The following is a 72089-nucleotide window of genomic DNA, read 5'->3' on the forward strand; positions in this document are numbered from 1 at the left end:
TTCCCCTAAACTTCTTCATTATGAAAGAAAAATATACTCTTGTTGGTTAAACCTCTGTGGTCAATTTCCTATTCTATGCAGTTGAATACACACTAATTCATATAGTTGTACACTGAAGTCTACCTTTTCAAAATTTATGAAATTTATCATGCACAGAATGGTTGAAATTCATATGTAGGATTTGAATATGATCAAATCTACCTCCTCCTGGAACCCACTTCATTCTGTTCCCCCCTCCCCCACCCAGAGGAGCCGACCATTCTGATTTGTGGCAATATTTTTTCCCGGTTCATTGCCATCCCTTTAAATAATGAGTCTTTGGTTCTTATTTTTAAAAAAGTAATGAGTTTCCTTTCCCATATTCTATTATGACAATAAATAAGATGTTTAAAAAAGCAAAACCCTACAGGGACAAAGAGATTGGGAGAGAAAACAACAAAATCTCAGATGCAAGAAAGCAGAAGGACAAGTCATTGTTGATCCAACAGATCACAAGAGGCTAACTCCCAAGTTTCTCATGGGGGTTAGGGAGACCAAGAAGCAAGATAATTTCTGGTGTGAAACTCCAGAAGGGCTCAGGATTTGGAGGCGGCCCATACCTCTGGAAGTGGGGTGTAAGTGGGGCTGGAAAACAAGAGGTTTCATTGAAAGTAGGTGTAACGGTCAGGATCTGGTCAGGAGCCAGAAAAACCCCACCAATTATTTGAACAGAAAGAATTTAATATAAAGAATTGTTAATTAGACATAAAGTTGGACTCTAAGGTATCATGGAGACAGTAACTACAGGAAGCAGCTACCATTTCCAGGCTGCAGGGGGTGGGGGAAGGATGGAATTATTAGAACCTACAAGCTTGGAGGAGGAGCCCATGGGGCTGGGACCCAGACACCTGAGGAGCGATTCCTGTTCAGCCAGTGCTGGTGTCTCTGGTGCAGGGGGCACCATCAAGCTGGTTCTGAGTGTCAGAAAAACTGCAAACTGACTTAAACTGTTGCTGCAGGAAGGAACCCCTGCTGGAGCGAAGAAGCATTGCTGGGAGGCTGCTCACAGCAGTAGGAAGATAATAAGCAATGTGATCCTTCTTTCCCCAGCCTTCCGGGTTCCCTCTATTGCCCTCCGTGGGTAGAGTCTAACAAGGGATAGCTGGCCGAATTACTATGGTTTGAAGAGTCTCAACACCAGTGATGCAAAGCTGAGTACGGAAAGGTTGGGTTTAGAGTTGAGAGACAATGACATAATAACAGGCAATGTTGGTAGTAGAAGCAAAGTTAAACCCAGATTTCTATCCTCAGCAAAGCAACCGCTGCTCCCCCCAACTCTAGCTGAATACTAAGGTGTATTCTCTGGAGAGTAGAGGGTCTCTGGACTGGGGGACATTAAGCACTGTTGAGGGTGGGATCCTGTATTGAAAATAGGGATTAAACAAAGGCTTACTGAACCTCTGGACCTCAGCCCTCTTCTCCCAAATGACCTTCACTAAAAGTTAGATATATATTCTCCAGACGGGATTGGAAGCTTCTCTGAGAATTTGACAGCCCAAGACAAAAGACATAAATATCCTGGTATCAGTATAAGGGTCTAGCTAGATGATAGTGAAATTTATAATCAATGGCCCCCACCAAGCTCTCTTCCAATCAGGCTTTTCAGTTATAATCTTATTTTTTAAAGGATTTTCTTTCTTTCTTTTAAATATTTATTTATTTTTGAGAGAGAGAGTGGGAGGGGCAGAGAGAGAGGGAGACAGAAGATCCAAGCAGGCTCCGTGCTGTCAGCACAGAACCTAGTGCGGGGCTTAAACTCATGAACCGCGAGATCATGACCTGAGCCAAAGTTGGACACTTAACCGACTGAGCCACTCAGGCGCCCCTCAGTTATAATCTTAAATGTGAGCAAGATATCCTGGGACTACCACACATCTTGGGAAACTCTCTAAGGTACAAGACAGAGGCCAAACATTGAGGGGGGAAAAGAACCTGGAGGAAACAGAGACTATGCTGAGAGATATCATTTTTGATATTTAATATTTTCTGAAAAATAAGATACTACAACCAAATAAAAAGGAAACCAATCTAAAGGAAACATTTAGAGAATAGGAAAGAACTCTTGGTAATTAAAAATAAGGTAACAGAAATGAAAAACTCAATAGGAGGACTGGAAGCTAAAGTTGAGGAAATCTCCTAGCATGTGAAGCAAAAAGACAAAGAGATGGAAAATAGGAGATAAAAGATAATAAGAGCACCGCGTCGGTCAAGAAGGTCAACATATGAATGAGTTCCAGAATAAGAACACATGGAAAATGGAAAGGCATAAATCATTGAAGAAATAATTCAAGAAAATTTCTCCGACTTGAAGGATATCAGTTTCCAGACTGAAAGGGCTCACTGTGTGTCGAGCACAAAGGCTAAGTAAAAAACACAACTATATCAAGGCACATGGTCATGAAATTTTAGAATACAAGGGACAAAGAAAAGATCCTATAAGCTGCAGGAAAAAATTTGTTAAACCAGGCTGGAGCCGACCTCAGGAATCTTTGTTGGAGCCTCAATGTGCTGCCCAAGTACTCTGGCAATAATCATAGGCAACTAAAATAAATAGCTATCATTTATCAAGCACTTTATACATGCAATCTCTCTTATTTTTATAAAGATCCAACAAATCAGATGATCCTATCCCAGTTTTACAGATGAGGAAATTGGAGCTCTAGAAGGTACGTGATTTGGATAAGTTTAACACAACTATTAAGAGTTAATAACAGGGGCACTTGGGTGGTTCAGTCAGTTGAGCATCTGACTTCAGCTCAGGTCATCATCTCAAGGTTCATGAGTTTGAGCCCTGCATCAGGCTCACTGCTGTCAGCGCAGAACCTGCTTTGGATCCTCTGTTCCCCACCCCACCCCACCTACCACCACATCTGCCCCTCCTCTGCTCACGCTCTCTCTCACAAAAATAAACATTTTTAAAAAAGAGTTAATAACAATAATAGCTTAACATATATTAAATGCTTACTATGTGCCAGACTCCATGCTGTAAATTGGTGGCCTATCAGCAGCCACATCCCTTACCTGCTAACAGAATCCCAACTTTGTTCAGATATCTGTTCCTCAGGAAAAGGGACCACATCTCCAGCATGATGGTCCAAGCCAATCAAGATGATCTTATTCCCCTTTGTTGGTGATTGAATTAAAGGCAGTTTTCTGAGCCAGCTCTGGCCAAAGATATGGGAAGGGAAGTCAGTGAGAAATTTCTGTGAAATGTTTTTTCATTTTAAGAAAGACACAAAAGAGGGGCACCTGGGTGGGTCAGTCATTTAAGCATCTGACTTCAGCTCAGGTCATGATCTCGCAGTCCGTGGGTTTGAGCCCCGTGTCAGGCTCTGTGCTGACAGCTCAGAGCCTGGAGCCTGTTTCGGATTCTGTGTCTCCCTCTCTCTCTGCCCCTCCTCCACTCACTCTCTCTCTCCCTCTCCCCCCCCCCCGCCCCTTTCTCAAAAATAAGGAAACATTTTTTTTTTTTAAAAAACACATAAAAGAAAAAGATGACTCTCTTCTGCTACTGTGTATTGTAGTGTTTGGATATGATGCCTGAACCTATGGCAGCCATCTTATGACCATGAGAGGAGACAGCCTAGGAAGGCCTCCAAGCTGAGGCTGGAAGAACATAAAGATGGAAAAAATGTAGGCCGTTGATGAGCTAACCAATCATGAAACTTCTCTCCTTTTGGACTTCTTGTTACATGAGATAGTAAATTTTCCTTATTATTTCAGGAAAAAAAATTAGTTACATAGGGTCATGTGCCAGAATGGGTCTGAACTTCTCAACAGCAGCACTTGGCACCTAGAAGGCAATGGAATGAGCAATGCCTTCAGAATGCCAAAGAAAATAATTTCTGACCTACAATTCTATACCTGAAAAACAATCAGTGAATGTGAGGGTAAAGGTATTTTCAGATATGCAAAGTCTCAATAAATTACTTCCCATGCACCCCATTCTCAGAAGCTACTGGAGCTGCTCCATAAAAACAATGGATAGAACCAAGAAAGAGAGGGGTGACTGGGTGTCTCAGTCAGTTGAGCGTCCAACTCTGAATTTTGGCTCAGATCATGATCTCACCTTTATGGGGTTGAACCCTACATCGGGCTCTGTGCTAAGCATGGAGCCTGCTTACAATTCTCTCTCTCTCCCTCTGCCCATCTCCCCCACTGATGCTTTCTCTCTTTCTCTCTCTCTGTCTCTCAAAGAAAGAAAGAAAGAAGGAAAGAAAGAAAGAAAGAAAAAGAACCAAGAAGGAGAAACCTATGGGAACCAAGAATGTAACAAGAGAGAGAGGGACAGGATTATCAAAGATGATAGTAAAAGGAAACTTCAAGGCAGCAGCTGAGCCCCAGGAGTAAAAAGCGACCAATATAGAGTGGAGTAGATCAGATCTATCCAGGAAAGACTTCTTCAAGAGGATGAAATTGATGGAGTACTTGATGAATTTCAGCATATTGAAAGGAGATTTAGACAATGAGGGAAGATTGGGGAATGAATTCATTATAAGTGGATAGGAAACAACACAAGTGAGAAAAACAGACAGCTATTAATTACAGGAAAATGAAAAAGTTGAGCAAGCAAAGAAAAGTAATCAATGGGCTGGGGCACCTGGGTGGCTCAGTCACTTGAGTGTGTCCAACTCTTGATTTCAGGTCATGTCCCAGGGTGATGGGATCGAGCCCCATGTTGGGCTCTGTGCTGATCATGGAGCCTGCTTAAGATTCTCTCTCTCTCAAAGACAGATACCATATGTTTTCACTCTTATGTGGATCCTGAGAAACTTAACAGAAACCCATGGGGGAGGGGAAGGGAAAAAAAAAAAAAAAAGAGGTTAGAGTGGGAGAGAGCCAAAGCATAAGAGACTGTTAAAAACTGAGAACAAACTGAGGGTTGATGGGGGGTGGGAGGGAGGGGAGGGTGGGTGATGGGTATTGAGGAGGGCAGCTTTTGGGATGAGCACTGGGTGTTGTATGGAAACCAATTTGGCAATAAATTTCATATATTGAAAATAAATAAATAAATAAATAAATAAATAAATAAATAAAGTATCCTTTTCCAAAAAAAAAAAAATTCTCTCTCTCTCTTTCTCTTTCCCTGTGCCCCTCCCCCACTTGTGCTCATGTGCACCTGCGTGCACTCTCTCTCTCAAAAAAAAAAAAAAGAAAAAAAGTAATTGTGGAGTACTACCTAGCTTAGCCAGGAATTACATTTACATAATCATAATAATATAAAGAATGAATATTGGTTTAGCCCAATGATGATATATGTCTATTGGGAAGCTTGGGAAATGGAAAGTGTGGCTATATGTGGTGACCAAGGAGGGGGAATCCATGCAAGAGCAAAAAACCTTCATTTTTCAAATTGAGACATAGGTAGATAATGCCTATACCACACAAAGCAAGAGTTATCATAAGTGTGTTATTTAGTGATGTGAAGGGAAATACCAAAAGAAACAGCTAAAAAGGAATCAAATGGTTGCCTTTGGGGAATGGAAAATGGAGGTGATGGGGTGTGGAAGACTGTTCTTTTTTTTCATTATTAGCCTTGTAGAACTGATTGATTGTCTAGGAGTTTGGATAACTTTAATAAAAATTAAAAATATATTTAAGACATAAAAACCAAAAAAATGTTTTTCATAAAAAGAGCCAACCACTAACTCCAAGGCAAATACAAGTTATTTAAGAAAATAAAAAACAGGGGCGCCTGGGTGGCGCAGTCGGTTAAGCGTCCGACTTCAGCCAGGTCACGATCTCGCGGTCCGTGAGTTCAAGCCCCGCGTCGGGCTCTGGGCTGATGGCTCAGAGCCTGGAGCCTGTTTCTGATTCTGTGTCTCCCTCTCTCTCTGCCCCTCCCCCGTTCATGCTCTGTCTCTCTCTGTCCCAAAAATAAAAAATAAACGTTGAAAAAAAAAAAAAAAAAAAAAAAAAAAAGAAAAGAAAAAACATTAAATGTGCTCAGCCGTGAATACTAGTTACATAATTTGCCTTCCAGATTCATCCAACCTTCTCTACCTGCCCTGTGCCCTGGAAGCAGACCTCTATGGACTCCACCAACAGGCCCCCATGCCCTCTGGCTTCCAGGTGAGTTCTTCCCCTGGGAAGCTTCAGCAGGAGATCAGAGGGAGGAAGGAAGTTGAGTCGAGGGTATGTGGTTCCCTGTCTGTCTTCCTAGCATGATCGTGTCATGCTAGGGCTGCCTGCATGCCCTCAAAATGTTTACATTTGCTATCAGGTGGCTCTCTCTATACACTTCTAGGTCTCCAGGTCCTTTGCGCCCAGGTGTGGTAACGGAGCACCTACAGTTCTAGCAGCCCTATTCCTGTGGTTTTCCTGTACCCTGCCCACACTTTTACAAATGGTCCCTTATTAATTCTTCTCCAATTACCCTATCTGAGTGTGCCATCTATTTTTTGCTGGGACCCTGACTGATACATACAACCATGATAATATAAATAATGAATGTTGACTTAATCAGAAACTCATGATATATTGGGAGGTAAGGAGGGGAAATATGTGAATATTTGAAGAAGGTACACAAAAGGGAGCTAAGTCCTCATTTTCCATAAGAAGAAAATATATAGATATATAATATATAGAGATATACAAAAATATATATAAATATATATAATATATATAAAATATATATAATATAAATATATATAAAGAATATATTGTTACTTAGAAATATGGAAGTAAGTCCCAGAGGAAATGACAAAACGGAGTCGAGGAAATGAAGATACTTCTGATTTGTAATTTGACTACCTGAGGAATAGATTCTAAAACTGTGTTTGTTGGGCTGTGGTTCAAGACTCATTAGTAGGTCTTTGAAATTGATTTGGTATCAGTCAATTATCTTATTAATTAGAAGAGAGTAGAAATTATCAACGTTTATCACAAGTAGTGAGAGTAAATATTATTTTGTTAAATGGCTTGGTTTTATATTCCTGTGCATGCGTGTGTGTGTATATTCCTGTGTGTGTGTGTGTGTGTGTGTGTGTGTGTGTGTGTGCACGTGCGCAATATCAAATGTATTTCTTATTGTGGTTTGAGCTCAGAAAAGCTTGAAAGTCACTATTCTAAAAGATGGATTGGTGGCTGAAGACAGGGCAGAGAAGTAAATATCTTAACCAAGTGGAGTTAAAGGGTCATGTTATTCCCTGTGGATGCAGTCACATTTCAAATGGCTGACAGGAATAATAATTCACTGCCTTTGTGTGAGGCCCTGCCAGGTTAACAGTCCCACATGTAGCTCTTATTATATTCGCCCTGTGCATTATAATGTTCTTGGCTCAGCAGCTAATAAAGAAATAAATCCAGAACCTCTCTGGTGGGATGATATATTGCTTTATCATGGGAGCCACTACCGACAAAAAAGATATATAATTGTTCAGGATGGGGGAGGGGCACCATAATAAGGTTAAGAAGCAAGAATAAAAATTACAATACAGTAGGAAATAGGATGGACATCCGACTTGTTTCCAATGAACCAATACTTAAACTACAAGCCAGGTGATTCCAGGCTTAACCTAACAGAATTCCTAGAATGTAAAACCAAAAACACCATCTCATAGGCATGAGGTCCAGACTGGTGAAATAAATTGAAAAAGTGTGCTATTTTCAAATTTGCATGAAGATACCATTTTATCATATACAGTTGGAACTCTATATAGTTCTGGAATTCCAACTATATTTATTCTATGAATTATGTAATTATATGACTATCTACACTGAAAGGAAGGTGAGGAACTAAACCACAGTTTTCCCACCAACTTGCATAAAGTGAATGACAGGTGCCAGTGAAAAACCAATAATTCCCATGAAGCCTTCAGAATTCTAAACACAAATGACAAGTGCAACAGTTTTTAATCATGAGAATAAACCCTTAAAGTACATTTTTGATTGTAACAACTAGTTGTGAATGGATCATCAATTAAAAGTTGGCCCTTGGGAAGGGAAGGAAAAATAAGATAAAAACAGAGAGGGAGGCAAACAATCAGAGACTCTTAAATACAGAGAACGGACTGAGGGTTTCTGGAGGGCAGATGGGTAGGGGGATGGGTTCAATAGGCATTGATGATTCAATAGCCTCCATTAATGATAGGCATTAAGGAGGGCGCTCTTCGGGATGAGCACTGGGTATCCTATGTAAGAGATGCATCACTGGGTTCTACTCCTGAAGCCTGTAGAGTTATTTAAGTTGAATTTAAATTAAAAAAAAAAAAAAAAAGTTGGCCCTTACACAACGGGATATTCAGGTCTCGTGACAGTGTGAGGGTGAAAGGGAGTCTGAGGGGTTGTCCCCAGAGCTCTGGTCTCAGGAAAATGTTGCCACTCCTCTTGAGAATTCAGAAGCAGCAAGGAAGTTGTGCTCACCAATGTCATCACATCCTTTTTCTTCAGAGGGCAATATGAACAGAAAGGGTTGACTGACGTGAAGGCTGCTTCTCTGCCTCTCGTGCTCTCACATCCGGTGGTGCTGCACCATGCCTGTGTGCTCACCTCCGAGCCAGGCACCACAAAGAGCCAAGAGAAGGAGGAGATGGGGCTCCACTCCCAAGGAGTTTTCAGTCTTGTTAGGTATCAGTGAAACAACCAGACCATGATGTCAGGTGGCATCTGATAAGGACATTAATTGTGTGAATTAAGAAATAAGTTCAGGGGCGCCTCAGTGGCTCGGTGGGTTAAGTGTCCGACTCTTGATTTCGACTCAGATCACGATCACACGGTTCGTGAGATTGAGCCCCGTGTCAGGCTCTGCAATGGCAGTGCAGAGCCTGCTTGGGATTCTCTGTCTCCCTCTCTCTCTCTGCCCCTCCCCTGCTCACTCTCTAAGTCTCTCTCTATCAAAATAAAGAAATAAACATTTTAAACAGAGAGAGAGAGAGAGAGAGAGAGAGAAATAAGTTCAGCTAGAAAGATCTGTGTCCCTGGCACCATTGTGTAACATGTTTGGGACAGTCCTGCCACCTTTGAGGGGCTGTGGAATAGGGCGAGGCTCTCATTCCTACAGCGCATTGGGACAGGCCTCACCAAATGAACACAAGGGCCGACGTGCACTTTTGTGCTCATTGCCAAATCCCACCAGCCTTAAGAGCTGATCTGTTCAGGACCTCAAAATCCCAAATTCCTGCCTGTCTTGAGCTACCACTTATCTCCTGATAAGCTATGGAAGGCTGGGTTACGAGAAGTAGGGATCAGGAAAACCAAGTCTCACAGTCCCTACCAGGCCTATCTTGTGTCTGAAGCACCCACACAGTGATGATGGGAATACACAACCACAAGGCAGACGCATCAGGCAGGTTCTTTGTCGCAAACAACATCCATCCTGATAGGTTAAACAAAAAGGAATATATTGAGGGGTAGTAAGAGGGGGCTCACAGAATCACTAGGGTGGTGAGAGAATCAGGCCTGTAAGCCTGAACTGTGCTGTCAGACTGCTCCCACTGCTGGGCGAGAGCTCTGTAGCTTACAGGGCTGGTGCTGGGCATGGGATGCTCCCCCTAGGATCTCTGCCACCACTGCCCCGGAGGCTGGAAGTCTCTTCTTCAGGCTCTGCTGCCCTCACTAGAATGGATTCTGTGCCATCCCTCCGCCTTCACTGTCTTCCAAAGCAAACGCTCATGGGAGCATCATTGCATACCCACACCATAGCTGCAAGTATATCTGAGAAACTAAGTGTTTGCCTTCTGCCTTGGGAGGCAGGATGTACAAAATCATCCTAACACAGGAAGGATGGGCAGAGGCACCAGGCAGCCAAACAGCATGGAAAAAGTGTTCGTTTGTTAAATGAGCCTGAGGCAGGACGTCACACATTGTTCCTAGGTCCATGTTGTTGACCTCTCTACACACCACCTCAGTGACATTTGAAGTCAGGCATTTCCCATCCGTTGGGACCCAGTGACTCTCTTCTTGATCTTCCAAGGTCATAGGATGGTTGTGCGGGTGGGATAACCCAAGGCAGCAGCGATGGCAGCAGGCAGCAGGAGCTAAAAAGGTACACGTGGCTTAGGAAGTGCCCCCCGACACACGCACCACACCAGTGATGTTCTGTGCTGACGTCAGTCACTGAGGAAAATCCTGGATCACGGTTCAGATGCTTATTTTCCTGATAAAACCACACACTAAAACAGGACTTCGGTTTCTTCTTCAAAGCTGGAACATAAGGTCTCAGCGAGGATCATCGGCTGTATTAGTTTCCTGTGGCTGTTGTAACAAATGACCACAGACTTGATGGCTTAAAACAACACACATTTATTCTCTCACGGTTTTGGTCTGAAATCAGTATTAGTGGGCCAAAGGCAAGATGTGGGCAGGGCCATGCTCCCTCCAGAGGCTCTAGGGGAAGAATCCTTTTCCTGTCTCCTCCAGCGTCTGTGGCTGCTGGTGTTTCTTCCTTGGCTTGTGGCCACATCACTACAATTTCTACCTCTGTTTTCACATTACCTTCTGTGTGTGTAGAATCTCCCTCTGCCCCTCCGTCTTATAAGGATAAATGCAAGTGCGTTTAGGGCCCACCTACCTAATTTAGGACAGTCTCTTCATCTCAAGATCCTTAACTTAATCACAGCTGTAAAGACCCTTTTTCAAAATAAGGTAACATTCACAAGTTCTGGGGATTAGGACCTGATATCTTTGGAGAAGATTATCCAGGTTACTATAGTGGTAGTTGAGAGCTGTAGAAGATAGGACTAGAAGAATCAGGCAAGACAGGGGTTAATAAATTAAGTGCTCTATTGTTAGGAATGTAAATTAGTGCAGCCACTATGGAAAACAGTATAAAGGTTTCTCAAAAAATTAAAAATAGAGCTACCTTGGGGCACCTGGGTGGCTCAGTCAGTTGGGCATCCAACTTTTGATTTCAGCTTGGGTCATGATCTCAAGTTCATGAGATCAAGCCCCGTGTTGGACTCTGTACTGATAGCACAGAGCCTGCTTGGGATTCTCTCTCTCTCCCTCTCTCTCTGCCCCTACCCTGCTTGTGCTCACTCTCTCTAAATATTAATAAATAAATACAAAAAAAAAAATAGAACTACCTTATGATCCAGCAATTCCACTTCTGGGTATTTATCCAAAGAAAATGAAAACACTGATTTGAAAAGATATATGCCTATATGTGTATTGCAGCATCATTTACAATAGCCAAGATATGGAAGCAACCTAAATGTCCACCATAGATAAATGGATTAAGAAGATGTGGACACACACATGCACACACACACACACACACCGAATATTACTCAGCCATGAAAAGCGATGAGATCTTGCCATTTGCAATAGCATGGATGGACCTAGAGGGTCCATAATATGCTAACGAAATAAGTCAGACAGAGAAAGACAAATACCATATGATTTCACTCATATGGGAATCTAAAAAACAAAACAAACAAGGAAACAAACAAATAAACAAAAAAACAGAGACAGACTCATAAATACAGAGAACAAACTGGTGGTTGTTAGAGGGGAGAGAGGTAGGGGGTTGGAAAATAAATGCAGGGGACTAAAAGGTACAAACTTCTGGTTATAAAATAAATAAGTCATGGAGATGAAAAGTACAGCATAGGCAATGTAATCAAGATTGTAACCGTTTTGTATGGTAACAGATGACAACTAGACTTGCTATAATGTATATAATTGTCAAACCATCATGTTATACATCTGAACCTAATATTGTATGCCAACTGTACTTTGATTAATTTTTTTAAAGAAGCTAAAAAATTATTATGTTGTCAGCTCCTTTCCTAAATCCCCTCAGCCAACCTTTAGCATCCTCAGAGTTTGGCAAAACCAAATGAACCCTGCCTCTAGACTTAGTTCTTTAGTGTGATTAATCCCTTTGACATGAAGTTGGCTTCAAAGGCAGCACAAGTAAAACCATTTGGAAAGTAAAACAAAGGTCGTTAAGACATCATCTCTTGAGAAGTATAGACACAAACCAAGGTTTGGTGTCTCATATTTGTTCAGTACTGACTTTAGACAACTGATTTTTGCTGGCTCAGTTATGGCTAACTACAAGCTAGCACCAAGGGTTTGTCCAGGATGCTGGGATGCAGTCTGCCATCCCCAGTGGTGTGACCTTGGGCAAGCTCTTCAGCTCTCTGTGCCTATTTTTCTCATCTCTAAAATAGGGATAATAATAATAATACCTCATAGAGTCGTTATAAGCTTGAAATGAGCTAGTGTATATAAAGAATATGTTGCATACAGTAAGCATTGAACAAATGTTAGCCTTTGTTGCTTTTGTAATGGTTGTTATTACAGTTTCCGTGCTATTTTATCTAATTTTTTAATGAAAATATAGTATCTGGGGCACCTCGGTGGCTCAGTTGGTTAAGCGTCTGACTCTTGATCTCGGCTCAGATCATGATCTCATGGTTTCATGAGTTCGAGCCCCACCTGGGCTCTGTGCTGACAGTGCAGAGCCTGCTTGAGATTCTCCCTCTCTTTCTGCCCCTCCCCAATTCACACACACTCTCTCTCTGTCTCTCTCAAAATAAACATTATATATATATATATATATATATATATATATATATATATATAGTATCTATGAGGCAAACCATATAAAAGGGGATTTTAAAACCATATGAAATGAGTTTACCAGGGCATATCTACAAAAGTAGAGATTTAAACATTAAAGTTTATTGAACTGAATGAAAGGAAAATAAAAGCCCAAAGTTATGGCCTCAAATATATTAAGTGATATTTTTTGTGTGTCATAATGTCTCAAATACAATGGCAAGAATTCTTCTCCATATGAAAGGCTTTTACAGACCTCAATATGTAGAGTCTATCTCCTGGGCTAAAAATACCTTCTTTCATAATTTTTTCAACATACACATTTTCATGCAGGACAGTAGAACAGCTTTATTAGCAACATTTATCAGTTAAATAGGAAGCTGTCCCAAATATCATGGACTGCACATTTCACCCTAATCAAGTGGAATCTACAAGCAGATATTTAACTTATATTTCTGTTTATATATTCCCAAGAGTTTTTATTTGTTTAATAGAGCCCACAATGTGGCTGGTAATTGGAAATGTTGACTGAACCAGGTTGCCTTGTACAAAATGGAAGACTTATGAAATTTTATCCTAACTGTGAGTCGCAAAAGCCCTTTTAAACAAATTAATGGCCACTGATGGAAATAATCAGGGACTATGAACAAAATCTCAATCATTTCATTAATTTTCTCCCCTATTCTTATCCTACTATAGTGTTATTGTTTTAAAAATTCAGTATAAGACTTTATATTTAACATTATTTTTGTTGATTGCTGGTATATTCTGACACATTTAAAAAATTGCAACATAGCAAAAATTTCATTAAACTGTGATTAGCATGATCAATACAAAACATAGAACATATCAGTAGGATTTCTACTCTCCAGTGTTTACAAAAGCAGCTTAGTAAGTTGAGAGACTGTGCATGGAGACACTATTTTAATATATTTTTGTCTTTGTTGTGGTCTCTTAAAACATGATTTATAAAATATTATTTTCTAGTGAGCTCAGATTTGTGAATGGAAGGAGTTAGGATCCCGCTAAAATCAGGTAACAGATGTATCTAATTTTAACTACAGAGGATTTAGAAAAGCAAAGTTGGGCTCTTTTCAAGCTAATATTTCCGGGTAGACATTTGGAGGGTTTGTTTTTTCCCTTTAAATTAAAAGAGGAAAAAAGGCTTTGATGCCTGGTAGAGTAAGAAATCTCTGAGTGGTGTTTATTATCTTGGAAGAGTTTTGCCTTTTAAAAGATTTAATGTGGGGCGCCTGGGTGGCGCAGTCGGTTAAGCGTCCGACTTCAGCCAGGTCACGATCTCGCGGTCCGTGAGTTCGAGCCCCGCGTCGGGCTCTGGGCTGATGGCTCAGAGCCTGGAGCCTGTTTCTGATTCTGTGTCTCCCTCTCTCTCTGCCCCTCCCCCGTTCATGCTCTGTCTCTCTCTGTCTCAAAAATAAATAAACGTTGAAAAAAAAAAATTAAAAAAAAATAATAAAATAAAATAAAAGATTTAATGTGAGTTTAAATACACATTCTTGTCAAGCCTGGAGAGTTGGTGACTGGCAACCATTACATATTGGTGATTGTCTTTCAGTTGCATTTATATGTTTATATTCTTCTAAATGTTAGTTCTCAGATATTCTATGTTCTTTTTTTTATATCTTAGTTTGGATTCTCCAGAAGCTGGCTGTGGGGCAAGGGTTTAAGAGCAAATAGTTTATTTGGGAGATAAAGGAAAACATTGGTAGGGGAGTTAGTCCATGAAGGGAGGTCATAAAATGGTGGATTATCCAGCAAGAAACAACTCTGGACCACTGGGGCCTAATCCCATTGTAGAACTCTGGGAAAAGGTATAGAACATGACCCTCAGAGTCTTCCGACATTGGGAGTGAGGGAGCCGGGGTATTTATACACTAACAAGCCATAGCCTTTGGTTGAGGGTTGCTCAAGAGACTGTCAAAATCCTTGGCACTTTGGCACTTCCAGGCTGCCATACTGTGGACCAAACCCTTGGCAGATTCAGGTAGTTGGAGTACACGGAAGTGGGGGCCTGAGGGTGTAGGGTAGAGCACCAAGAGCATCTTGTACAGGTTACCACAGAGCATCTCTGTGGTGAATGAATTGTTGCATATAAAGAATTTATTCATATTTAGTTAGTTTTTAAAGTTTATTTATTATTTTGAGAGAGACAAAGTGAAAGTGGGAAAGGGGCAGAGAATGAGGGAGAGAGAGAGAATCCCAAGCAGGCCCTGCACCACCAGTGCAGAGCCCTGTGCAGGGCTTGAACTCACGAACCCATGAGATCATGACCTGAGCCATAGTCGGACGCTTAACTGACTGAGCCACCCAGGCACCCTGTTGCATATAAAGAATTTAGAATAATGCCTATCAGAGAGTAAGGATTCAAGGTTAGTTCAGTTGTTTTGATAACATTGACTTTCTTTTTTTTTTTTTCCTTTTAATATGTCATGAACCATCCTTTCTTGTTGTTTGAGGACTTCTCTTTCTCTGTCTGCACTTTATTTTTATTTTTGGCTTAGACAACAGAAATTTATTTTCTCATAGTTCTCAGAGGCTGGAAGTCTGAGATCAAGGTGTTGATAGGGTTGATTCCGTCTGTGGACCAAGACAGAAAGGATTTCTTCTAAGCCTCTCTCCTTGACTTGTATGTGGCCATCTTGTCCTGTGTCTGTTCATATCATCTTCCCTGTGTACACGTCTGTTGTCTAAATTTCTTTTTATTTTTTATAAAGACACCAGTCATATTGCATTTGCACCCACCCTAATGAACTCATTTTAATTTAATTATTTCTTTAAAGAGTCTATCTCCAGGGGCACCTGGGTGACTCAGTTGGTTAAGCATCTGACTTTGGCTCAGGTCATGATCTCATGGTTCGTGGGTTCGACCCCATGTCAGGCTCTGTATTGACAGCTTGGAGCCTGGAGCTACTTCGGATTGTGTGTCTCCCTCTCTCTCTGCTCCTCCCCCCATTTGAACTCTGTCTCTCTCTCAAAAATAAATAAGCAGTTTAAAAAAAAAGAGTCTATCTCCAAATAAGGTTACATTTTGAGATACTAGGGGTTAGGGCTTCAACACATGAATTTGAGGGGGACACATATATATACATATGTATATATATATATATATATGCATATATATATAACTTTATTATATATTGTTATATATATAACAATATTGTATATATATATATATATATATATAACTTTACTTTCTAAGAGTTATTGTTTATATATGAATGACTTGATCCAATATATATATATATATATATATATATATATGCACAATAACTCTAAAGTTACGAATCAGTGTTTAAAAAAAGAAAAAATGTTCTTACCACCCAATTATCTGCTTAGAGTCCCCTGATCACAATAGTGGTGACCTATGCATAAGAATTGGGGTTCCCTCCAGAGTCATTGGCCTCCTCACAACCCTTGAAGTGATCCCCTCACCTTAGGCCAGATGAAGTTTGTGGTCAGGGCTCCTAGCCCTACCCATGTACAAAGGAAAGACCCAGGGATGAATACAGTTCCACTTGGATGGTGGGATTATGGATGACATTTGCTGTCTTTATCACTTCCTCAGATATTTATTGAATATCAGGTACTGGCAATGCCCTGGTGAGGTCAGTGGGAACAAAACAGGGTCCCTTCTGTCATAACAGATGTTATAGCCAAGGAGACAAGCAATGTGCTCATCATGGCAACAGCAATGCAGCCTGGTCCAGGGTTACTTGCTATCCCAGGCTTGGTGTAGAGCCCAGTCAACAGTACAGATTTGCTCTTCCCCCATGGGGATTATCTCTGCCCATCAGTGGTATTCCTGTGACCTGAACCAGAGCATACTGTGGAGACTGTCTGCTCTTCCCAGATGCCTTTGGATCTCTTACCCTGTCTGTGAGCCCATCTGCAGCATTTGCTACTGGAGCCACTTTTCCCCGATACAGGTGCAGAGGGCCAGAAGGGCCCAGGACTTTACTCCTGCCCCCTACCCCCACTCCCCCATAGGCCTAGCCAGGGTGGGATGAATGATGGTACAGGGGTATAATAGTCCAAAGGAGGGATAAACTTGAAGGAGTATTTACAGTCGATTCTCTAATTCATAGATCCCATATTTGCAAATTTTCTGATGCACTAAAATTTATTTGTAACCCCCAAGTCCACGTGTATGGTAGTTCCACATTCATTCATGGACATGCACAGAATGAGGCAACACTCTGCCTCTTTTTTCAACTTTTATACTGTAAACAAGTGTTCTTTTCACAGTCTATTTAGTACTATGTTTTTCTCACTTTTGTGATTTTGTTGGTGATTTTGCTGCTTAAAATCACCCCTGTAGGGGTGCCTGGGTGACTCAGTTGGTTAAGCATCCAACTTCAGCTCAGATCATGATCTCGTGGTTTGTGAGTTCAAGCCCCACATCGGGCTCTGTGCTGAAGCTCGGAGCCTGGAGCCTGCTTCTGATTCTGTGCCTCCCTCTATCTCTGTCCCTTCTCTGCTTGCACTCTCTCTCTCTCAAAATTAAACAAACATTAAAAAAATGACCCCTAAGCATAGTGCTAAAGTGCCGTCTACTCTTCCTAAGCACAAAAAGGCTGTGATGTGTCTTATGGAGAAAAGATGAGTGTTACAGAAGCTTTGTTCAGGCATGACCTATAGTGCCATGAGTTCAATGTTAATGAATCAATTAATGATTGATGGCATACATTAAACAAGGTCTTTAAACACATAAAACAAGGTTGTGCGTTGAACAGTTGCCAACATGTGACCAGAGACTTACAGGAACCTAAACCTCGTATTTCACCTGGGAACAATGATTCAGTGTTCGCTAACTCAGTGTTCATGGTGACTTTATAGAGAGAATGAGAATCCACTGTACATTTCAGACTCCCCTGTGTGTTTAGGCTGAGGCCAGCTTCTCCCCATTATCTCTTTAGCATCTCCCACTCCTTTGCCAGTTTCTCTTGGGAGCACTTCCTTAATAAATGACTTGCACAAGAATTGACATCTCAGGGTCTACTTCTGGGGAACAAGGCCTGACACAGAAGGGCAGCACACTTATCCCTTTGCTCCTAGTGCAGTTCCTTAGCCCCTGGGAAGACTGGTTTCCACGTCTCCCCAGACACCAGCTCTGTGCAATGCCATGTAATGGGAAGGCATCATGGTCAAGCCACAAAATAAGGGCTTGTTATATGTCCATCTAGTCTAAAGTGTCATGCAAAGCCACTTTGCCTGAAAACATCCACCCCTGCAGCACAACAACCAGGAATGTCCTTTTACCCCTCCCTCTGTTCAGCTCCTTTTTCCTGCTGACTCTTATTCAATGGTTTTCTCCATTTTAGCTCCATGGTGGGTTAGATACCACTTCTCTGGATCCTGCTAATGCCTTATGCATATCCTTGTGCATATGCATTGTCCTTGTCTCAACTGTGCCATAATTATTTACTTGGGTCTGCCTCCTCTAATAGATTGTGTGAACCTTGACAGTAGGGACCATACAGTATTAATCTATGTACCTCCAGTGTGGCTGGCCCAGAGTACAGACAGAAGGAAGCAAGAGAAGGAGGGAGGAAGAAAGAGAAGGGGCTGTAATGGTTTCCATCTACATAGAAGCAGGCACAAATACGGGATAAAACATACAAGGAATTTATTAATGAAAACACCTGTGAGAGAAAATGCATGCAAGAGATAGAAGAGACATGGGGGGAGGGGGCCTGGGTGGCTCAGTCAGTTAAGCATCTGACTCTTGGTTTCGTCTCAGGTCACGATCTCACAGTTTGTGGGATCGAGCCTTGCGTTGGGCTCTGCGCCGACAGCATGGATCCTGCTTGGGATTTTCTCTCTCCCTCTGTCTCTCTCTGCCCCTTCCCCACTCGTGTTCTCCCTCTCAAAATAAATAAATAAGCATTAAAAAAAGAAAAGAAACGACTGGGAAGCCTAGCATTCCTCACTGCAGGCCTGACCAGTGAAGGAGAAAGGAGAAAAGAAGGAAGTTCAGGTAGAAGCATCTTAGACTGCAGTTCAATCTAAGGAGGGTTCGACAATGCCAAAAAGGGGAGTCCTTGAGCCAAAGTACCTGTCAGAGGGGTTCCCATGTTTCTCAGGAACAGGCGTGCCTTAGTCACTCGCTGGGAGCAGCCGGTGGGAAGTGTGGCCTGTGGGAAGCATGGCCTCTGTACCAACGTGGTGACAGATTTCAGAGGCTGCAGCCGATGTCCATGGTCTACAGTCGGAGAGAGATCTGAGAGGTGAATTCTCATGAGGAAGGTGAGGAGAGAGGACATACTCAATCCGAATCTCCAGGGAAGGGTCCTGGGAATGTTATTTTTAAAAGGCCTCTGATGATTCTAAAGTGTAACCATGCAGCAGAAATAACCACAGCCTCCTGAGGGCTAATCTTACAAACCCAGACTGAAAATGCACCAACAAACCTTTGTAGCTGGTCATCACAGGCCTGCATTCTAGTCCCACACTTGTGATTTACTTGATGGCTTTTTTGTACAGTTCTCTAATCTCCCTCTACAGTGCTCACATTAGGAAATGAACTCAAAAGAGATCCTCAAAGAGAAAACTCATCAGACCCCCAAACTCAATCCTTCCATCTGAGTGATAAAACTGTGCTTACTTAACTAGGAGAAATGCCACTAACTTCCATCAAAGCATAATTTGTACCCCTATTGTTCTAGGCATTTTTGTATGTATGTTGGCACAGTTCCCAGCTGGCCTTTCAGGATCACCCAGGATGCTGGATGACAGTTTCGGAGACCAGTTAGAGCAAAGAAGATTTAATTCACTTAGTGCACAGTAAGAATCCACAGATGCAGACGTTTTGATCGTACCAGTTCTTCCAAGTTCCAGAGCTCTCCAAGGAGGCCACGGTTTCTTGACATTTGTATTTCCAGTCTTGTTCAATCCTTGACATGCAGTAGATACTTAAAAAATTTTTTGCTGGTATCTGAGAACTTAGGGCCCCTAACCCAATACAATGTTGCCTTCCAGGATGTAGGACGTATATACAATATATTGTAACAATATATACAACCTATGTACTAATAATATATATCACATAAAATTTACCATCTTAAGCATTTGTAAGTGTATTGTTGTGCAAACTCCAGAACTGTTTTCACCTGCAAATCTGAAACCCTGTAGCCATTAAACATTTATTCACCATGACTCCCTCCCCCCAGCCCCTGGCAACCATTCCATTTAACGTCTCTATAAATTCGACTAATCTAGATGCCTTGCGTAGGTGGAATCATGCAGTATTTGTCTGTATGTATATAAATACATATGTATCAGATACATACACACACAGAGGTGGTTTATTTTAAGAAATTGGTCACCCAGCTGTGGGGGCTGGCAAGTGTAGAATCTGCTACCGGGCTGGAAATTCAGGTAAGAGTTGATGTTGCAATCTTGAGTCCAAATTCCACAGGGCAGGCCAGGCAGCGTTTCTATGTTGCAGGTGTGAGAATTTCCCCTTCTTCAGAGGAAGTCTTTTCTCTTAAAGCCTTCAACTCATTGAATGAGGCCCACCCAGATTGTGGAGGGTAACCTGTTTCGCTCAGTGTCTACTGACTTAAATATTAATCACACCTAAAAAAGTATCTTCACAGTAACATCTAGACTAGTTTGACTGAACAACAAGGCACCATAGCCTAGCCAAATTGACCCATCAAATTAACCATCACAGCATATAAAAAGATTATAGGGATTTTTTTATTCACTTTTCACCCAAGTGGAGTCATAATTTTCTGTGCAACTTGCTTATTATCTTACAATAATATATCATATCATTATTAATAAAATAATAATATGTCATACTTATCAGATCAATCATTGTAGATCTTATTACTTTAAAAAGTTGCATAATATTCAACCATCTGTCCTTTTGAGGGGATTGTTTCCAGTTATGACCACTGCAAAAAACATCTTTACACATGCATACTTATATATTGGTACATTTATTTCTGGAGGCTATAATCCCAAAATTGTGTGGCTGTGCCAAAGAAGAGGCGCATCTTTGATTTTAATAGATCCTACTAAATTACTTTCATAATATGCTATACCAATTCTCCCTCTAGCCAGTAATTAAAGCAAGTACACATTTCCATACATCATTGTCAAAATTAATTCTAAATTTGGCCTGACGGGTGAAAAATGGTATCCTGTTATTATTGTGTGTGTGTGTGCTTAAAATCTCTAATTGTGATAGGAGTGCCCGGGTGGCTCAGTCGGTTAAGTGTCCGACTCTTGATGTTGGCTCAGGTCATGGTCTCCCAGTTTCGTTCATGAGATCGAGCCCCATGTCAGGCTGTGCTGACAGCATGAAGCCTACTTCAGATTCTCTCTCTCCCTCTCTCTCTCTGCCCCTTCCCCACTTGCACTTGCTCAAAATAAATGAAATAAACTTTTTTAAAAATGTGACTGTGGTAAAATATATATATTGTAACAATATATACAACGTATCTAATAATAATATATATCACATAAAATTTACCGTCTTAAGCATTTGTAAGTGTATTGTTGTGCAGTCAAACTCCAGAACTGTTTTCACCTGCAAATCTGAAACCCTGTAGCCATTAAACATTTATTCACCATGACTCCCTCCCCCCAGCCCCGGGCAACCGTTTCATTTTCTGTCTCTATGAATTTGACTAATCTAGATGCCTTGTGCAGGTGGAATCATGCAGTATTTGTCTTTTTTTGTGACTGGCTTATTTCACTTCAACATAATGTCTTGAAGATTCATCCATATTGTAGAATGACTCAGAATTCCCCTCCTTTTTAAGGCTGAATAATATTCCGTTGCATTTATCTACCACACTTCATTCATCTGTCTGTGGACACTTGGGTTGCTTCCATCTTTTAGCTATTTTGAAGAATGATCCCATGAACATAGGTGTGCAACCATCTCTTTGAAACCCTGCTTTCAGGGGCGCCTGGGTGGCGCAGTCGGTTAAGCGTCTGACTTCAGCCAGGTCACGATCTCGCGGTCCGTGAGTTCGAGCCCCGCGTCGGGCTCTGGGCTGATGGCTCAGAGCCTGGAGCCTGTTTCCGATTCTGTCTCCCTCTCTCTCTGCCCCTCCCCCGTTCATGCTCTGTCTCTCTCTGTCCCAAAAAAAAATCAATAAATAAACGTTGAAAAAAAAATTTAAAAAAAAGAAACCCTGCTTTCAGTTCTTTTGGGTATATCCCCAGAGGTGAAATGCTGGATCATAGGGTAGTTCTATTTTTAACTTTTTGAGGAACTTCCATACTATTTTCCACGGTGGCTGCGCTAATTTACATTCCCACCAGCAGTGCAGGAGAGTTCCAAATCTTCCACATACTCACCAACACTTGTTCTTTTCTATTCCTTTGGTAGTAGCCACTGTCCTCCTCCAGTTTTAACTTTTACTTTTATATATAAACATATATATTTACTTAGATATTTATTATTATGTATTTATATATTTACACTTTCTTTTCTATGAATTTCCTCTTAGTAATTTATTTTTATTTTTTTTAACTTATTATTATTATTTATTTTTGAGAGAGAGAGACAGAGACAGAGTGCAAGCTGGGGAGGGGCAGAGAAAGAGGGAGACACAGAATCCGAAGCAGGCTCCAGGCTCTGAGCTGTCAGCACAGAGCCCAGCGCAGGGCTCGAACCCACAAATGGTGAGATCATGACCTGAGCTGAAGTCGGATGCTCAACCGACTGAGCCACCCAGGCGCCACTCCTCTTTGTAGTTTATAATCTTCACCTTTTTTTCGGTTGGGTTGTTTGTCTTTTTTTTTTTTCTTATTTTTTTTAATGTTTATTTTTGAGAAGGGGGAGGGGAGGGGCAGAAAAAGGGAGACACAGAATCCAGAGCAGGCTCCAGGCTCTGAGCTGTCAGCACAGAGCCCGACACGGGGCTCCAACTCACGAACCGTGAAATCATGACCTGAGCCGAAGTCAGACACTTAACCGACTGAGCGACCCAAGCGCCCCTGTTTGTCTTTTTTTGATCAACATATAGAAGCCCTAAAATGTATGTATTCTGGAAGCCCTGTGTTGGGTTGAAATCTGAAATTGCCATTCTTTCTTTTTTTTTTTTTTTTGGCCATAAACAGTTGATTATGAGCAATTTCACGTAGTTTAAACTGAGTATTATGTATATGAATCCTTTGTCTGCAATTTGTTGCAATGATTTTCTCATAGCTTTTATCCTTTGACTTTGTATGGTGTCTTCTACCCCTGGAAAATTTTAATTGTCTCTTTTATCAAATTTGTTTCATTTCCTTTATGTCTTCTGAGTTTCTTGTATTATTTAAGGTCTCCCTACCTGGATATCATATAAATATCCTCCTAAATTTACTCCTAGAATGTTTTTATTATTTTACCTTTGCATCTTTAATCCATCTGTAATTAAAGAAATAGGGGGTCTAACTTCATATTTTCCCTGTAAGAAGCAATTATTCTACCACTTATTAAATAATCCATCAGCGAATTGAAATGCCACCTTTATTATACACTGTATTAAGTTCCCATAAAATCTATGTCTTTTTCTCTATTCCATTGCATTGATCTATTTGTCTATTCCCGTGCCAATTCTCTACTCTTTTGATTACACTCGCTTTACAGCAAGTTTTAATATCCATTAGGGCAAGACACCAGTGGGGTATTACTGGTCTTGTTTCTCAAAGTTTTATTAGCAGTGATCACAGAATTGCTGAGCTATTGTTCTTCACAGAAATATACAGATACCCCTCATTAACAGTTAAACCACTTATGCGTCTTAATATTTCTCTCAGCCCATGAAGCTGGTTGGGTTCAAGTTCCCCTTGGGAGGTCCATACCCAGAGCTTCAGCAATTAGCTGGGAGGATGGAGTGGAGATGGAGGAAGAAGCAAGTCTCTTCAGAAACCCTCAGTGTAGACCTAAGATCACTCATAATTGTCCCCCACTGTCCTCAGGATGGACCTGTCAGGTAGATGGGGTAGTAAAGGAAAGCGGCAGACCAGCAGAAACAAATTACCTGCTTCAGACTCTCAGTTAGGAATGGCCTTCTTCTTAACAAATATTTAAATGATCCCAAAATAGGGGTGCCTGGATGGCTCAGTCGGTTAAGTGTCCGACTCTTGATTTCTGCTCAGGTCATGATCTCGCGTTTGTGAGTTCAAGCCCCACATCAGACTCTGTGCTGATGGTGCAGAGCCTGCTTGGGATTCTGTCTTCTTCTCTCTCTGCCTCTCCCCTGCTTGCTCACTCGCTCGCTCTCTCTCTCTCTCTTGCAAAATAAATTTTTAAAAAATTAAAAAAAAAAAAAACTTTAAACGACCCCCAAATATAAATAACTCCTCTACTTGTCATTCCACAATATCGCTTATTAAATGAAACATGTGGAAGCTCCCACGTGGCGATGGGATCTCAGCAAGCGATGAAGGCACGCTGAAAGCCAGGTAGGTTTGTGCCAACTAGACGGCATCCCCAAGTGCCTACTTCTGCAGGATGCCAGACCACCATGGAAATAAATCAAACCACCGTGCCAGTTAACTCAGGTCTCCACACAAATTCCTGACATAACTAAGGAAACGTACCCAGTCCCACTCCCCCTGAAGTGAGGCCTACCCTGGGCAGAAATCTAAAAATCTTGGTGGCCTCGCCCTAGCTCTAGCTGTCATTTCTGTGCCACGTGTCTGCAACTTGTTCCATGCTTCTATTATCCGTATCACTCAAAGTCACTGGTCATAATTAGCCTCCAATGTTTTTTGAAATCGTGTTATAAAATTGTAAATGTAATCCATGAACTTGGTTTTTATAGTAAATATGTACAAAGTACATATAGTAAATAGTAAAAATGTACAAAGGGCATAAAAGTGTAAATACACAGGGGCGCCTGGGTGGCTTGGTGAGTTTAAGCATCCGACTCTTGGTCTTGGCTCAAGTCATGGTCTCATGGTTCTTGAGCTCAAGCCCCGCTTCGGGCTCCTGGCACTGACAGCACGGCAGAGGCTGCTTGGGATTCTCTCTCTCTCTCTCTCTCTCTCAAAATAAATAAACTTTACAAAATGTAAATATATAGAGAAAATGGATTTAGAAAGTCTCTCGTCAAGGCACTTCAGCGGCTCAGTTGATGAAGCATCTGACTCCTAATCTCGGCTTGGGTCATGATCTCACAGTTCATAAGATTGAGCCCCGTGTCGGGCTCTGCAGTGACAGCGTGGAGCCTGCTTGGGATTCTTTCTCTCCCTGTCTCTCTGCCCCTCTCCTGCTTGCTCACATGTGTTCTCTTTCTCTCTCAAAATAAATAAACTTAAAAAAAAAACCAAAGTCTGTCATTCTTTCTCATGCTCCCCTTACCTTTTTTCATCTGTTACTTGCATGGAGAGAAACTTCCTGCAAATGAACCAAGAATCCAGTCTTCTTAGATTTCTCCTTATAAATTAGTGCCCTGATTTATTAAATTGCAAATTGGTTAAATTTCATAGAGAGGAAAAGCATTCTACTTCAGCAGATCCCACATTGCAGGCTAGGGATAAAGAAGGACTGAGCTGGCTAGAGGAAAGAGAGCTGAGGTCAGACGGGTATGGGGTGTGGAGAGAGCTCAAGTGGGGACACCAGGGAGGCTGACAGGCTAAATGAAGTCCTCACAAACACGGGGGAAGTGCGTCCTGACTTCTGGCAGCCATGGGGAACCTGAGGGAATCAGGAGGGTATGACCCTGTGCACTGGCCACCAGTAGCGGGAGGAGTGGAGGGTCTAGCAGCCCACTTGCAGAGGCAGCTAGTTGTTCGGGACACGAGGGACAAGAAACAGGGCTGGCCGGATGGGTGCAGGAAGCTAGTGAGGCCGGGGCCTGGAGCAGGTTACTTCCTTACTTGACAACACTGCCTTGTGTGGACGCTGGAGGAAAAACAGGGAGAAGATTCAAGAGCCCCGGGCAGACTAGGACAATTCAGGCTGCCCCACTCCTCAGGGAGGAAGACCGACACGACCCCCCAACTTTCACCCCTACTCTCAGGAGTACTGGTGGAAACCACCTTGGACAAAACTGCAGCAGACTATTTCCGAAGTCAGACGGTGTGTCAGATGGCTTCCTTTTGCCCTTCCAGATCCACTCCACCCTTTTCCACCTACTCTGTGCCCCTGCAAGCCGAAGTCCATGGACTCCACCAATGGGCTCCTACGTCCTCTGTCTTCCAGTTGCCTTTGGCCACCACTGAGAGATGGGAGGCTGGGAGGAGAGAGATCAGGGTATTTGTTTCCCTCGAATGCCTTCTTTCTGGGTCCCTGAGGGCTACCTGGTTTCATCCCTGAGCCAAAAGCCATCACTCCTGTCAAGAGGCCCTCTTCACAGAATTCTCTTGTGAGGTTCCAGTAACTGCTCCCTCCTTCTGCTCCTTCTGTCCTGTGGTTTCCCTACACCCTGATATGCCTTTGTAAATAGTCTATTAAACTCGTCTCAATTTACCCAATCTGAGGGTGCCATCTGTTTCCTGCCTGGGCCTGGAATGATGCAGATGGCTTGTCTGACAGGGCCTATTGAGGGAGAGTCCAAGGACTCCTTATTGCTCCAGGCAGAGGTGGGGCAGCCTGCAGATAGCTGGAGGTTACTACAGACACCTGGAATGAAGCCAGGAACTTGAACTCTTCGGAGGCACGGACGGTGTCTTAGTGTCTTTGCAGCCCCAATATTAGGGCAGGGCCTGTCCTTTAGTAGGGGACCCTCTAAAAAAAGGTTTCCTCCGTTCCTTCAGTTCAGGAATACTTTTCTGTGTCGGAAGGGTCCCCTTCTCAAATGATGATGTCCCTAAGAGGTTGCACTTTGAATGATTTTCTGCTAAGATCAAAACAATCAGTGAATCCTTGAGCAGAAATTAGATGCCAACACTCATAGGAGAACAGGCCCCAGGAAGGGGCTGAGCGAATGAGAGTCTGGAAAAGCACTGGAGGAAGAATATGCCCTAATAGGGAGAAACGGAGGGCTCCACAGGCCTCCTCTCCCATTCTGCAACTTTGTTCAAGGCCAAAATTCTGGGCCAGGAGGAGGTGCTGATCCAGCTTAAGAAAAGAAGCAAGAGCTCTCACCACTGTGCAGGGGGCTTTCCATCTCTTACCAGGTGGCAGGTTTAGGCCACTTACCTGCACGCTTTGCAACATAGAAATATTCTAATCGTTGCTAGAAGATAACGTATATGTGGCCTTTTATCATTTGTTTGAAAGCCAGTGTACAACATGATCACAACTGTCGATATGGTGTGTCTTGATAAAGATTGGAATACGCATGAAAATATTAAGGTTATAGAATCATTTTCCCTCTTTTAGCTTTATTGAATTATAGCTGATATACAAAAATTTCATACATTTAGCATATACATCATGATGGCGTTGAATATATGCATATACCTATAGTACCATCACCGTAACCAATACTAAACGTATCCACCACCTTCAAAAATTTCCCTGTGTTCTTTTGTGATGTTTTCTGGTTTGGGTGGTTTTTTCTGGTGAGAATACTTAACAGGAGATCTATCCTCTTAACAAATTTAATTTTAGGTGCTATGTTGTTACAGTAGTTTTCTAGAACTTACTCATCTTGCATTTGGCATAGTTTTTTATCCGAAAATGGTCAAGCTCATAAAATTATTCTTATAACAAATAAAAATGGAGGAAAAACCACAAAGCAAGTATTTATATGAAATTAGACCAAGCATTTTCTTTTTAGCCTCCTTTTCCTCATCTATGTGATGAGATAACTTTTCTATAGTCCATTCCAAATTTTACAGAATGTGATTCTGAATGTGATTACAGAATGTTAAAATGAGTCATAAAAATATGGATATAGGAAGAGAGAGTGAGATTTTGGTTATTTTAACATTTCCATAAAAATCAAGAAATAGGTAGCATTGGTTTTGTCCTCATTGGGACTATGGTAACTGAAGTTCTGTTTGTCTAGCATGGTTTCCCATTTCTTTCTCTGGGTCACTTTGAAGATCCTTTCCTCAATTCCACATGATCCTGGTGGGCAGGTCAATCATGGTGCCCCATTTCCTCCTTGACAGGCATTTGGTGGTCACATGGCCAAAGCAGAGCCAATCAGAAGCTTCTCTAAAATTGATATATGGCCTGGGCAGCAAAGAAGGTCTCTTTCTCCTGAAGCTTTTCAGTCTTTCTGCCTATTATCTGGGTGACATTAGACAAATTATTTAACTTCTTTGAGACTCAATTTTCTCACATTAAATGAGGATAATAATATAACCTACCTCATAAGAATATGTGAGGAACAGATGATATAAGGTTATAAACTTTAAAGTATATTATAATATCAATTATTTTTTAATGAATTTGTTATTATTAAACATAAGGAAAATTATATGATAAACTAACCCATGATAAGATATTAGTCAAAGTCATCATATGGCATTAAGTCTTTCAAGGGTATTTCCTTTTTTTTTTTTATTTTAGAGAGAGAGAGACAGAATGTGTGTGTGTGAGTGGGGGAGAGGGGCAGAGAGAGAGAGAGACAGAGAGAGAGAGAGAATCTCAAGCAGGCTCTATATCCAGCACAGAGCCCAACGAGGGGCTCAATACCACGACCCTGGCATCATGACTCAAGCCGAAATCAAGAGCTGGACTCTCAACTGACTGCGCCACCCAGACACCCCCCCCCCTTTTTTTTTTAAAGGAATCCATTATATAAAGTACAAAAACAAGTTGTAGCAGTCTATACTGTCAGAAGTTAGGATAGTGGTTAACTTTGCAGCTGAGGCTAGTGCTCACAGGGGGCATGAAGGGGCTTCTAAGGGGGGTTGATTGTATTCTGTTTCTTGACCTGAGTTCTATTTACATGGTATATTGTTAGTGAAAATTCATTGGCCCATATGCTTAAGATATGTGCTCTTTTCTGTATGTATGTTATACTTCAATAACAAGTTTTAAGAACTTGAGGACTTCTATTTTCAAGAAGATGGAATAGACATACTTTTCTTAACTCTGCCCATAAGTACAACTGAAAACTCTGGACATTATATATGAAACAAACGTAAGAAGACCCAAAATGGAGAGAAGAGGGACGACCTGCTAAGGACCTCAGTATTCCAGGAACAACATGGTAGTGAATTCTCTGGATTTTCTTTTTGACTCATATATCCCAGATTTGTAGCTCTAGAAGCTGACATCCAGAAATGCAAACAAGTGCAGAAAAAAAAAAAAAAAAAGCCCAACAAAAGCTGCTCTTTCTAAGCCAAAAGATTGAGAAAGAGCAGCATAGGAAGAGAAAACTTTTCAACAGCAACTGCTCTACTCCAGCTAAACCCACACAGAAAGCTATAGCCCCACTCGCACTCATAACTAGCAAAGGCCAAGTGGGAAACCTAGAATTCCACCTTGCCAGGGTAGAACAAGGTACCTCAACCTACCCATTAGGATGGCATCAGAAAACGCAACCTGTGGAGCCAGCTCTTTCTTCCCTGCTGGGTGGTAATGAGGAACCTGAACTTCCACCCTGCATCCTTTCTGCTGAAGTAGCATCAGAAGAACCCTCGTGGAGACTCAGGACACTGACCATTGCTCAGTGATATTGAGGCCACCCTCTCCTTGGGGTGTCAGTGGAGACCTAGTGGGGAGCCTCAACTGCCACTCCACTCAGCAGTAATAAGGAGCCCCCTCCAACAGATACTCCTCTCCACTTCCTCTCCCAGTCCAACAGAGACTGAGAGGACTTCCATGCTGACCTGGTAGTAATGGGGATCCCTTCTTCTCCTGTTGGAGTTGTATTAAAAAAAAAAACAGGGGCTCCTGGGTGGCACAGTCGGTTGAGCATCCGACTTTGGCTCAGGTCATGATCTCGTGGTCTGTGAGTTCGAGCCCCGGGTCGGGCTCTGTGCTGACAGCTCGGAGCCTGGAGCCTACTTCGGATTCTGCGTCTCCCTCTCTCTCTGCCCCTACCCTGCTAAAGCTCTGTCTCTCTCTCTCTCTCTCTGTCAAAAATAAATAAACATTAAAACAATTTTTTTAAAACAGCTAAAACAGGTTTAGAGAAGATATAGAGTCATAACATAATACCCAAAACACCCAGGTTTTATTCAAAAATCACTTATGATACTAGGAATGAGGAAGATCTCAAGCTAAATAAGAAAAGATGCCAAAACTGAGATGAAACACATATTAAAATTTTCTGACAAAGTTTTTAAGGCAACCATCATAAAAATAATAATGAGCAATCACAAAAACACTTGACACAAATGAAAAAAAATTAAGTCTCAGTAAAGAAATAGAAGACATAAAGAAAAACCAAATGGAAATTTCAGACTGAAAGATGAAATAACCAAAATTTAAAAACTCAATGGATAGGCTCAACTGCAGAATAGAAGAGACAAAAGAAAGAATCAGTGAACTGGAAAGTAGAGCAACAGAAATTACCCGGTCTGAACAACAGAAAATAGACTGAATAAACAAACAAACAGAACCTCAGGGATATGTAAAGAACTCTCAAAACTCAATACTTAAAAAACAAAATAAAGCAATAATCCACTTAGTAAATGGATTAAAAACATGAAGAGACATTTTACTGAAGAGGATATACAGATGGCAGATAAGCACACACACAAAAATTAACCTTTAGGGAAATGCAAACTCATCAGTATAGCTGAAATTTAAAAATAGTGACATCATCACATGCTGGCAGAGATGCAGAGAAACTAGATCACTCATATCTTGCTTAGAGGAGGGTGTGTAAAATGATACAGCCACCATAGAAAACAATTTGGCAGTTTCCTGAAAAACTAAATATATACTTACCATATGACCTAACACTTGTACTTCTGGGCATTTATATGAATGAAATGAAAACATATGTTCGTACAAAAACCTGTACATAAATGTTTATAGCAGCTTCATTCGTAATTGCCCCACACTGGAACAATCCAGATGTCCTTCAGAAGATGAATAAACTGTGATACATCCATACCATGAAATAACACTCAATAGTAAAAAGGAATATGGTATTGACACGCGCAACAACCTGGATGGATGACCAGGGAATGGTGGTGAGTGAATCAAGCTAATTTCAAAAGCCTACCTGTCTGACTACCTTTATATAACTTTATTGACAAAATCATAGAAATGGAAAACAGATTAGTGGTTGCCAGGGATCAAGGAGGAGTGGGATGGGAAGGAAATGGGTGAGGCCATAAAAGGGCAACATGAGGGATCCTTGTGATGATGCAGCCGTTCTATACCTTGGCTGTGTCAGTGTCAGTATTTGGTTGTGATATTGTACTATAGTTTTGTAAGATGTGACCATTGCGGGAAAGTGAGTAAAAGATACCTGGAATCTCTGTATTATTTTCTTACAACTGCATTGAACTTTATAATGATCTCAAAATAAAATGTTTACTTTTTTTAAATGAAGTAAAAGGGACCCCTAAAAAGCAGAAAGCCTATAGGACCGAGAGAAAAAACATCTCATAGTATGATTTCAGGCATGGTGTCAAGTCAGTGTTGGAGGGAGATAGATGCACCTTTTGCCACCTTCGCTTTTTTTAATGTTTATTTTATTTATTTATTTTGAGAGAGAGAGAGAGAGAGAGAGAGAGAGAGTGTGTGTGTGTGTGTGTGTGTGAGCAGGGGAGGAGCAAAGACAGAGGGAGAGAGAGAATCCCAAGCAGGCTCAGCTCTGTCAGTGCAGAGCCCGCCATGGGGCTCGATCCCACAAACTGTGAGATCATGACGTGAGCTGAAATCAAGAGTCGGATCCTTAACTGACTGAGCCACCCAGGTGCCCCTTGCCACCTTCACTAAAGTCACTCCTTGCACCTAACAGAGAGAGATATTACTACAGACATACCTCAGAGATATTGCGGGTTTGGTTTCAGACCATTGTAATAAATCACAGTATCACAATAAATATCACAATAAAGTGAGTCAAATGAAGTTTTGGTTTCCCAGTGCATATAAAAGTTTTGTTGACACTATACTGTAGTCTATTAAGTATGCAATAATAGCATTGTCTAAAAAAACAATGTACATACATTAATTGAAAACTACTTTATGGCTGGGGCCCCTGGGTGTCTCAGTCGGTTAAGTGTCCAACTCTTGTTTCAGTTCAGGTCATGATCTCACAGTTTGTGAGTTCAAGCCCAGCATCGGGCTTCACACTGATAGTGTGGAGCCTGCATGGGATTCACTCTCTGCTTCTCTGTCTCTGTCTCTGTCTCTCTCAAAAATAATTAAACTTTTTTAAAAAATAAAAAAAAATAAGAAGCAACTCCTCATCCATTAACGTTTTATCATGAGATCGCAGCAATTCAGTCTCCTCTTCAGGCTTCACTTCTAATTCCAGTTCTCTTGCTGTTTCCACCACATCTGCAGTTACTTCCTCCACTGAAGTCTTGAACCCCTCCACTATCCATGAGGGTTGGAATCCACTTCTTCCAAACTCCTGGTAGTGTTGATATTTTGACCTCTTCCCATGACTCACGTGTTGTTAATGGCATGTAGAATGGTAAATCCTTTCCAGAAGATGTGCAGTTTACTTTCCCCAGACCCATCAGCGGAATCACTATCAGTGGCGGCTGTGGTCTTATGAAATGCATATCTTAAGTGATAAGACTTGAAAGTTAAAATGACTCCTTGATCCATGAGCTGACTTATGGGTGCTGTGTTAGCAGGCATGAAAACAACATTAATTTCACTGTCCAACTCCATCTGAGCTTTTGGGTGACCAGATGCATTGTCAATGAGAAGTAATATTTTGAAAAGCATCTTTTTTTTCTGAACACTAGGTCTCAACAGTGGGCTTAGAAAATTTGTAAACCAAGTTGTAAACAGATGTGCTGTCATCCAGGCTTTGTTGTTCCGTTTAGAGAGCACAGGCAGAGTAGATTTAACATAATTCTTAATGGCCATAGGATTTTCAGAATAGTACATGAGCATTGGCTTCAATTTAAAGTCACCAGCTGCATTTGAAGCTTTGAAGCCAGGTATCGACTTTTCTCTGCCTCTGAAAGTCCTAGATGTCATCTTCTTCCAATAGAAGGCTATTTCATCTACATTGAAAATCTGTTGCTTAGTGTAGCCATCTTCATTAATTACCTTAGCTAGATCTTCTGGGTAAGTTGCTGCAGCTTCTACATCAGCATTTGCTGCTTCACCGTGCACTTTTATGTTATAGAGAAGGCTTCTTTCCTTAAACTTCATGAACCAACCTCTGCAGCAAACCTCTGGAAACAAAATTTTCCAGCTTTTCTTCTGCAGCTTCCTCACCTCTCTCAGCCTTCATAGAATTTTGCAGAGTTAGGGCTTTGCTCTGGATTAGGCTTTGGTTTAAGGGAATGTTATGGCTGGTTTGATCTTCTGTCCAGACCACTAAAACTTACTCCTTATCAGCAATGACGTTGTTTTGCTTTCTTATCATTCATGTGTTCACTGGAGTTGCACTTCCAGTTTCTTTCAAGAACTTTTCCTTTGCATTCACAGCATGGCTAACTTGTTTGCCACCACAAGAGGCCTAGTTTTCAGCCTATCTCACCTTTTGATATACTGTCCTCGCTAAGTTTAACCATTTCTAGCCCTTAGTTAAGTTTTTTAATGATTTTTTTAAAACTTTTTTTTTAAGTAAGCTCTACACCCAACGCAAGGCTTGAACTCACGACCCTAAGATCAGGAGGTGCAGGATCCACTGACTGAGCCAACCGGGAGCCCCTAGCCTTTGATTTAAAGTGACAGATGTTGGGGGTGTCTGGGTGGTTCAGTTGGTTGAGCGTCCAACTTCGGCTCAGGTCATGATATCACGGTTCATGAGTTCGAGCTCCGCACCGGGCTCACTGCTGTCAACGTGGAGCCCACTTTGGATCCTCCGTCCCCCTCTCTCTTTGCCCCCCGCTCAAAAACAAAGTAAAAAAAAGTAAGAGATGTGGAACTTAAATATTTAGAGTCCCCTTGTAGCATTATTAATTGGCCTAATTTCATTATTGTTGTATACGTATATGTTTATGGTGCCCCCAAACAATTACAATAGTAACATCAAAGATCACTGACCACAGATCACCATAACAAATGTTATAATAATGAAAAACTTTGAAATACTGCAAGAATTACCAAAATGTGACACAGAGACACAAAGTAAGCAAATGCTATTGGGAAAATGGTGCTAATACACTTTCTTCATGCAGGGTTGCCACAAACATTCAATTTGTAAAAAACAAACAAACAAACAAAAAACCTCAGTATCTGTGAGGCACAATAAAGCAGGGTATGTCTGTATTTACATTCAGATGATTGAAGGGCAAGTCTTCATGTATTATGAAGAAGGTAATTTATAAATTACCCTTTGTAAGATTTGCAGTCATCAATAAAGGCAAGACAAGAATCTGTGTCTGCTATTCTTAGCCCCAGACATAAAAGACTTAAAAATCTTAGTTGGTGCTCTATGTGTTTAAGTAATTTAACTATAGTGATTTACATATAAAAGATTAACAGTTTGAATCTGCACCATAGATGAATTTGCAGCTGAAAACACATCAGTGCTATCTAGGTAAATTTTCAAAATATCGAAATTTTCTGAGAGAAGATACCCATGGTCTCTGATGTGGTTACAGAATAATGGTCTCCTGATGACTCATAAAATATTTCTTTGGGGGGGAAAAATACCTCTAGCACTACAAATAGGGTTGCAGAAACTAAAACAAAACAAACGTTGTCAAGTCAAGAGGTTTCCTTTGGTCATGCTGCGTAACTCCTGTTGTGGTGCTCCATTGGGGACGTTGGTAGAAAAGTGGGGGCTGGAGAGGTGGGGATGGAAGAAGAGACTCTTGAAGAGAGACTCTTGTAACTAACATCTCTTTTTGGTACATCTAAGAACTTTAGGAAATAATGTCTTAAGATGAAAAGGACTTGTACTGATAATTGAAGCATTCAGATTCTAAAGAGGACTGTGTGAGAACCAAAATATCCGGGAGAAATACGTTTCTTTAAAATTTTTATTTTAGACAGAGATAGAGAGAGTGCAAGCTCGGAACAGGGACGAAGAGAGGGAGGGAGGGAGAGAATCCTAAGCAGGCTCCATACTCAGCGTGGAGCCCCACTCAGGGCTCAGTCCCACAACCCTGGGATCATGACCCGAGCCAAAAGCAATACTCGGACACTTAACCAACTGAGCTACCCAGGTGCCCCATAGAAATACATTTTAAATACATGACCATGAAGATACTGGCATTAATAAATCGGTGTGGACCCCCTTCAAGATTGAATATTTAGAGGAAGAAGAAAGGGAGGAGAGGTGAGGAGGTGACCGGCATGGCTTAGTGTTTGGTCTGTGCTGCCTCTGGGTTCTGAATCCTACCCCAGAAGGGCTAACCAAACTTCAAGGGTTGGCTGAGGCAGGGACAAGTAGTGCTGGAGGTAGGCAGCTGAGAGCCACCTGGCAAGACAATTTTGTTTTCCAAAAAATACTGATATGCGGCCAGAAACCAGGGAACTGAGGCATGGTCTCAGCAGGAGGGGCCCTGGTGGACACAAGGATGGAGAGGGGGTTACATGGAGCCCCAGAATTCAGGCTGGCGCCAAGAGCTGAGCAAAGCTGGGCTCAGGAACAATTGCAGGTGTGGTAACAACGTTCTAAGATAGCCCCTAAGATTCTCAGTCCCTGGTATACATACTTTGATTCATCCCCTCCCCTTGAGTGTGGGCAGGATCTGTGCATATGGTGCGATAATCATTCTGTGGATTAGGTTATGTCACACCAGATCCTGCCATAGCAGACTAGAGGGAAGTTCTCCTGCCAGTTTTGCCAATATGGCTACCATGTTAGAAAGCCACATGGCTATGCCCTGAGGGCAGTCTGTCGATGTTGAGCGATCCCCCTACCAAAAGCCAGAAAGAGAATTGGGATCTTAATCCACGACTTTAAGAAAATCAATCCTGGGGGCACCTGGCTGCCTCAGTCAGGGGAGCATGGGACTCTTGATCTCTGGATCATGAAATTGAGCCCCGCGTTGGATGTAGAAATTACTTAACATAAACAGATAGATGATAGATAGATAGACAGATAGATAGATAGCTAGATAGATAGATGATAGATGAAAGAAAGAAAGAAAGAAAGAAAGAAAGAAAGAAAGAAAGAGAAAGAAAATCAATTCTGCCAGCAACCTAATAGAGTTTGGAAGAGACTCTGAGCCTCACATGAGATCATAGCCCCATCTGGCTGACACCTTGATTTCAGCCCAATGAGACCGTGAGCAGAGGACCCAGCTAACCTGGGCCAGGATTCCTCACCCATGAAACTGTGAGTTATAAATTTATGTTGTTTTAAGCCACTAAGTTTGTGATAATTTGCTACACAGCCATAGAAAACTAATACAGAAGGTCGGCCTGGATTTCGGAATGTCAGGATCAAAGAGGTTTTGGTGACAGTGCCCGGCTGGGTAGATGGACCCCATGGGGCACTAACTTCAATTGAAGCAACCACAGAGGACATCCTACCCCTGCCATTGCTGTCTTTAAGGGTCCTTGGCACAACCGTCCCGTGTTAACTGCCACAACCTTGCTGAAAGTCAATTTAGCAGTATCTGTCAAAATCATAAGAGTGTATGATCTTTGACCCAGTAATTTTACTTCTAGGAATTGACCCCACATACATTAGTAGACATGGAAAATGATCCATGTACAAAGTTATCCATTTGCTCACTCATTCATACAACATGTGTATTGTTAATAGCATAAGATTGGAAGGGTGCCTGGGTGGCTCAGTCGGTTGAGTGTCCGACTTCAGCTCAGGTCATGATCTCGCGGTCTGTGGGTTCGAGCCCCGCGTCAGGCTCTGTGCTGACAGCTGGGAGCCTGGAGCCTGCTTTGGATTCTGTGTCTCCCTCTCTCTCTGCCCCTCCCTCGCTCATGCTCTGTCTCTCTCTGTCAAAAATAAATAAACATTTAAAAAAATTTTAAAAATAGCATAAGATTGGAAACAACCTAAATTTCTATCACCAGTGATAATTAAGTACATTAACATACAGTGGAATACCACATGGCTGGAACAAAAGAACCAGGAAGCTCTATGTGTATCAGTATGGAAAGAGCTCTAACATGTTTTTAAGAGAAACAGAAGAGAGCATACATCATGTTAAAAGGAGAAAAGTAAGGATATCCATATCCTTACTATGTATATCCATACACATGTATATCCATGTGTATGTATATCCATACACATGTATATACTAATGTATATCCATATACATTAAAAAATGTCTGGAAGAGAGTGTGCCTGGATGGCTCAGTCGGTTAAGTGTCCAACTTTGGCTCGGGTCATGACTTCGCAGTTCGTGAATTCGAGCCCCATGTCAGGCTCTGTACTGACAGCTCAGAGCATGGAGACTGCCTCAGATTCTATGTCTCCCTCTCTCTCTGCCCCTCTCCCATTTGCGCTCTGTCTCTCTTTCTCTCTGTCTCTCAAAAATAAACATTATGGGGTGCCTGGGTGGCTCAGTCAGTTGAGTGTCCAACTTAGGCTCAGGTCATAATCTGGAAGTTCACAAGTTTGAGCCCCACATTGGGCTCTGTGCTGACAGCTCAGAGCCTGGGGCCTGCTTCAGATTCTGTGTCTCCCTCTCTCTCTGCCCCTACCCCACTTGCACTCTGTCTCTCTCTCTCTCTCTCAAAAATAAACACTAAAAAAAAATTTTTTTTTAACCTCTGAAAGGTTACAGTGGCTGTTTAATTGGGGAGGAAGGGGACTGGGCAGATGGGGCAGGCATTAGAGGGAGAGCTTTAATTGTATATCTGGTTATAGCTTTTATTTCTGAGCCATTTTGAACTATATAGAACGTTAAATGTATGTATTTTAAAATTAAAATATTTTATTTTTTAATGTTTATTTATTTATTTTGAGACAAAGAGAGCGTGCAAGCAGGAGAGGGGCAGAGAGAGAGGGAGAGAGAGAATCCCAAGCAGGCTCCATATCTTCAATGCAGAGCCTGAAGCAGGACATGAACTCATGAACCATGAGATCATGACCTGAGCCAAAACCAAGAGCTGGATGCTTAACTGACTGAACCACCCAGGCGCCCTCAAATTAAAGCATTTTAAAAGATACTGCGGCTTGGGGTGCCCGGGTGGCTCAGTCAATTAAGCCTCTGACTTCGGCTGTGGTCATGGTCTCTCGGTCTGTGAGTTTGAGCCCCTCGCTGGGCTCTGTGCTGACAGCTCAGAGCCTGGAGTCTGCTTCGGATTCTGCATCTCCCTCTATCTCTGCCCTCCCACACTCACACTCTGTCTCTCTCTCTCTCTCTCTCTCTCTCTCTCAAAAATCAAACATTAAAAAAAGATACATCGGCTCAACAGAGTTAGGGAACCACATGATCTTTGTAGCATTACCCACCCCACTTCCCACTGGCTTAGTTTCCTTTGCTGCATGGGACCAGGCTGTCAGCGTGGGGAGGAGACATGCCCTGCCCCCAGGTTTAGATTTTGTAGCCTGAGCACTATCTTTTACTGGAGCCACCACTTACCTTTCCCACCCCAGCTCCCTGGGGAAAATTTAAGGGCTGTTTTCTCAGAGGCCACTAAGGCTTTCCAGCTGTACCAGGGCCCCTGCTGGCAGCTGAGACTCCCCTGGGATAAGAGAATCTGAGGGTCCTGCTAACCACCAGGCCCCAACCATCTGGGAAAACTTGAGTTCAAATAACCCAACCAGTCCTGTCCTACAGATCTGAACCCAACTCAGGCAGGGCTGAGAATGAGCCGGGATGTATCAGTACTAGCTTGTTCAGTGTCTGTAGTCTACGGGTTGTTGTATATTTTGGCTAACCTCTGCCCTCAGCTACTTCTCCTCTCATTTCAATCCCCTATACTGCCTCCTCCCCACTACTCTGGGCTTCTTCCCCTGATTCTACTTATTGCTGCTGATTACCTTCTGGTATCAGACAGGCGCCCATCAAGAAACAGATGGCATGCTCAAAATGGGTAATTGGAGAAGAGTTTAATAAGAGATTATTTATAAAAGCATGGGCAGGGTCTAGGGAAACCACTAGGGATAGGGCAAGAAGAGGGATGAGCAGCAAAAAAGGGATGGGTGGAGAGCACCCTGGCAGGAGCTGAGACTTGTGGTTCATTAAAGGAGGCAGCCAGCTCACTGTGACTCATCAGGGAGGGAGCCTGGGAAATGAAAAACCCCAACCTCACTCTCCTTCCTTCCATCTCCTATGGGTATCCCATTTTACAAACCTAACACAGGGCACAGGAGCCCATTGATTCTATCCATAGAGGTCAGCTTCCCAGGCAGAGAGTATGGGGGGAAGGGTGGGAGGAGATCTAGAGGGACAAATGGAATATATCTACCACCCCACCCATAACATTTTAGAAAAATTATCATGGGAAAATTTTAAACATATATAAAAAAAGCAAAGAGAATAGTATAATGAACACCATGTAGCGATTACCCAGTTTCAACAATTATCAACATAGAGCCAATCTCATTTTATCGATATCCCCACTCACTCTGCCCTCTTATTCCTTTTATTTTTTTATGTTTATTTATTTTTGAGACAGAGAGAAAGACAGCCTGAGTGGGGAGGGGCAGAGAGAGAGGAAGACACAGAATCCGAAGCAGTCTCCGGGCTGCGAGCTGTCATCACAGAGCTAGACGGACGTGGGGCTCAAACTCCCCAACCACGGGATCATGACCTGAGTCAAAGTCAGACGCTTAACCAACTGAGCCACCCAGGCACCCCTGCCCTCTTATTCTTTTTAAGCAAATTCCAGACATCATATCATTTCATGTCAATAATTCAAATGCATCTCTAAAATATAAGGGTTCTTTTTTTTATTATTATTAAGTTTATTTATTTATTTTGAGAGACAAAGAGTGTGAACAGGGGAGGGGTATACAGAGAGGGAGAGAGAGAATCCCAAGCAGGCTTTGCAAGATCATGACCTAAGCCAAAATCAAGAGTCAGCTAAATGAACCAACTGAGCCACCCAGGCGCCCCAAGATAAGAATTCTTTTAAGCCACAAAACCATTAACAAAAGTAATAAACAAAATCCTAATATCCAATCAGTGTCAGACTTCCAATTGTCCAGTAAATATCATACATGACCTTTTAAAAAACAATTTGTTTGATGTCTTTTGATTCTCTTTTAGATCTATAGCTTCCCATTCCATCACTTTTTCTTTATTTCTTGAAGAAAACGGGACATTTGTCCTGTAGCATATCCCACAGTCATGATTTTAGTGATTGTATTCCCATAGTCTAATTTAATGTGCCCTCTTCCATTTGCTATAAGCTTATAGTTGGCTCCAGAGGCTTAGTCAAATTCAGGTCCAACTTTTATTACTACTTCATAAACAGATAATGATATATTCTTCCCTCAGGAAGCACAAAAACCTCATTGACAATTTTTGTGATGTTAGTAGCCATGATGATTGATGCTTAGATTAACTTATTAGAGATTGCAAAATGATCATATTCAAATTTATTCCAGTTCTTGTGTTAGCAATTTTGGATTTTGATTTTTTTTTTTTCAATTCACAATACTTCATGGAACTCACCCATGTCACCTGGTATAGCCCCAATGGAACCTTCTTCATGGCTGCATAACTTTTGTGGTATGGACATATTATCATCATTCAGCCATTCTCCTATTGGCAGGCTTTCACTTGGCGTCCTGTTTTGTTTTGTTTTGCAACTATGAGCAATGCTGCGATAAAACATCCTTTTACACATGTCCTTTCTTACTACTACCTTCATTCCTATGGAATAGATTCCCGGGAGCAGAGTTGCTGGGGAAATGAAATATATTAATATTAACAGTTGTTACCAGATTCATTTCTAAAATGACTGTAATACTCCAATGTCCACCAGCAATCTATATCCCCACCAGCTACAGGTATTACAGGTATTACAGCTTTTATAATTTTTGCCAGGTTAAGCACGTCTTACTGCTTCCTTCTGTGGAGCCAGTCTTCTAGGTTTAAATTCTAATTCTGCCATTTACTATATGTGTACCTTGTTCAAATTAACTTCTCAGGGTCTCAGTTTCCTTATCTGTAAAATGGGGATGATAATAACAATACTTGCCTTAACATGTTGTAAGATTTCAGTGAACTAGCATATGTAAAGTGCTTAGGACAGTGCCTGGCTTATTGCAAGCGCTTATCATTATTTTTCTGTCTCTTTTAACATCCTCTCTTTTCTAGAGCTTCATGGTGTATCACATCAGTTTCTCTGTTGCCAGCACCTTAGCATCCTGAGCCCCCTGTTCTTTTATCCTCCCACCACTGCAAAGCCCACTCTCCTCTTCAAGCTCTTACCTGGGCTGCCAGATGCCATCACGCACACAAGGCCATTAGGAATTCAGACTCTTGTCTCAGATGGGTCCTGAACACTGATTGGAAATCTATGTTTCTTTGAGTCCATTTCCCCTCACCTCCCCCAAGCAGGTATTCTAAATGATCACTACACTTCCTGATCCTCTACCCAACTAACCTCTACCCCACTAACCTTTTAGCACATAACTTTGAAGCACTTACCTATAGCCTTATAAAGGCAGATGTGTCAGACTGACTTGTTCAACACCCATTTCAGTGTGCACCGTCTGGAAAGATAAAAGGCTCCTTTGCTGCCGGGGTTTTGGATGTAATTTGGGTTATACCAATTAGAAGCACTCATGCATCAGATGGTGGCATTCTCTCACAGTGAGAAATAATTTATTCAAATTGCTTTAAAATACAGTGTTTTAATGACACAAACCCAGTGGAATATACCCTTAGGGCAAAGTGCTCTTAAAAAAATCTTAAACTGCTTTTAGTAGTCTTAGTGATATTAGTATTACTATTTTCTCTCACACACACAGGATAAGCCTAATAATTATGATAATGTTGTTAAAAGTAAGGATTTTTCCACCAAAGATAAAAGAGAGATGCTAGTATAAAATCAAATAAATTATACAGTTTAATCATAAATTCATATTGGAAATATCAATATAAACTCATGACTTAGGTTATTTTATTTTTTATTCTTTTTGTATTGTTTTACTTATTTCTGAAAGAGAGAGACAGAGTGCGAGCAGGGGAGGGAAAGAGAGAGAGGGAGACACAGAATCCGAAGCAGGCTCCAGGCTCTGAACTGTCAGCACAGAGCCTGATGTGGGGCTTGAACCCATATACTGTGAGATCATGACCTGAGCCAAAGTTGGATGCTTAATGGACTGAGCCACCCAGGCGCCCCTAGGATTTTTTTTTTTTTAATTGTATCTCTTAGCTTTGTACACTGACAGAGACTTAGATACAATGATGACTCAGGAGCATGAGCACACTAGTACCAAAATGGTGGCCTCTAAATACCATTTTCACCTAAAAGAAATAGGGCTCCTTAGAGAGATGGCAGATTCCACTTAGAGTTAGAAGTGTATAAAATAAGCAAAGGAACTATCAGTGACTACTGGGGTTTGTCAAAAGGACACAGGAACCAACTTGAAGGCACTCCCGCTGGTTTAAGATGAGATCATTTGGGTATCAAAATGAATAAACATTGCATTGATTGATAAGCATCAATTTCTTAAATTTATGAGTTCACAATGGTAGGAAAAAATGAAACAAAAACCCAGAAAGCTTATTTGTCATCATTGGAGCTAGAGCATCAATTTATTGTTTTGAAAAAGTGGTTTTTAAAATAAGAGAAAGAATCAAACACGTATCTGCCTTTCCTGTACATTAATTGAATTTTTCCATAACCAGATAGTTGATGAAGAATCTTCTTCTTTTTAGGAGAATTCCAGATAATATGCAGAATAATGATAAAATAAGATATTACCATTTTTCAGGTCTTAATAAAATGATGGATCTTAGTGATGATCATCAATGGCTGCTAAAAACCATTAGGGGAAAGATTGATAGGAAACTTTAAAATGGATGAATCAGGCTGACGTCACCTGATCTTACTAATTAATTTTAGCATCACTACAAGAGAGACAACACACATTATCTGCCCCTTGATATGTTGTGAGGGGAAGTACATAGCCACCTGTTACATATTCTGCCTACAAAAAGCCCCCACTAATCTAATCAAATTGCTCTATATAAATACCGAACAGAAAACACAGGGAACAGAGATTGAGTTCAATGACACCCTGCAGAAGCAATCAACCAAATCCAGAATATAATATATCCTACAGGATAAATGATCCAGTTTGTCCAATAAATCAATGGTGTGGGAGAAAAGGGAGTGGAGCTGTTAGAGAATAAAAGAAACTTACGATCTACAATAATCAAAAGAATATATAAAGCTTGCTTGGATCCCAATGTGAACAAACTAACTAAAAATGATATCTGATATCTTTGTGAGAATTGAGGGACTTTGAAGGTGGTTAAATAGAAAAAGATTGGCAAAATATTGAAAACTGTTGAAGCTTAGTGATGAGTACATGGGTGTTCATTATATGATCATTTCTACTTTTGTATATGTTTAAAATTTTCGATAATAAAAGGTTTTTAGGGGAACCTGGATGGCTCAGTAGGTAGAGCCTGTGACTCTTGATCTCCTTAAAAGACAAGGAAAAACCAAGAAAACATCACAGAGTGTAGAGTAAAGAGACATAATGACTAAATGCAAGATGGTATCACCTGAATCAGATCTTGAAAGAGAAAAAGGGAAATCCAAATAATGTCTGGAGTGTAGTTGAAAGTATTGTACCAGTGTTCATTTCTTACTTTTGATAAATGTACCAATGTTGTCTTAGCCCATTTGGGCTCCTATAACAAAATACCACAGACTAGGTGGCTTACAAGCAACAGAAATTTATGTCCCGCAGTTCTGGAGGCTGGAAATCCAAGATCAAGGTGCCAGCATGGTCAAATGAAGGCCCTCTTCCAAGGTCATAGTTGGTGTCTTCTCATTATGTCTTCACATACTGGAGGGGGATAGGGATCTCTCTGGCACCTCTTTTATATGGCACTAATCCCATTCATGAGAGCTCCACTGTCATGACTTAAACACCTCCCAAAGTCTCCACCTCCAAATACCATCACCTTTGGGGATTAGGATTTCAACATATAAATTTTGAGGGGACACAAACATTGGTACCATAGCAATGGTTATATAAGATATTAACATTAGAGAAACTGAGTGAAGAGTATACAGGAATATTCTGTACTATCTCTGCTACTCTTCTGGAAATCTAAAATTATTTAAAAACTAAATGTTAAGGGCGCCTAGATGGCTCAGTTGGTTGAGCATCTGACTTCCACTCTGGGCATGATCTCATGGCTTGTGAGTTCAAGCCCTGTGTCAGGCTCTGCGCTGACAGCTCAGAGCCTGGAGCCCGCTTCAGATTCTGTGTCTCCCTCTCTCTGCCCCTCCCCCACTCACGCTCTGTCTCTCTCTCTCCTTCAAAAGTAAATAAGCATTAAAAAATAATAATAATAAAGAGAAAAATGTTATAAATAAATAAATGTATTAATCTCTATCCATGAGTTTCTTAAAGTGAATTTACACCTTCAGAGAAAAATACTTATGTCTCTATTATTGGGTTTAAATAATTCTTGAAAGATGAGGAAATTGGCATACTTATACTACCTCCATGTTTCCTCACCTCTAGGATATCCAGAATTTGGTTGGCTATATTATGACTTCTATTTATATCATCTCAGTGTATATAAGATGTATATGCTGTTCTCTTTCTGTAGTCATTTTAGCCTTTAATGGACCCATTGATCACTCTTAGTCATTTTTATTATTGTATCTGTTGGTAGAAATTTATCAGACAGTTCTGTCTTCAAGAAAGACTCTTGAGAAATATAAAGCCATCTGTGCCATTATAGTTGGATGACGGTCTGCTCACCACACATTCTCTTTCTCCGAAGACTTGGTAGGCATTACTTCTCCATCCTCTAATGTTGGATGCTATTATAGAGGGGCTGGAAGCCAGATGAATTTTTTCCCATTCACAAGTGACTTGGTTTATTTGCAAGGATTCTCGTGGGATTCTTTCTTTATTTCTGAAATCCGTTAACTTTGTCAGGATATGTGTTGAAGGTAGCTATTTTATTTCAATTTTACCTGGGATAGGTTTATTCTTTCAAGCTAAAATTCAAGTCTTATTTCTGGAAGCACTCTTGAATTTTATATTTGAACATTTTTGTTGATATTACTGTTCCATTTAATCTATTCTCTTATTCAGAAACACCAATCATACATGAGGTAGGTCTTTGTTCTTTATATATGTCATTTTCTCTTTAATCCTTTTATTTAAAAAATTTTTAAGTTTATTTATTTTGAGAGAGAGGGAGAGAGTGGGGAAGGGGCAGAGAGAGAGGGAGAGAGAGAATCCCAAGCAGGCTCCACATTCAGTGCAGAGCCCAATGTGGAACTCAGTCCCATAAACCATGACATCATGACCTGAGTCGAAATCAAGAGTTAGATGCTTAACCAACTGAGCCACCCAGGTGCCCCTTCTCTTTAATACTTTTAAACTTCTAAAACTACTTGTTATATTCTCATTCATTTTGTTCACTTTTCTCAAGCCTACCTTTCATGCCCATGGCTTTTACCCCCAGTAATCTCTTTATTTTTTTGATGTTTATAAGATGACCTTCATTTCTCCTTTATATATCTTCTCCATTTCTTTCCTGAGCCCTGCTAGCTCATTTCTTATTTCTTTTATCTTATTTTTTTTTCCTTGAGCTGTTTATCTGTGTTTAAGTTCCTTATTCACATATTGTGCTTTTATGTAGTTTTTTGTATTCCTATATAAATCTTTGGTCATGATTTTCATTTTTTTCCCTGGCAAATTATCTCCGATGTGTGCCCTTTGGTCTTCTCTTGGTCTTGCTCCTATATTCTTGAGGATATTTTTGTACAGTTCCTATATTTCTTCCTTTTTATTATTTTTAAAAAAAATTTTATTTTAACGTTTATTTATTTTTGAGACAGAGAGAGACAGAGCATGAACGGGGGAGGGGCAGAGAGAGAGGGAGACACAGAATCGGAAACAGGCTCCAGGCTCTGAGCCATCAGCCCAGAGCCCGACGCGGGGCTCGAACTCACGGACCGCGAGATCGTGACCTGGCTGAAGTCGGACGCTTAACCGACTGCGCCACCCAGGCGCCCCCTTTTTATTATTAATAAAATTTCAATGATGATTTATTTCCCTAGACCACCACTTTGTGGAAGGCGGAAAGGACAATGGTGAGCAGCAGAATATTTTCTTAGTTCAGTGTAAAGCCCTTCAAGGTATAAGATAATCTAGGTTTTCTCTCTCTCCCTCTCTCTCTTCCCTGCCCTCGCTCATGTTGTCTCTCTCTCAAAATAAATAAATAAACATTAAAAAAAAACTCACGAGATGAGTTCAATAGTAGAATAATGATGACAGAGGAAAGTATTATTAAACTTAAATGTATATCAGTATTTAATTTAAATGTATATCAAATGTGCTCAATCTGAACAGCCAAGAAAACAAAAATTGAAAAAAATGAACAGAGCCTCAAGAAATGTGGGACAGTAATAAAAGGGCAAACATTCATGTCATCTGAGTTCTAAAAGGAAAGGAGAAAAAGTGTGGTACTGAAAAAAAGTAATTGAAGAAATAGTGACTGGAGACTAATTGATGAATCTGAAGAAAGATAAACAAAAAGAAATCCATACCTAGATACATCATAATCAAACTGTTAAAAACTAAAGACGAAGAAAGGATCTTGAAAGCAGACAGAGTAAAACAGTGTATTAGCTATAGGGGAACAACTCTTTGAATGACTGCAGATTTCTTATCAGAAACCATGGAGATAAGAAGGAAGTGGCACAAAGATTTTGTGTTGAAAAAAGTCAACACAGATTTTTATATCCAGGGGCACCTGGCTGACTGAGTCAGAGGGTGCGATTCTTGATCTCAGGGTCATGAGTTTGAGCCCCATGTGGGTGTAGAGATTAGTTAAATAAATAAAACTTTAAAAAGAAGAATTTTGTATCCAGTGAAAATATCCCTCAGGAATCAAGGTGAAACTGACATTCTCAGACAAACTAAAAGAAATCATTGCCAGCATGCCTGCTCTAAAAGAATTAGAGTTTTTCAGATAGAAGAGGAATAATAAGAGAAGGAAATTTGGACCATCAGGTCTGAAGGAAGAGCAATAGAAATAGTAAATATCTGGGTAAGCAAAATAGGCCAGTCTTCTCTCAAATAATTTAAAATGTGTTTAACGATTCAAAGCAAGAACTGTATAATTGTTTGATCGGGTTTTCAGTGTATGTAGATATAAGACAAGTATAACATAAGGGGATGAGGGTAAAGGGACCTATGTGGTGGTAAGGTTTCTACATTCTACTTGAAGCGGTAAAATATTAATTCAAAGTAGAGTGTGAAAAGGTAAGTATGTATATTGTAATCCTAAGAGCAACCACCAAACCAACACAAGCTATGTAAAGAGATAGTTGAAAAACCTAATGGATAAATTAAAATGAAGTGAAAAAGATGTTCAGATAATGCACAAGAAGGCAAGAAGTAGAAACAGAATAACAAAAAAACCAGAACGAACATCTGATAATAAAATAGTAAACATAAATGCAAGCATATCAATAACAGCACTAAATGTAACTGGTCTACACACACCAATAAAAAAAAAAAACGAAGTCTGAAAATACATTAAGCAAACACTTAGAGAACAAAAAAGGGAAAATCTCACAATTATATTTGGAGATTTCAATACTCTGCTCTCAGAAATCAATAGAACTAGAAGAAATCAGCAAAGATATAAAAGTGAACGACACCATCAATCAACTACATCTAATATTTATATAACACCCCCCCAAACAAGAGCAGAATATATTCAAGTGAACATGGAACATTTGTCCAGATAGACCATATCCAGGGTCATAAAAAAACCTCAGTACATTGGAAAGAATTGAAATCAGAAAGTATTGGGGTGCCTGGGTGGCGCAGTTGGTTAAGCGTCCGACTTCAGCCAGGTCACGATCTCGCGGTCCGTGAGTTCGAGCCCCGCGTTGGGCTCTGGGCTGATGGCTCAGAGCCTGGAGCCTGTTTCCGATTCTGTCTCCCTCTCTCTCTGCGCCTCCCCCGTTCATGCTCTGTCTCTCTCTGTCCCAAAGATAAATAAACTTTAAAAAAAAAAAAAATGAAATCAGAAAGTATGTTCTGTGTCTCCAATTGGAAATTAAACATATATCCCTAAATAATTCATGGATCTCAAAAATATTAGACAATATTTTGAACTGAACAAAAATGGAACTATAACACTTCAAAATTAGTGGGATACAACTGAACAAGTACCTAGAAGGATATTAGTGGTATCAAATGTTGATATTAGAAAAGAAAGAACTGAAATCAATAATCTAATTTTTCACCCTAAAAACAAAACAAAAAAAACCAACCTAGAAAAAAAAGCAAAAGAAACACAAAGCAAGCAGAAGGAAAGAAATTATAAAGATGAGAGCAGGGGTACCTGGGTGGCTCAGTCAGATGAGTGTCTGACTTCAGTTCAGGTCATGATCTCATGGTTGTGAGTTTGAGCCCCACATCAGGCTCATTGCTGTCAGCACAGAGCCTGCTTCAGATTCTCTGTGCCCCTCTCTCTATACCCCTCACCTGCTCGTGCTCTCTCTGTCTCTCTCAAAAATAAACATTAAAAAAATTTTTTAATAAATAAATAAACACATAGATCAGTGGAACAGAATAGAGAATCCAGAAATATATTCACAGAAATATGTACAACTGATTTTCGACAAAGATGCAAAAGCAATCCACTAGAGTGAAAGTTACCTTTCCAACATGATGCTGAAGCAATTGCACATCCTCAGGGAGAAAAAGGAGAATCTCAATCTACATCTCACGTCTTACACAAAAACTAACTCAAGATGAAACAGGACTTCAATGCAAATCATAACTATAAAACATTAAGAAAAAAGTAGGAGAAAACCTTTGGGACCTAGGGCTAGGCAGAGGATTCTTAGTCTTGACAGTAAGCGTGATCCATAAAAGAAAAAAATTGATAAATTGAGCCTCATCAAAATTAAAACTTTATCTCTGTGAAAGACCCTATTGAGAGAATAAACCTATAGCCTGGGGGGAAGTATTTGCAAACCACGAATCTGACAAAGGATTTGTATCTAGAATACATAAAGAACTCTCAAAGGTTAACAGTAACAAAACAATAAGTTGGCAAAAGGAGAAAAGACATAAACTTTCACCATGAAAAGATACTCCACATCATTAACTATTAAAGAAATGCAGAACAAAATCCCAGTGAGATACTACCATACATCTATTAGAATAATAAAACACAAAACAAAACAAATACTGACAATACCAGGTGCTGCCAAGGAAGTAGAGCAATTGGAACTTTCATGCACAGAGTAGGAATGCAAGATAGTATGGTCACTCTGGAAAACGGTTTCTTATAAATTTAAACATATACTTACTACAAATCCCAACGATCCGAGTTCTAAATATTTGCCCTAGAGCGGGGGTCACCAAACTGAGGCAAGCAGGTCAAATCAGGCCAGTGATCTGCTTTTGCCTGTCTGCAGGCTAAGAATGCTTCTTATAATTTTAAATTCTTTTTTCTTTTTTAAGTTCATTTATTTATTTTGAGAGAGACAGAGACAGCGCAAGCAGGGGAGCGGTAGAGAGAGGGGGAGACAGAATCCCAAGCAGGCTCCACCCTGCCAACGCAGAGCCCGATGTGGAGCTCGAACCCACAAAACCGTGAGACCGTGACCTGAGCCAAAACCAAGAGTCAGACGCTTAACCAACTGAGCTACCCAGGCGCCCCGAGAATGCTTTTTATAATTTTAAAGAGTTGTTTGTTGTTTGTTTGTTTGTTTTAAGAATATGTTACAGAGACTATAAGCGGCCCACAAAACCTAAGGTATTTAGTATCTGGCACTTTACAGAAAATGTGTGCCAACCTCTGCCCTAGAGAAATGAAAACTTATGCTCACACGAAAACTTTTGTACATTAACTTTTATAATCCCCTCTATTCCTTTTGCCCCAAACTGGAAGCAATCCAAATATCCTTCCGTTGGTGAATAGATTAACTCCATGTGACACATCATCCATAATAATGAAATTCTACTTAGCAATAAAAAGGAAGAAACTGTGGTTACATAGAACAATTTGGATGAATCTCAAAGGCATTATGCTGAGTGAAAGAAGTCAGTCCCAAAAAGTTACATACTGTACGTATGATTTCACCTACATGACATTCTCAAAAATACAAAATTATAGAGACAGAAAACAAATCAACAGCAGCATGAGGGAGTGTGGGGATTGATGGAACTATTCAATATCCTGATTGTTGTGGTAGTTACACAAATCTATATATGCTTTAAAATTCATGGGCATATATACCAAAGAAAAAAGTTTATTTTACTTGTATGACAACATAAAAAGGAAAATAATTTAAAAAATTCAAAGTGGCCAAACGTTTGCCAGTGTGTAGCTTCTTTTAATGTGGCTCCTGAAAGAAAATGAAATTTTAAATTGAGCTAACAACAGTAATATGGCAAAACAAAGACAAGAATGCTGGTGCCATTCCATGTAAAGTTTAGATTGTTTGTTAAACTCTGGCATGTTGTCAGCCATTATTATAGAGTTTATACTGTAAAATATTGCTTATGCCAGCACAAGGAAATGCTGCAGTGGTTACATGGTAAATGTCATGGATCTGGGGGCAGATGGAAGATGATTAGACAAGCTACAAATAGTCTACAATATCAATGCCTCTGGAACAGCATTACTAATTAAGCCATTTAAAGCTTCATTGAGAGGGACACCTGGGTGGCTCAGTCAGCTGAGCCTCCGCTCTTGATTTCAGCTCAGGTCATGATCTCTCGGGTTCATGAGTTCAAACCCCAAATCGGGCTCTGTACTGACAGTGTGGAGCCTGCTGGAGATTCTCTCTCTCTCCTTCACTGTCTGCCTCTCCCTCCCTCCCTCTCTCTCTCTCAAAATAAATGAATAAACTTTACAAAAAAAAAAAAAAAGATGAAAGGGGGAGAATGCGGGTTAGAAAGGGCTAGCTGGCTTCAGACTACAGTGCAGATCTGGCAGTCTTAGCCAACACAATGGGGAGCTCCAAAGCAAAGATTGCCCATTATAGGAGTTCCACATTGCAAAGTCATGGTAAGAGCCTGATACCACCACCATACTCAGTTATTGTCTGGGAGCTACTGAGAAAGGAAGTGGCCTTGTCCCAAAAGCTGATGCAGAGCGATGTAAGCAAAATGGCAGAATAGGATGCCCAGACCATCCTTCCTCCCACAGAGACACCAACGGCAGTACAGGAATGAATTCTCTTTATGAGAAATCCAGAAACCAGTTAAAAGGCTTCTGTACCCCAGGCAAGCATGAAATCAGCTACATCAAAGGTGCTAGGAAATTTTGTGACCCTCTTACCCTAGTCCCGACTCCTGGTATATCTCCCTGGGTAGGGAAAAAGAAGACTGGACTATACATTCAACATTCTGACTTTTCAAGGGGACTACCTGAGGGACTGGCTTCTGTCTTGCCTGCCTCTGAGCGCTGACAAGACCCAGCATACTTTAAATAGCTGGGGGCCCGCTGAGAACAAAAGAGAGCCAGGCCGCCTGCTGCTGCTTCTGAGAACCTGCGGTACAACAGACACAGGCTAAGACAGCCTGGCGGCCTCTCCCTCAAGGGGAAAGTGAACAGTGGAGCATGTGTCCAACATTCCAGCTTTTCAGGGGGCTGTCCAAGGGACCGGTTTTTGTCTCAGACCGTGGATGGGACCTAGCATACTCTAGATGCGTGAGAGCTGCTGAGAACAAAAAAGATCAGTGCAGCTGCTGCTGCTCCAGAGGGCCCATGGTACAGGAGAAAGACACTGATACAAGTTGACAGCCTCTTCCTTGGGAGAGGAGAAGAATGGAGTATGCGTCCAACATCCTGGCTTATTGAGGGGGCTACCCAAAGGATTGGTTTCTGTCTAGCACAACTTGGGGCACTGACAGGACCTGACATACTCTAGATGCCTTAAGGGCCACTGGAAAATCAAAAGCCAGGCAGCATGCTGCTGTTGCAGAGGACTCACAGTACAGCAGACTCCAGAGAAAGCAAGAGATTATGAGGTTTTGAATGAAAGAAACAAGCAAATCCCCTTAATTCAAAATCTACGTGCACAAGTCTAGAGAAGACACATCCACAGAAAATGTTTGAGAGGCCCCCAGGATCTCTAGCTGGGCTGATTGGTGAAGGTCTTTCCCTGTACTAAGCCAGTCTGAGCCTGGGAGAGAGGGGTGGCTGTTTTTTCAAGTATCAACAGATAACCAACACAAAGTTACAAGGACATCAAGAAACAAGGGGAAATGGCCCAATCAAAGGGACAAAATAAATCTCCATAAATCAACTCTGAAGAAATGGAGGTACATGAATTACCTGACAAAGAATTCAAAATAACCATCATAAAACTGCACAGTGAGCTCAGGAAGAGTATGCATGAACAAAATGAGTACAGCAAAGAGATAGAAAATATTAAAAAGAACCAACCAGAATTTTGGAGGTGAAGAATGCAATAACTGAGGAGAAGAAGAGAGAGAAAGGAAAAGAAAGCTTATTTAAGAAGTGATGGCTGAAAACTCCTCAAATTTGGAGGAGGAAATGGCATCCACATTCAAGAATCCTAATGGATACATTATAATCAAATTGTCAAAAGTCAAAGAGAATTTTGAAATCAGCAAAATAAAAGTGACTCATCATACTCAAGGAAACCCTCATAAGACTATAAGCAGATTTTTTCTTCACCAGGAACCTTGCAGGTCAGAAGGGGTATATTTGAAGCACTATAAAAAACTGCCAGCCACAAATACTGTATCCATCAAAATTGTCCCATCAAAAATGAAGGAGAGGGGCAACTGGGTGGCTCAGTTGGTTAAGCATCTGACTCTTGATCTCAGCTCAGGTCTCGATCTCAGGGTTGTGAGTTCAAGCCCCGCATTGGGCTCCATTCTGGGCATGGAGCCTACTTAAAAATAAAATGAAGAAGAGAAAAAGGCTTTCCCAGATAAACAAAAGCTGTGGGAGTTCATCAGCATTAGACCAGCCTTATAAGAAATGCTAAAGAGGGACACCTGGGTGACCCAGTCATTTGGGCCTCTGACTTCGGCTAGGCTTGGGTCAGGATCTCACAGTCTGTGAGTCAGAGTCCCGTGTTGGGCTCTGTGCTGACAGCTCAGAGCCTGGAGCCTGCTTCGGATTCTGTGTCTCCCTCTCTCCCTGCCCCTCCCCTGCTCATGCTCTGTCTCTCTCTGTCTCAAAAATAAATAAAAACATTAAAAAAAAAAAACTTTAATAAAAAAATGCTAAAGAGAGTCCTTCAGGTTGAAATGAAAACACATCAAACAGCAACACAAAAACATGAAAGTATAAAGCTCACTAGTGTAAGAGTAACTATATAAATAAGTACAGAATACTAAAATACTGTAACTATAGTATATAAATCACTTTAAATTCTGGTGTAGAACCTAAAAGACAAAAGTGTAAAACATAACTATAATTATAAAAATGTTATTGGATGCACAATATAAAAGATATAATTTCTAACATCTATAACATAAAGTAGAGGGGAGAGAAGTAGAAGTGTAGAATTTTTTTATGTGATTGAAATTGTTACCAGCTTAAAAATAGATTGTTGTCACTATAAGATGTTTTAGGTAAGTCCCATGGTAACCAGACAGAAAATACCTATAGAAGGGACAAAAGAAAATAAGAAAGGAATCAAACCATGTCATGACCAAAAAACAAAAACAAACAAAACAAAAAACAACAAAACAATTAATGAAACACGAAGGAAGACAGCAAGCAACAAAACATAAGAGGGACAAAAGAACTACAAGATAAACAGTAAACAATGATGAAACCGGCAGTAGTAAGTCCTTCCCTATCAATAACCACTTTAAATGTAAATGGATTAAACTCCCCCAATCTAAAGACATGGAGTGGCTAAATGGATAAAAAGATCTAACTATATGTTGTCTTCCAAACTCACTTTATTTTTTATTTTTTTATTTTTTTATCTTAATTTCAGTGTAGTTAACATGCAGTGTTATATTAGTTTCAGGTGTACAATATAGCAATTCAACAATTCTATACAGGGGCACCTGGGTGGCTCAGTTGGTTGAGCACCAACTTCGGCTCAGGTCATGATCTTACAGTTCTTGGGTTCCGGCCCACCACGGAGCTCTGTGCTCACAGCTCAGAGCCTGGAGCCTGCTTTGGATCCTGTGTCTCTCTCGCTCTCTGCCCCTCCCCTGCTTGCGCTCTCTCTCTCTCTCTCTCTCAAAAATAAAATAAACATAAAAAAAAAAAGTAAACAATACTATACATTATACAGTGCTCATCATGATGAACAGTGTTAATCCTCTTCACTTATTTCACCCATCCTCTGAAACCCCTCCCCTCTGGTAACCATCAGTTTGTTCTCTATAGTTAAGAGTCTGTTTTTTGGCTTGTCTCTTTTTTTTCTTTGCTCACTTGTTTTGTTTCTTATATTCCATATATGAGTGAAATCATGTGGTGTTTCTCCTTCTTGGACTGACTTATTTCACTTAATATTATATACTCTAGATCCATCCGTGTTGTTGCAAATAGCAAGATTTCATTAATTTTTACGGCTGAGTAATGTTAATTACTGATAGATATGTACTTATTGCCATTCTGTTCCTTGTTTTATGGTTGTTTTTATAGTTCTTCTCTATTCTTCTCTTGCTCATTTCTGTCATAGTTTGCTGGATTTCTTTAGTGATAATCTTGGATTCCTTTCTCTTTATTTTTTGGCATATCTGTTACTGGTTTTTGATTTGTGGTTACCATTAGGTTTGTATATAACATCTTATGCTTATAGAAGTCTATAGTAAGTTGATGGTCACTTCAATTTGAACCCATGCTTGACTCCTCTCCACCCCACATTTTAGGTATGTGGTGTCATACTTTACATCTTTTTATAGACATAATTAATTTTACTGCTTTTGTGCATCCTACTTTTATTATTCCTGCTTATGGCCTTTCCTTTCCACTCGAACAGTTACCTTTAACATTTCTTGTATGACTCATTTGGTGGTCATGAATTCCTTTACCCTTGTCTGGGAAACTCTTTATCTCTCCTTCTATTCCAAATGATACCCTTGCTGAACACAGTATTCTTGGCTGTAGGTTTTTGTTGTTGTTGTTTCAGCACTTTGAATATATTATGTCAGTCCCTTCTGGCTTACAAGATTTCTGCTAAAAAATCAAATTGATAGCCTTACAGCGTTTCCCTTTATGTAACTATTTTCTTTTCTCTTGCTGCTTTTAAAATTCTCTCTTTATCACTACTTTGTGCCATTTAAATTACTATATGTCTTGGTGTGGACCTCCTTGGGTTGATTTTCTTGGGGGTTCTCTGTGCCCCTGGACCTGATTTCTGTTTCCTTCCCAAGATTTGGGAAGTTTTCAGCTATTATTTCTTCAAATACATTTTTGCCCCCTTTTTTCTCTCCTCTCCTGCCACCCCTATAATGCATATGTTATGATGCTTTATGGTGTTGCTGAGTCTATTTTCATTTTTTATTATTTTGTTTTTCTCTCCTGTTCAGTGTGATTGTTTTCCATTATTCCTTCCTCTAGGTCCCTTATCTGTTCCTCTGCTTCCTCTAGTCTACTATTTATTACCTCTTGTGTATTTTTAATTTCAGTTTTCGAATTCTTTATCTATAATTGGTCCTTTTTTGTTTTCTGTCTCTTTGTTGAGGGTCTCACTGAGGTCCTCCGCTCTTTTCTCACGTCCAATGAGTATCTTTATAACCCTTACTTTAAATTTTTATCTCCATTTTGTTTAGTTTCTTGCTTGATTTTGCCCTGTTCTTTCATTTGGGACATATTCTTCTGTCTCCTCATTTTGTCTAACTCTCTGTGTCTTTTTCTGTGTTAGGAAAGTCAGCTATATCTCCCGCTTTTGAAAATAGTGGCCTTATGAAAAAGAGGTCCTGGAATGCCCTGCATTGCAATGTCTGCTGTTCACCAGAACTTGGTTCAAGTGTGTCTCCTATGTGTGTTACCTGTGCCCTGCTATTGTGACTTAGCCTCTTTTGTTTCCAATTCATTGATCTGCAATGGCTCTCTTTGCCTGTTGTGGGCAGGGTTTGGTCTCTGTGTTTTTAGTGGGCCAGTCTAGGGCCACTTTAGGCTTGAGTTTAGACCAGGCATTTACTAGAGATGCAGTAGCACCAAACTGCTGGGGACTTTCCCTGTGTTATTCCCTGAGAAGCTTTTGTTGGTGGGCACAGACTGCAGTCAGACCAGATTTCCTTCCCCAGGCCACCGTTGGGACTACAGTCAGACTGGTGCATGTGGTTGTCTTCCCCTTTCTTCAGGGTAGGAGTCACTTTGGAGTGGTGCTGGTCTCTATTGGGACTGCCCACACTCAACCAGATTTGTAGCACCAGTTTGGTTAGACTGCAGCCAAGGACCTATTGGAGAGGGAAAGTCTGGAATTGAACCTGGGAGTGGGGTGCACAGTGTTAGCAAGGTTTGTGCAGGTCTGCTTTGAGAGAGGACCTGGAGGCAAGACCTAGCTGGAGGGGTCATGTCCACAGGGGAACACAGAGTGGGGCATGCTGTTAACGAGTTTGGTAGTGAATGTTGGTGCTACACTGGTTCCTGGGGGTGTCTGCTTGTTTAGGCTGGGGGTAAAGGAGGGAAATGGTGCCCACCAGCTCCTTTGTGTCTGGAGAAGTCTCCCAATGATCCATGACCCTCCAAAACTCACTCTGAGATTATTCAACAATTCGCTTTCACATATACCCCAGGCATTTTTCAAACCGTTGCTTCTATGCTGTATCTCTGTGGGCTATCATTGTGCTGTGTCTTTAAGGGTGGAGACTCAATTTCCTCTCACCTTCCCAGCTCTCCCAGAGCTGAACCCACTGATTTTCAAAGTTCCAGGTGTTAAGCCCCACTGATTGCAAGAACTTGTGGCATTATTCCCCTCTGGTTTTCACGTGGGTTCCCTGTGCCTGGGGTGCTTGGTGTGAGGGTCTGCTCTTTCTCTCCACACCAGTGGTGGCCCTCCCTCAGATGGTCCATGGATCTGTTTAGCTCCCAACTGCATCTCTAGACCCTTCCTACCCTCTTCAATGTGGCCTTTTCTCTACATTTAGCTCTGGAGAGTCTATTCTTCCAGTTTTGGGGTCATTTTCTGGATTATTTACATTGATGTGGGTGTTATCTAGTTGTGTCTATGGAACGAAGTAAGCTTAGGGTCCGCCTACTTTCCCATCTTCCCCAGAAGACTCTACCAGACTCCCTTTAGATTTAAGGATACACATAACCTGAAAATGAAAGAATGGAAAAAGATATTCCATACGTATGGTAGCCAAAAGAGAGTAGAGGTAACTATACTTGTATCAGAGAAAATAAACTTGAAGTCAAAAACTGTCACAAAAAACAAAGAAGAACATTACATAATAATCAAAGGGTCAGCTCACCAGGAAGATATAACAATTATACATATAAATGCATCTAAATCAGAACACCTAATTATGTGAAGCAAACATTGACAGAACTGAAGGGAGAAATTGATGGCAGTTTGAAAAATGGTAGATTTTAGTGCCTCCCTTTCAGTAATGGGTGGAATATCCAGACAGAAAACAAGGAAACAGAGGACTTGAGCAACACCATACACCAAGTGGGCTTAACACGCACATACAGAACATTCCAACAAACAGCAGCAGAATGTCTGTTCTGCACAGGGAACATTCTTCAGGATAGATCACATGTTAGGGCAACAAAACAAGTCTCAACAATCTTAAGAATACTGAAATGATAGGAAGTATCTTTTCTGACCACAGTGGAATGACAGTATAAGTCAACAGCAGAAGGAAAACTGGAAAATTATCAAAGATATGGCAATTAAACAGCACACTCCCAAGCAATCGACAGATCAAAGAAAAAGTCAAAAGGGAAATCAGAAATATCTTGAGAAAGATGAAAACTAAACTACTACATACCAAAATTTATGGGATGCAGCAAATGCAATACTAACAGGGAATATTATAGTAGTAAACACTTACATTAAAAAAGAAAAAAATAGGGTCACCTGGGTGGTTCAGTTGGTTAAGTGCCTGACTCTTGGTTTTGGCTCAGGTCATGATCTCACGGTTTGTGGATTCAAGCCATACATCGGGCTGCATGCTGACAACACAGAGCCTGCTTGGTATTCGCTCTCTCTCTCTCTCTCTCTCTGCACCCTTCCCCCACTTGCTCTCTCTGTCTCTCTCTCTCAAGATAAATAAATAAACTTAAAAAATATATATGTCAAACAAACCACCTAACACTACAACTCAAGGAATTTGAAAAGGAAGAGCAAACTAAGCCCAAACTAAGCAGAATTAAGGAAATAATAAAGGTTAGAGTAAAAAATAAACAAAATAGATAATAGAAAAATGGTAGAAAATTATCCATTAAACTAAGTTAATTTTTTGAAAAATAAACAAAAATGACAAACCTTTAGCTATATGAAGAAAAAAAGAGAGAAGACCCAAATAAGTAAAATTAAAAAATAAAGACAAGACATTCCAACAAAGTGGCTACCCTAGAAGAAATGGATAAATTCCTGGAACATACAACCTAACAACACTGGGTCATGAAGAAACAAAATCTGAACAGACCAATAATGAGTAAGAAGGTTGAATCAGTAACCTAAAACCTCCTAACAAAGAAAAGCCCAAGACCAGATGGCTTCACTTGTGAATTCTACCAAATATTTAAAGAATTAATGCCAATCCTTCTCAAACTCTTCCAAAAAATTATAGAGGAGGGAACATTTCCAAACTTATGTTATGAGGCCAGCATTACCCTATATCAAAGCCAAATAAGAACAGTACAATTTAAGAAAATTATAGGCCAATATCCCTCATGAACATGCATGCAAAAATCCTCAACAAAATACTAGCAAACAAAATTTAACAACGCATTAAAAAGACCATACACCATTATCAAATGGGATTTATCCCTGGGATGCAAGGATGATTCAACATACACAAATCAATTAATGAGATACATCACATTAACAAAATGAAGGATAAAAATCATGTGATCACATCAATAGAAGCAGAAAAAGCATCTAACAACATTCAACATCCTTTCTTGATAAAACTCAACCAATTAGGTATAGAAGCAATGTACCTCAACATAATAATGGCCATATATGACAGGCACACAGCTAACATCATACTCGACATAGAAAACTAAACGTTTTTCCTCTAAGATTGGGAACCAAACAAGGATGCCCACTCTCACCCCCTCTATTCAATAGAATGCTGAGAGTTCCTGCCAAAGTAAGATTATTTCTGTTCACAGATGACATGATTTCATATGTAGAAAACACACACACACACACACACAAACCTATTAAAACTAATAAATGAGTTCTGTAAAGTAGCAGGATACAAAATAAACATGCAAATATCAGTTGCATATCTATACAGTTGGAACAAACTATATGCAAAAGGTATTAAGAAAAGCATTCCATTGATAATAGCATCAAAAAGAATAAAATACATAGTAATAGATTTAACATAGGAATAGAAAGAGTACAAAGCTGAAAACTACAAAACATTGATAAAAGAAATTGAAGAAGACACATAAAAATGGAAAGATATTTTGAGTAAATTTTAAAAAAGATATTTTGAGTTAATAGATTGGAAGAATTAATATTGTTATAAGGCCATAATACCCCAACCCACTTATAGAGCCAATGCAATTCCTATCAAAATTCCAATGACATTTTTTTACAGAAACAAAAGTAAAACAATTCTAAAATTCATATGGAACTACAAAGGACTCCAAATAAGCAAAAGCAATCTTGAGAAGTAAGAACAAATCTGGAGGTTTCACACTTACTAATTTCAAAATATATTACAAAGCTACATTAATCAAAACTGTATGATACTGTCATTTAAAACAGACACATATCAATGGAACAGAATCAAGAGCCCAGAAATAAATTCTCGCATATATGGTCAACTTATATTTGGTAAAGGAACAAAGAGGGGAGCCTTGGGTGGCTCAGTCAGTTGAGTGTCCAACTTTGGCTCAGATCATGATCTCATGGTTCATGAGGTTTTTTTTTTTTAATTGTTAAAATTTTTTTTTTATTTAATGTTTATTTCTTTTTAAAGGAGAGAGAGACAGAGTGTGAGTGTTGGGGGGGAGGGGCAGAGAGAGAGGGAGACACAGAATCTGAAGCAGGCTCCAGGCTCCGAGCTGTCAGCACAGAGCCCGATGCGGTGCTCAAACCCACAAACCACGAGATCATGACCTGAGCCAAAATCATTCGCTCAACCGACTGAGCCACCCAGGCGCCCCATGGTTGATGAGTTTAAACACCGCGTTGGGTTCTGTACTGACAGCACAGAGCCCGCTTCAGATCCTCTGTCCTCTTCTCTCTCTGCAGCTTCCCTACTCATGCTCGCTCTCTCTCTCTCTCTCTCTCTTAAAAATAAACATTTTTTAAAAAGGAGCAAAGAATTTACAATGAGGGAATGATCATCTCTTCAATAAATGGTGCTGGGAAAACTGGATATCCACATGCAAAAGAATGAAACTAGACCCTTATGTTACATCATGCACAGTAATCAACTCAAAATGAATTAAACTAAAACACCTGGAAAAAGCCACAAGGGGGAATCTTCATGACATTGATCTTAGAAATGATTTCCTGGAAATGATATCAGAAGTACAGGCAACAAAAGCAAAAATACAAGTGGGACTATATCAAGCTAAAAATCTTCTGCAGGTAAGGGCGCTGGGTGGCTCAGTCAGTTGAGTGTCAGACTTCGGCTCAGGTCATGATCTCACAGTTCATGAGTTCGAGCCCCATGTTGGACTCTGTACTGACAGCTCAGAGCCTGGAGCCTGCTTCGGATTCTGTGTCTCCCTCTCTCTCTGCACCTCCCCCACTCACACTCCATCTGTCTGTCTCTCTCTCTCTTAAAAATAAACATTAAAAAAAAAAAGGACTGCTTTAAGGACAGTTCAATTTAAAAATCTTCTGCAGAGCAAAGGAAACAATGGACAGCATGAAAAGTCAGCCTATAGAATAAAAAGAAGTATTTGCAAACCATATCTCTGACAAGGAGTTAATATCCAAAATATATGAGTAACGGGGCACCTGGGTGGCTCAGTCGGTTGAGCGTCCGACTTCAGCTCAGGTCATGATCTCACAGTTTGTGGGTTTGAGCCCCGCGTAGGGCTCTGTGCCGACAGCTCAGAGCCTGGAGCCTGCTTTGGATTCCATGTCTCCCTCTCTGCTCCTCCCTCGATCACGCTCTGCCTCTCTCTGTCTCTCAAAAGTAAATAAAAGTTGGGGCGCCTGGGTGGCGCAGTCGGTTAAGCGTCCGACTTCAGCCAGGTCACGATCTCGCGGTCTGTGAGTTCGAGCCCCGCGTCGGGCTCTGGGCTGATGGCTCAGAGCCTGGAGCCTGTTTCCGATTCTGTGTCTCCCTCTCTCTGCCCCTCCCCCGTTCATGCTCTGTCTCTCTCTGTCCCAAAAATAAATAAACGTTGAAAAAAAAAAAAAAATTAAAAAAAAAAAAAAAAAGTAAATAAAAGTTAAAAAATTAAAAAAATATATATGTATATATAAGTAACTCATACAGCCCATGAGCAAAAAAAAACAAATAATCTCAATTTAAAATAGGTGAAGGACTCAAATAGGCATTTCTCCATGTACCCTGGCTAACAGGTACATGACAAGACGTTCAACATCACTAATCATTAGGGAAATGTAAATCAAAACCACAATGAGCTATCACCTCACACCTATTAGAATAGCCATTATAAAAAAAAATAACAAAAAATAATAAGAGTCGGTGAGGATGTAGAGTAATTGGAACCCCTGTGCACTGTTGATAGAAATGTGAAACAGAGTAGCCACTATGGAAAGTGGTATGGCGATTCCTCAAAAACTTAAAAATAGAATTGCATATGATCCAGCAATTCTACTTCTGGGTATTTATTTAAAAACCTGAAGTCACAAAAAGAAATACAATTAAAATTAAAAAACTGAAATCAGGATCTCAAAGAGCTATCTGCACTCCTATGTTCACTGCGGCGTGATTCACAATAACCAAGAGATGGAAACAACCTAAATGTCCTTCAACAAATGAACGGATAAAGAAAAACGTGGTACATACATACAATGGAACATTATTCAACCACAAAAATGAAGGAAATACTGTCATATGCTACAAAATGGATGAACCTCGAGGACGTTATGCTGCAGAATTAAGCCAGTCACAGAAGGACAAATACTGCATGACTCCACTTATATGAGGTATCTAAAGTAGTCAAACTCACTGAAGCAGAAAGTAGAATGGTGGTTTCCAAGGGCTGAGGGGAGGTATAAGTGGGGACTGCCGTTCAATGGGTATAAAGTGTCAGTCACGTAAGATGAAAAAGTTCTAGGTATCTGCTGTACAACATGTACTTATAGTTAAACAACGCTGTACTTTACACTTAAATATTTGTTTAGAGGGTAAATCTCGCGTTACATTTTTATTTTTTTACCACATACACCAAAAGAAGGCTGAGGCAGAGCCTCATAGCCTGAAAGCATGAACAGCGGAGACTCCCAGTTAACTGCATTCCATGAAGTAAATGATAAGTTTCTTCTTGGATGGATACCAGAGTGGCATACCTCCATGGCTCTTGTACCTTGTCCTACTCAACGTTTTTAGTAGCAGTGACTGAGATGAAGACATAGAATGATAGATCCTTACATCTGCAGCTGACAATGTGAAGATAGCCCTAATGATAGGCAACAAAATAGCATTTGAAAACGATTTTGATGGCTGGAACAATCCTGGATTGAATCCTACAAGATGAAATCCTACAAGGATTAATGAAAAATCTTCCATTTAGGTTCATGATAACCCATTATATAAATACTAATGATGGAAATATTCTTCTATTCATATTCAAGGATCTGAAAGTTTTGTATGACTACCAAACCAAAAATGATACAAGGATTTGTGCTATGGCTACTTACAAAGTTGGAAAAGACTGTGGCAACATTAATAAAAGTATAGTGTTTAGAACAAGGGAGATTATATCCCATTCAAAGCAGGTATTGTCTTATGGGCATCGTATGTAAGAAGGACACTGGCAAATTAGACAACATTCAGAGGAAGGTGACCAAGCTTTGGAGGTCAGAGAACTATGTAATATTGGAGTGCCTGGGTGGCTCAATTGGTTCAGCGACTCTTGATCTCAGCTCAGGTCTTGATCCCCGCATCATGAGTTCAAGCCCCATACTGGGCTCTGCACTGGGCGTGAAGCCTACTTTAAAAAACAAAAGCAAAAACACAACAAAAACTATGTAAGATTAAGGAGAGATGAAGGAATATGGTACATTCGTTATAAGTTACCTTAGCACCCTGTAGTTTTCCAGTGAGGAATTTACATAAGACTATAAAATAAATAATTTTTTAGTTGTACAGATGTTTTCCAATTTAACTTTTTATAAATTAAGATAATTATAGATTCACAGGAAGTTGTAAAGATAGTACAGAGAGGTCCCATGAGCCCTTTACCCAGTTTTCCCCAGTGATTACATCTGTCATAATTGTAGCACAATACCAAAACTCAGGAAATTGACATTGGTACAGTGTGCACATATAGTTTGTGTCATGTTGTTACGTGTGTAGATTTGGCCAATCCCCACCCACCAACACAGGTTTATTAGTCTTTTCAAAAAAATAGCTTTTGGTTCGCTATTTTTGTCTTTTTTTTTTTTTTTTCTGTTTTCAACTTCATTGATTTCTGCCCTTATCTTTATTAATTCCTTTGTTCTACTTGCTTTGAGTGTATTTTGCTGTTCTTCTAGTATCTTGAGCTGAGAGCTTAGATTATTGATTTGAGACTTTTCCTGTTTCTATTGTAGGCATTTAAAGCTACAGATTTCCCTCTCAGCGCTGGTTTAGTTATGTCCACCAATTTGAGTATGTTTTTGTTTCTGTTTTCATTTAGTTCAAGATATTTTTAAAAATTTCACTCGAAGCTTCCTCTTTGACACATGGATTATTTGGAAATGTTTTGCTTCATTTCCAAATGTTTGAAAATTTTCCTACTATCTTTCAGGTATTAAATTCTACTTTGATTACCTTGTGGTCAGAGAACACACTGTAGGATTTCAATTCTTTTAAATTTGTTGAGTTTTGTTTTATGGCCCAGGACATGACCTATCTTGGTATATGTTCCACGGGCACTTGAAAAGAATGTGTCTTCTCCTTCTGTGAGGTGGCATGTTCTATAAATGGTGAATAGATCTTGTTATTTGATGTTATTTGATAATGTTACATCCTTCTATATCCTTGCTGATCTTCTGTCCAGCTGTTCATTAATTGTTGAGAAAGGAGTGTTGAAGTCTCCAACTATGATTGTGGATTTGTCTGTTTCTCCTTTCAGGTCTCTCAGTTTTTGATTCGCATCAAATACATCTGTGTGTACACATTTAGGTATGCTATGTTTTCTAGGTGTATTGACCCTTTATGTGATATTGCTCTCAGTCCCTGGTAATTTTCTTTTCTCTACAGTCTATTTTATCTGATATCAATATAGCCACTCTTCTTTTCTTTTGATTACTATTTGAATTACATAGCTTTCCCATTTTTTTTTTTTTACTTTCAACCTACCCATATCATATTTGAAGTGTATTTCTTATAGACAACGTATAATTGAGTCTTGTCTTTTTTATCCATTCTGCCACTCTCTGTCTTGTGGTTAGTGTATTTAGGCCATTTAAATTTTGAATTTTTTAAATGTAACTATTGATGTGAAAAAGCTAAAATCTGTCTTTTTATTTTTTGTTTTCTGTTTATTTTCTGCATTTCATTTCTCTGTTTTCTTTGTCCTGCCTTCTTCTGGGTTACTAGAATATTTTTACAATTGTGGGGCGCCTGGGTGGCACAGTCGGTTAAGCGTCCGACTTCAGCCAGGTCACGATCTCGCGGTCCGGGAGTTCGAGCCCCGCGTCAGGCTCTGGGCTGATGGCTCGGAGCCTGGAGCCTGTTTCCGACTCTGTGTCTCCCTCTCTCTCTGCCCCTCCCCCATTCATGCTCTGTCTCTCTCTGTCCCAAAAATAAATAAACGTTGAAAAAAAAAAATTAAAAAAAAAAAAAAAAAAGAATATTTTTACAATTGCATTTTGATTTGTCAGCAGTGTTTTTTAATGTATGTCCTTGTATAATTTTCTTATTAGTCCTTCTAGGTAACACCAAAGTATATGTAAGCGTATGTTTATATTTATAGATAGATATAGATATAGATATAGATATAGATATAGATATAGATAGATATTATCACAGTCTACCAGTGTCATCATTTTACCAGTTTGAGTGAAGTATAGAAACCTTATCTTTTGTGTCCCTTTACCCTCCCCAATTTATAATTGTCTTAAATATTTCCTTTACAGGTGTGCCTGGGTGGCTCAGTCAGTTAAGCATCCGATTTCAACTCAGGTCATGATCTTGCGGTTCGCGAGTTCGAACCCTGCATCAGGCTCTCGGCTGTTAGTGGGGAACCGCTTCGGATCCTCTGTCCACCCCACCCCCCCTGCCGCTCCCCTGCTTGTGCTCTCTCTCTCAAAAATAAATATTTAAAAATATATATTTCCTTTACATACATTTAGAACCATATAAGACAATGTTATAATTGTTGTTTCAACCATCAAACATAATGTATAGAACTCAAAAGAAGAAGGAAGTCTATTGTATTTAGTCACATTTTTTGCTCTTTGTCTTTCTTTCTTCCTGATGTTGCAAGATCCCTTCTTTTATCATTCGCTTTGTGTTTAGGGAAATACCTTTAGCCATTCTTTAAGGTTGGTCTGCTGGCAACTAATTCTCTTGGTTTTCCTTCATCTGAGAGTGTCTTGTTTTTCCCCTTAATTCCTAAAGTATATTTTCAGTGCATATAGAATTCAGGGGTGACAGTTCTTTTCCTTCAGCACTTAAAAATGCTATTCCACTACTTTCTGGCCTCCATGGTTTCTAATGAAAAATCCACTGTAATTATAATAGTTTTTGCCCTATAGATAATGTGTCATTTTTCTCTAGCTGGTTTCGAGAATTTTTCTTTGTCTTGGGGCACCTGGGTGAACGGAGAAATTGATGGCAGTTTGAAAAATGGTAGATTTTAGTGCCTCCCTTTCAGTAATGGATGGAATATCCAGACAGAAAACAAGGAAACAGAGGACTTGAGCAACACCATACACCAAGTGGGCTTAACACGCACATACAGAACATTCCAACAAACAGCAGCAGAATGTCTGTTCTGCACAGGGAACATTCTTCAGGATAGATCACATGTTAGGGCAACAAAACAAGTCTCAACAATCTTAAGAATACTGAAATGATAGGAAGTATCTTTTCTGACCACAGTGGAATGACAGTATAAGTCAACAGCAGAAGGAAAACTGGAAAATTATCAAAGATATGGCAATTAAACAGCACACTCCCAAGCAATCGACAGATCAAAGAAAAAGTCAAAAGGGAAATCAGAAATATCTTGAGAAAGATGAAAACTAAACTACTACATACCAAAATTTATGGGATGCAGCAAACGCAATACTAAGAGGGAATAGTACAGTGGTAAACACTTACATTAAAAAAGAAAAAAATACAGGGGCACCTGAGTGGGTCAATCAGTTAAGCATCTGACTTTGACTCAGGTCATGATCTCACGGTTTGTGAGTTCAAGCCCCGCGTCAGGCTCTGTGCTGACAGCTGGAGCCTGGAGCCTGCTTCGAATTCTGTGTCTCCCCCTCTCTCTGCCCCTCCCCTGCTTGTGCTCTGTTTCTCTCAAAAAGAAGAAAGAAAAAAAAAAATAGGGGCACCTTGGTGGCTCAGTTGGTTCAACGTCTGACTCTTCGTTTTGGTTCAGGACATGATCTCATGGTTTGTGGGTTCAAGCTGTGCATCAGGCTTCATGCTGACAGCACAGAGCCTGCTTGGGATTCTCTCTCTCTCCCTCTCTGTCTCTGCTCCTTCCCCACTTGCTCTCTCTCTCAAAATAAACGAATAAATAAATAAACAAACTTTAAAAAAAGAATTTTTCTTTGTCTTTAGTTTTCAGAAGATTTACTATGACATGTCTTGGTGTGGATTTCTTGAGATTTATCCTGTTTGATGAGATTCATTCAGCTTCTGAATCTGTAGGTCTTTTGCCTAATTTGAGAAATTTTTCACCCTTCTTTCTTTGAACACATGTCCCCTCACCTTTTGGAACTCTGATGACAAGAGTTAGATATTTTGTTATAGTCCTATGTATCCCCGAGAATCTATTCATTTTTGTTCCATCTGTTTTCTCTCTGTTGTTCAGTCTGTTTTCTCTCTGTTGTTCAGATTGTGTTATTTCTATTTTATATCTTCAAGACCATGATTTTTTCCTTTGTTTTCTCCATTCTGCTGTGAGCTCATTCACTGTATTTTTTATTTCAGTTTGTATTTTTTTCAGTTCTAAGAATTCCATTTGGGGGGCGCCTGGGTGGCTCAGTCGGTTAAGCATCCGACTTCAGCTCAGGTCACGATCTCACGGTCCGTGAGTTCGAGCCCTGCGTCAGGCTCTGGGCTGATGGCTCGGAGCCTGGAGCCTGCTTCCGATTCTGTGTCTCCCTCTCTCTCTGCCCCTCCCCCGTTCATGCTCTGTCTCTCTCTGTCCCAAAAATAAATAAACGTTAAAAAAAAAATTAAAAAAAAAAAAAAAGAATTCCATTTGGTTATTCCTTAGATCTTGTAATTTTTTGCTAAGACTATTTCTTTAATGAGACTCTATTTTTTTCATTTTTCATTTGTTTCAAGCAGGTCCATAATTACTAATTGCAGCATTTTCATGGTGGCTGTTTTAAAATGTTTGCCAGATGATTCTAGGGGCACCTGGGTGGCTCAGTCGGTTAAGTGTCTGATTCTTGGTCTTGGCTCAGGTCATGACTTCATGGTTCATGAGACCGAGCCCCACATCAGACTCTGTGCTGACAGCATGGAGCCTGCTTAGGATTCTCTCTCTCCCTCACTCTCTGCTACTCTCCTGCTTGCATGTGTGTGTGCGCTCTCTCTCTCGAAATAAGTAAATACACTTAAAAAAAATTCTTATCGGATAACTCTAACATCTTTGTTATTTCAGTGGCATGTATTGTCTTTTCAAGTTGAGATCTTCATGGTTCTTGGTATGATGAGCGACTTTCTATTGAAACCTATGTTCTGAGACTTGGGATTTTATTTAAACTGTGTCTTTTAACAGGCATCCTCTGGCACCACTCTGGTCAGAGGATGGAGTACATCACCTCATTACTGCTAGGTAGGCCTAGACATCCACATCTCCACTCAGTTAATGTTGACACTGAGGAAGTGGTGAGGAGGGGCCTTTTGTTACTTCTGGGTAGGGATGGGAGGTGAGGCTCCCCATTAGCCCTCCACTGATACCATCCTGGCTGGGAGCGGGGGAGGACCACACGTGTTTCACTGCCTCTCTTCTCATTAAATGTTCAGATCAAACAAACTAAATAGCTGGTTTTTCTGTGCAGAAGAAATATTAACATCTGAGCTCAGCCCGTAGATGGCTGTCCCTCTAGCTGGCTGAGACATGAAAGAAAACATGGGTACCCTAAAATGCAGCATTCTCACCATCAGAAAAACTTGCCTTGTGTACTTCTCAATATTATGCTTTAATTCTATAGCTTGGGCACAAAGGCCTTTCGTAAACCATATTCTCTGAGATGCCAGCCTCCTGCAAGGTGTTTACAGACCTTCTTTTTTTCTTTAATGTTTATTTGTTTTTGAGAGAAAAAGAGAGCATAAGCGTGGTAGGGGCAGAGAGAGAGAGGGACAGAAGATCTGAAGCAGGTTCCATGCTGAGAGTAGAAAGCCTGATACAGCGCTCAAACTTGCGAACACAAGATCATGACCTGAGCCTAAATCGGACGCTTAACTGAGCCACCCAGGTACCCCAGTGTTAACAGAACCTCTTGAGGAAAAAGCGTTCTAAGAAAAAGTGTTCTAAGAACTGAATTTGGAAAGCCGGAAGCCAATACTTCTGGAAATTTACAAAGCCCATTGATTTCCTAGAGATTACAGGAGTACTAAAGAGAAGAAACCTGCTTAATTTTGTTCAACCAAAGCATATTTGACCCCCAAATCTTACAACACCTATTAACATCTCAAAGGCCAGTAGATCCCTTCAAAGGCCAGCAGAGCCCATGTGACCCAGTTATGAAGTACTGTTCATAGGGGCCTTTGGTCTTTTTCCCTCTCATAACGTATTAGAGAAAGTATATTATTACGTTAGGGTTCAAAACATGTGTGCCTTCTCAGTAAAACAATTAAATCCTTTACCTTGAATATGAGTCTTAGTTTGGACTCCCCCCCCCCAGAAGCAGACCCCAAGATGAGGATTTGAGCACAAATTTGGGGGGCAAGGGAGAGGTGATCTTGGGCAACATCAGTAGTGGAATAGGAAAGTGAAATGGGGAAGAGAAGGAAGCCAAAAAATGTGAGTCATTAAGCAGGTTCCAGTTATGGGCCACTGAGGCTCAATCCCACTGGGGAACTCTGGGAGACAGCACAGAACAAACACACTTTGGGGTTGTTAAGTTACTCCCTTCACAATAAGGAAAGGAAGCTAGAGTGTTCATCCTAAACTCCAATCCATCTTTGGCTGAGAGCTGCTCCCAGGAGCATTGACTCTCTGGCTTTTCCTGCCTGCCCTGCCCACAGCTGAGAGAAAGTGCCCAGGCTGAGTCACAGGTGCATGCTGTCGGAAGCCTTAGTCTTGTGTCGGAAGTGAGTGCCAAGCAGCTGTGAGCGGAGCACTGATGGTGTCTGCCATGTCTCTGAACTCTAAATGTGTTTTTCCTGGTCTCTTTTTGGCTCTAGTGTGGTTAAATAGACAACCCTATTAGTAAAATATTTTTGAGGATACTGAAACAAGCTATATAAATAGATTTTATATATATGTAATAGATTTTATATAGATAGATAGATAGATAGATGGTTTGGTTTTTTTTAACCAAGAAGCTGGGAATGGCCAGGTTGGCTGCAGTGAGACGGGGCAGGCTGGGAAAAGCTGATACCTCAAAATGCCCTCTCACTTCCTGGAATGGCCCAGGTGCTGGTGGGACAGACCCAGCTGTAGGACTTGGGGTGCAGACCCACCTTCTAGAATAAAAGCAGTCCAATGTAGCAGACAACCCATGGCATCTGACAGCCACAGCAAAGCACAGCTGACCGTGTGATCCATGCAATAATACAAAGGACACACTTGGGGGAACCAAATGTCCCTAAAGGGGCTCAGAGTATGTGATGGGAATCTAGGCATAAGTGATGTTTCATAGTGAGCCAGGAGGACAGACAGACAGCAGGTGACAGTAATCTGTCTCCAGTAGTTGGTGCCGATCACAAGTTGTGCCCAGAGAGGGGTCTGGGCACAACTCTGGATTCTGTGAGGGAGCCTACCAAGACTAAGTCAGTGCTCACAGCCTTACAGGGTTTTAGGAACCAGATATGCATCCAAGGTAGGGCCTTAAATACACAGGACAAATCCAAGACCAAGAGAGGGTCAACAGAACTTTGGCTTCCAGTTAGAGAGACAGAGTCCAAGGTCAAGATGACATAAACAGCAAGGATGCCTTTGTCCCTGCCCTTGCCTTCTGAGTCCCAGCATATGGGGCTAGGGCTCCTGAGACAGTCCAGCCAGAGGCCAGGATTTGGCCTCAAGTTTAGAGAAGGCTGCAATGATGGATGGACACCAAGCAGCCTCAGCAGTAGGGGATGAAGTTCGTTGAGACCAGGCAAGGCCTGGCCCCCTACTCAGACATTTGCAGCCATGTGGTCAGGCGTTCTTGCCAGTCAATGCATCCATCCATCTCAATGCTTTCTTCATGGTCTTGCACATTCCCTCCTCTCCCTGCCCCACTGACCACCACCCCAAGCCTTTAGAGCACTTAAAATATGGCAGTTGGGATCCTGCCCACTCGCCTTGAAAGGTGGCTAACTTCTGGGATGGAAAATTATAGAAGCCAATCGTTCCTGTGACAACATCCAGGGCGTCCGCCCTCTATAATTCACAGAGATAGAATTTGCAGGTAATTTGAAAGTCCTCCATTGCTTAATATTTAAAATCATCTCCTCAAATTCCTCTGCTCGAATCGTGTTAATGGCCCCTTCTCCCCCCTTCCCTTCAAAGGACACCATACGTGTCTATTTTGGTTGATTTCCAGTTAAATGTACTTCCTTTCCTCTTTCTATTCTTGCTCCTTATTCATCTTTTCCTCTCCACTCATTTATTGGATGTTGTTTTTTACCCTGAGTTTGACCCCGGCCTGCTGTCCCCATGCCCCCACTCCCACCCACACCAAGGTTTGGATCGTTTCAGTTATATCGACCGCATGGCCAGCGCTTTAGTCCTTGTAGCGCTTTCCTTATGCTGCTTCCTTTTTGGTTTTTGTTTTTTAATCCTTCATTACCCAGCTTTCCCTGGCAAATGTCCAAGACAAAACTGCATAGTTGTCTAAACCTTCTCCCTCATAGTTCTTTGCTTTCTCTGCTTTACCTCTGGCTTCCTGAAAGTATGTGTGAGGATCCATTTTATGTCTTTGTTTATACCAATAACAAATACTTCATTTACTGTTTTGAATACACGGTGCTTCTCAGCTAATGGAGAACTTGTTTTTCCTTTGAAAACACTTGTTTCTCCTTTGAAAACACTGTATGAAAGGAATCAGATAAACCTCTCTGATACTTTCCCTGAAATACCTCTGCATTCTCATTGCAGAATTCCAAATATGTGGCATCACGCGTATTTGGAGCCAGACTTCTGACAAGATGCCCTCAATCACCCACAGCTTCTTTATGAGTTTTTCCATCAAATGTGACTTCAGTTATTAAGATGTCCCAGGTGATTAGACTTGCCAGCAGCCTCCTAAATACTCAGCTGAGGAAACCTGATATCACAGGGAGAGGCTGTTCGGGAGAGATTACTTTGCAGGGTAAAAGTCAGAGGCCTGATGTCTGCAGAATTTTGTTCACTTCTCAGAAGCCCTTTGACTGTACGATGTGGGGAAGTCACTTGAAATCTCTTTGTCTCTCCAGCTGCGTTACAGAGGCAACAATACCCCATCACAAAAGCTCTGTGAGAAAAACATTACAGAATATCAACAAAATGCTTTGAACTTCTTGTATATTTCACCACATTCGATGGAGCGAAGTACTGTCCCTCCTCCCAGTCAGTCACTCTGGGGCAAAAAGCTGTTAGGAGTGGTAAGGCTAGCCGCAGGGCAGACCGGGGAGGGGTGGGGGGTGGGTACTGCTCCTTGTGACCCTGCTCTGAGAGGGGCAAGGGGCAGGACTGGGGCTCTTACAAACCCCTCCCTCCCAGTCCTGTCCCAGACATCCAGGCCTCTTCCCATTATTTTGTACATCTGAGAGTTCATGTTTTTTTCCCGAGACTATTGATCCCTTATTGCTCAAGCAAATAAAGGGTCAGTGGAGTAGAGCAATGACAGAGAGGCAGCATAACAC

The 72089-nt window shown here is 40.8% G+C and overlaps 1 long non-coding RNA gene across 1 annotated transcript; it reads left to right on the forward strand.

Annotated features, from left to right (window-relative positions):
• Window positions 1-36944: 36944 nt before the first annotated feature.
• Window positions 36945-54852, forward strand: LOC123595342. The gene is made up of 3 exons (XR_006711135.1): window positions 36945-36959; window positions 46414-46423; window positions 54263-54852. It is a non-coding gene; the product is annotated as an uncharacterized LOC123595342 (long non-coding RNA).
• Window positions 54853-72089: the final 17237 nt, after the last annotated feature.

Source organism: Leopardus geoffroyi, chromosome X (assembly GCF_018350155.1).
Source record: "Leopardus geoffroyi isolate Oge1 chromosome X, O.geoffroyi_Oge1_pat1.0, whole genome shotgun sequence".
Taxonomy (NCBI): Eukaryota; Metazoa; Chordata; class Mammalia; order Carnivora; family Felidae; genus Leopardus; species Leopardus geoffroyi.